The sequence below is a fragment of the Quercus robur genome, chromosome 12, assembly GCF_932294415.1.
Source record: "Quercus robur chromosome 12, dhQueRobu3.1, whole genome shotgun sequence".
Taxonomy (NCBI): domain Eukaryota; kingdom Viridiplantae; phylum Streptophyta; class Magnoliopsida; order Fagales; family Fagaceae; genus Quercus; species Quercus robur.
The window spans coordinates 37,782,706-37,854,794 of record NC_065545.1 but is presented as its reverse complement, the minus strand read 5'-3'; the positions used below and the strand labels follow the sequence as shown (position 1 = coordinate 37,854,794).

At 34.5% G+C, this 72,089-nt stretch overlaps 3 protein-coding genes and 1 long non-coding RNA gene across 4 annotated transcripts; 1 reads left to right on the top strand and 3 right to left on the bottom strand.

The window, feature by feature from the left end:
- Window positions 1-9,112: 9,112 nt before the first annotated feature.
- On the bottom strand, window positions 9,113-10,823 carry LOC126709495 (vinorine synthase-like). The gene has a single exon (XM_050409752.1). It carries the CDS (start codon window positions 10,711-10,713, stop codon window positions 9,385-9,387), a length of 1,329 nt encoding a protein of 442 aa, XP_050265709.1. The 5' UTR covers window positions 10,714-10,823; the 3' UTR covers window positions 9,113-9,384.
- Window positions 10,824-21,252: 10,429 nt separating this feature from the next.
- Window positions 21,253-33,342, bottom strand: LOC126709977 (ent-kaurenoic acid oxidase 2-like). Its single transcript, XM_050410359.1, has 8 exons — window positions 32,916-33,342; window positions 31,473-31,953; window positions 23,012-23,272; window positions 22,519-22,608; window positions 22,341-22,419; window positions 22,149-22,255; window positions 21,925-22,046; window positions 21,253-21,600 (listed from the first exon to the last, which is right to left on the bottom strand). The coding sequence occupies exons 1-8, from the start codon at window positions 33,146-33,148 to the stop codon at window positions 21,477-21,479; spliced, it is 1,497 nt and encodes a 498-aa protein (XP_050266316.1). The 5' UTR covers window positions 33,149-33,342; the 3' UTR covers window positions 21,253-21,476.
- Window positions 33,343-37,325: 3,983 nt separating this feature from the next.
- On the bottom strand, window positions 37,326-46,054 carry LOC126709114 (serine/threonine-protein kinase BSK2). The gene is made up of 10 exons (XM_050409209.1): window positions 45,545-46,054; window positions 44,857-45,080; window positions 44,315-44,450; window positions 42,865-42,998; window positions 41,019-41,124; window positions 40,443-40,528; window positions 39,636-39,824; window positions 39,337-39,495; window positions 38,108-38,221; window positions 37,326-37,813 (listed from the first exon to the last, which is right to left on the bottom strand). The coding sequence occupies exons 1-10, from the start codon at window positions 45,630-45,632 to the stop codon at window positions 37,562-37,564; spliced, it is 1,488 nt and encodes a 495-aa protein (XP_050265166.1). The 5' UTR covers window positions 45,633-46,054; the 3' UTR covers window positions 37,326-37,561.
- Window positions 46,055-55,994: 9,940 nt separating this feature from the next.
- LOC126710312 (uncharacterized) lies at window positions 55,995-59,392 on the top strand. The gene is made up of 5 exons (XR_007649636.1): window positions 55,995-56,243; window positions 56,569-56,635; window positions 56,748-56,860; window positions 57,776-57,859; window positions 58,961-59,392. It is a non-coding gene; the product is annotated as an uncharacterized LOC126710312 (long non-coding RNA).
- Window positions 59,393-72,089: the final 12,697 nt, after the last annotated feature.

The following is a 72,089-nucleotide window of genomic DNA, read 5'->3' as shown; positions in this document are numbered from 1 at the left end:
CCTAACAATGTTTAATAATAAGTCCAAGTAGAATTTAAATTCTAATGAATAACAATCAGTTCTGAAGTAACTGTAATTCCCCCATTGTTATCCAATATATTTCAAATCTTCTATGAATAAGTTTTTATTTCTGAATTTTTGTTTGATTCATTTGTCAACTATGAGTTCTTTTACAAGATTCTTTTTGTTAAGCATTACTTTGATGCTTTCTTATTATTTGTTTAGAGTGCCTTCAATTTCTACTAATTTTTTATATGATAGAAGATTTTTTAAGGTAAGACAAAGTTTGGCTACAAAGTTTTGCAGAACATAAAAAATTAATAGCTATGTCATTAATTAAAATGTTTAAATTTCAAGATTTTATAATAAAACATTATACTTAAAAAATACGATTATGGATTTTTTTTAGTGGGAGGGCAGAAGCTGCAGAACAAAACTATACCACATAAATTTATGGATTGTATAGTAAATAAAATTAGAATCCATGTTAAAAATGTAAAAAACATATAATCCAACAGTTAATTTTTTAAAATACGTAGTCATGTTAATTTTTTTTTTTTTTTTTTTTTTTTTTTTTTTTTTTTTTTTTTTTAAGTTTGAGTTATAGCATTTGGTTACAAATATATATAATCCATGTTCTATAAAATAAATATTAGGTAATGGAATTCGTAGTTATACCAAGTGGATACCTTTTTCTCAAAAAAAAAAAAAAGATTCTTTATTTAATTTCCATATGTACTGCTTTTAGTAACAAGTTTACCATTAATTTTTTCTTAAGATTTTTTTTTAATGCACTTCTTTTGTTCAATCTATGTAACGGAAATTATTATTGCCCAATAAAAGTATACAGTATATTGTTTAAATTCATGACAAAAACTATATATACTACGCATAGGCCTTCAAGTAGTATACTAAAAAATTGGCCTTACATGATATGCTTCCTGCCTTCCAGAATTTTAATTTTTCGTCTATTCGTATTAAATCTTCAATTTCCATGATATTTGGTATGTGCTTTTTAACTTATCAATTTTTATCACTTTTCAAAGTGGTACCTTCTTAAATGATGGGTAAATAGATAAGAGTGAGATAAATTATATTGTTATATTTGTTTTTAAATAAATCCAATGTACTTGTAATAGATAAAAAATGGGTTTCTTTTGAATTTTGATTTATATTCATTTTCTAAAATCGTCATCTGTTTATAAGTCTTAATGATGAATAAAAAAGAAGATTAAAAAATATTGTTATTGAGTGAAACTTCACTTTGGAAGTATAAACTCTCTTGAAATTGTCTATTTATCAAATTAGCTAGGATGGTTCCTTTGAAGCACTCCACAAGGAATTGGCACAAAACAAAATTCTTTAGTTAGCAATTTTGTAGATATATTTCATTGAGCCCTGCATCTCACAAGTATACACACCCATCGATGAAGAAGCTAATGTGGGAGAAGTTACACTTTACTACCCTGAATTATAACTCAAATTACAATTTGCACTATAAACTTTTAGAATACATGATTAGCACCCTAAACTACAACTTATGTTACACTTTGCACTTCGCCATCAATTTTTCTGTTATCTTAGACAACATCACGTGAAAAAACTCAATTGCATATCTTCACATTTTACCACCCTAAAATATACTTTCACTTACACTTTACATCCTAAACCTTGATTTTTCATTCAAGATAATAGCAAAATATAGCGATTTGCAAAGTATAAAACAAGTTATAGTTTAAGGTGCTAATTGTGTGTTCTAAAAGTTTAGGGCATAAAGTGTAATTTGTGGCATAATTTAAGGTTGTAATTACCCCAACTAATGTGAGATCCATTTATTATTATAAAAATAATTTAGTTTTTACCCGTTGGACTAAATAAAATTCACACAAATAAACTTAGAATTTGCCATATGTTGGGGTGGATATTTCTTGCTCTTTTATTAAAATATTATTTTGATGAAAGTGATTGATGTGAGGGAGTGCCGAGGCTGAATTTGTAAAAATCAAAATGCAAGCACTAGTACATAAGTTGAGTCGGTTGCAAATTAGCAAATCGTTTTTTTTTTCATGGAGATTTGAATCCCGATCCTTATCTCCACGCCTTACAAGCACTTATATTTATAGAGTGACCACCGCACCAAGGGTGCACAGTAATAATTAACAAATTGTTAATATTTGTGTTAAACATATCTCTCACTCTTATTATGATAAAATATGTTATCCATGACGTACATTAGAGGTATTGATGATAAGTTTAAGGTAATGCTGTCTGTGCATGTGACCCGCTCTCGCTGAATTAATTGCTTTGATCTTCGTTCAAATATATTTATTTTGTTGATTAATTAAGATTTGTTGACCTGCAATTCGACTGTGAAATAAGGCAACACTAATAGGAAATAAGCAGTTCACTTTGACTTTTATTTCGATCTTGGTTTGTTGTTTGGGAATAAATTCTTCATTTGTTCACCTTTTGGGTCTTATTAACAGGCGCACTTAAGACAATTGTTTATAAATTATTATTTTTTTAAAAAAAAAATTGACATTTTTTTCATAGAAAATATAAAAAAAGGTCAAAAATTATTTTTTTCTATAAAAAGTTTATTAAAATAATTTATAAACTAATGTCCTTAAGGCATCCGTTTCCCTACTTTTTAATGGTCTATCTTCATCTTCATTAAGTATACATATTCCATCGAGACAGCTTCACTTGGTATTTAGCTATTTATTTTATTGGTCTGAGTTCACAGTTGGAGTAGTAATCCATAGTAGCATGAATTGAACTAGGTAGGGTCATTTTCAACTCTGTTATAATGAATTTAGGTAGTGTTCTCTTGAGGGTTTTCTATTTTATTATTATTTTTAATAAAGGGATTAGTGATCTCTTGCCCTAGGGCTTGTAGAAGCAGGTAAGTGTCTTGCAATTGTTGCAAGAGTGTGTGTTTACCTTCCTTGGGTAAGGTCAATTTGACATGTTTCTTGAGTTCGGTTTTCTTTCTGGAAGTAGTTTCCACCCTTGGTCGGCAACAGCAAGGGGAATAATCATGGCAGAAGAGCTTGAGGAGCTCTGGAAGAAACTATCCTTCACTGAGGAGGAAGATGAAGGAATTGAACTTGGGAGTGGCAGTACAAAAGCAGCTAAAGAACGAGGAAAAAATTGCGCGGTCCTGAAGGTGCTTTCACAGAGAAGTATAAACTTGGATGCTCTGAGGAAAAATATGAGGATGATGTGGAAATTAAACAAAGGGGCGCAAATATCCGAGATAGAGGAGGACCTATTCTTGGTAGAATTTGGAGATGGAAGGGACAAGAAGAAAGTCCTTGATATGTGTCCCTGGAGTTATGAAAAACAACTAGTCTTAATCCAAGATTTTGAGGCAGAACTAACCCCAAGGGAGATCGAACTAAAATGGTCTCCGTTTTGGGTTCAGATGTTCAACCTTCCTTTAAAGAGTAGGACGAGGGAGACAGGAGAGGTGATTGGCTTTAAGTTAGGGGAAGTTTTAGCTGTGAACGTCTCTGATACAAGAGTTCATTGGGGAAATGTCTCCGGGTGAGGATCCGGATTGACGTGACAAAATGACTTGTGAGAGGAAAAAGGGTCACCATAGAAGGAGGAGAAAGTAGGTGGGTCAATTTCAAATATGAGCGGCTTCCTAATTTCTACTACAACTATGGGATGTTGAGCCATGCACTTAAAGATTGTCCAAGCAGCTATGAAAATCCTCAACAGAAGAATGGAGACTTACAATATGTGGCTTGGTTGAGAGGAGAACCGATAAGAGTAGGATTTAAGGACCCACCCAAACCAGGTATGGAAGGCGAAGGAGGAGGTAGGAACCAGGCCGCCGGGGTTAGATCAGAGAAAGGGGCTGAGTAGCCTCGTGTGGCTAGGGAGAAAAGTGTGGTAGGTGGTGATCACATGCCTAGGCTGACTATTAGGAGTGACGCTAGCCCTACCTAGGTAGAAACAAAACAACACTCCCTAAAGCACTTGACAGAGGAATTGCACAAAAAGGGAAAGGTCAACAAGGGCGATGAAAAGTCAGAAGAAAAGGGACTACAATTTTGTGAAAATCACTAGACTCACTTTTGGCCCAACCCGTCATATGTGAAGGCATACAGTGGGAGAAAGCAACTAGTCATGAAGCCGAACCTAAATTTAAATTTGAATTGGCACCAAACCAGTCTTTAAAGAAGCAGATGACAAGCCCAAACCAATTTGTTATGGAGCAAGCTCGAATGGCAATGCTCTTTGACCCTAAAAGGGGATGGACCTTAGAAAAGCTAGGCCCAAAGAGTGGGCACTGGAAGCGTTTGGCGAATGAGGGAAAAGTAGTACCAACTCAGGAAGGCTTAGGCCCAATGAATCAGAAACGCGAGGGCTTAACCCCGCTCCAAGAGTTGGACCCAAATGTATTAGACCAGAAAAGAAGAAGAGGGAAGACTCAGAAAAAACTTACCTTAGAGGATGAGAAGCAAATGGATGGCAATAAGGCGGTGGCTGCGACGCAGCATCATCGAGCCCAATAAGCATTATAGCTTGGAACTACCGAGGTTTAGGGTCTACCCTAGCAGTTTGAACCCTCACCAATGAGGTGAGTACTAGAGATCCATTGCTAGTTTTTCTTGCAAAAACAAAAGCCAACATAAGTCGAATTAAGGGAATCCAATCGAAGCTCAACTTCATGCAGGGTATTGTACTTCCTAGTGATGGTAGGAGCGGCGGCCTCACTTTACTTTGGAAAGAAGGTGCAAATGTAAATTTTAAAAGTTGCTCGAATTCGCATATAGATGTGGTCGTCCAAGAAAGCTCTTCGTCAATCCCATAGCGTGCTACTGATTTTTATGACCAACCCGAGATTGAGAAAAGGTACATCTCGTGGCAATTGCTGGAAGCGTTGAGCGCCCAATGCGATATGTCGTGGATCGTATTTAGGGATTTTAACGAGATAATTCATCCATACGAAAAATCAGGTGGACAGGATAAAGATGGAAAGCAAATGGAAGGGTTCAAAAATTGTTTGGGTCTATGCGGCTTGGTGGATATGGTTTTGTGGGCAGCGTTTCACTTGGTGTAATGGACGTAAGGGAGATCAGAGAACAAAGCTAAGGCTTGATCAGATGGTTACGAATGAAGGTTGGATGTCTATGTTTCCAGAGGCAAGTGTTCACCACTTTTTGATGTAGATATCCGACCATTGTTTATTGGCTCTGTCCCTTAAATGCAACCAACCAAGAAAGCCGATAAGGAAGCGCTTTATGTTTGAGGTTATGTGGACGAGGGAGGAAGGATGTAGGGATGTTATTAAGGTGGCTTGGGACCCATTTCGAAGCACCTTAGTGTCTTCTATCACAGACAAGTTAAAGAAGTGTCAAGATCAATTATAGAAGTGGAATTGGAGGGTATTTGGGAATGTAAATAGAGTCCTTAGGTGGAAACAGTCCAATCTTTAGCAACTAGAGGCCTCAGAATGCACAAATGAGAAGGAGAAGGAGATTTGAAATCTAAAGGCAGAGATAAATGAGGTCTTACTCAGGGAGGAAATTATGTGGAATCAAAGGTCTAGAGCGCTCTGGATTAGATGGGGAGATTGGAATACAAAGTTTTTTCATACCGCTGCTAGCTAAAGACGCAGGAAGAATAGGATTGTGGGTTACAAAATTCAGAAGGAGTGTGGCAGGAAGATCAAGAGAGAATTGAAGGCATAATATTGGACTACTTTGTTGCCATCTTCAAGTCAGACCATCAAACCAACTTCGAAGCTAGTCTGAATGCAATCAACAACCGGGTCACAATTGAAATGAATGAAGAATTGTTAGCAGAATTTAAGCCTGATGAAGTAGTGACAGCACTTAAGTAGATGCACCTAACAAAATCCCCAGGTCCGGACGGTATGTCTCCTATTTTTTATCAAAAATATTGAGATATAGTGGGATTTGATAATATAAATTATGTATTGGATGCGCTTAATTTTGGTGTACTACCAAGTGGCCTTAATGAAACTTACATATGTCTTATTCCTAAAGCTAAGAATCCCCAAAAAATTATAGAATTCAGACCGATTAGTTTATGTAATGTGCTTTACAAAATCATATCTAAAGTTCTAGCTAACTGCCTGAAAAGAGTCCTTGTAGTAGTAATCAATGAATCGCAAAGTGCCTTTGTTCCAGGGAGACTTATAATAGATAACATGTTAGTGGCTTTTGAAACAATGCACAGTATCGATCAATGGAAGAAAGGAAAGGAGGCCTTCGTGGCCATAAAGCTCGATATGAACAAGGCCTGCAATAGGGTAGAATGGGTATACTTTGAAGCAATGATGAAAAAGATGGGGTTCCATGATAAGTGGATATCCCTCATGATGATGTGTGTGACAACAATGACATACTCTGTTCAAATTAATGGAGAACTCAAGGGCAGAATTTCTCCTTCGAGGGGACTCCGGCAAGGAGATCCCATCTCTCCATATCTTTTCCTTCTCTGTGCGAAGGGTTTGATTGCCATGTTGAAGAAGGAAGAAGTAGCGGGGCATATAAAAGGAATTGTGGTTTGTAGGGAAGCCCCGAGAATCTCCCATCTATTGTTTGCAGATGATAGTATAGTCTTTTGTAGAGCCATAGTTGAAGAAGGCCGTAGGGTACTAAAGTTGCTAGAGGACTATGAAGGTGACTCGGGTCAAAAACTTAATAAGGAGAAGACTTCCCTCTTTTTCAGCAAAAATACTAATAGAGAAGTCCAAGAACAAGTGAAGAGTCAGTTTGGAGCTCAAATTATAAAACACCATGAGAAGTATTTTGGGTTGCTGCCACTAGTTGGGAAGGGGAAAAGGAAAGCTTTTAATCGTATTAAAGACCTTGTGGGGAGAAAAATTGCCGGGTGGAAAGGCAAACTTCTTTCTAATTAATGTGGGTAGAGAGATTCTCATCAAAGCATAGCCCAAGCCACACCCACCTACACGATGAGCTACTTCAAGCTTCCGGAATCCTTATGTAAGGAATTGAATTCCATGATGAGCAATTTTTGGTGGGGGCAGAAGGATAAAGAGAGGAAAATGGCATGGATCTCTTGGGAAAAATTGTGCACTCCAAAGATGGAAGGGGTATGAGTTTTAGGGACTTAAGAGCCTTCAACTCTTGTAAATCTAACATTCCACTAGACCATATAAAGAGTTTTTAATAGAAAATTCATCCTATATAATGTTACAAGATACATGCACTTACACCAATTGAAGGAATGACGAGTACTAGTACTCAACACTAAATTTAGTGCATGTTATTCGAGCTACTTTATGATAAATGTTCCCTAATTTTTGCCTATTTTTATTTATTTATTTATATTAAGTATATATGTATGAGTGAAATCTCATATTGAACAAGGGTGAGTGGTTAATAAAACATAATTGTGCTAAAACTCATAAGCTTAAACTTTTAGGTTAAGTAATGTTCTCATATGTTAAACTAACTACTTTATTGATGTTTACCCAATGTGTTATCTCTCCAAAAGAGGTATTAGAGTCTATGGTGGTGTGTGGTAAGGTAGCAAGGTGTTAAGGGTCCCTATTGTAGTTCGAGCAAGGTTGGGGGTGTGTATTTGGGAGCCCACACAAGTGTTTATCGCACAAGTCCATAAAGCCCGCAAAGAGATGATCCTATGGACGTGCGAGCCGATTATCAGGGTTGAATATGTAAGGTTGACACGTGGTTTTAGTAGATGGTGTATGAGAGGTCCATAGATGACACACTGGTGAAGGAAAAAAAAAAAAAAGTCAATTTGATCGTGTAACAAGGGTATCCTAGGCATTAGCACCTGTCCTATATATTTGTAAAGAGGATGAGGAATCTATCTCACACTTTTTTATGCACTTCCCTCTAGCTGGAGAAGTCTAGCATGCGTCTCCCTTATCGATTAAAACATCAGACTTGATCCAAATCCCTGCTAAGCAGTGGATTGCAATATGCTTTATAAATTGATGGACCAGAAGAAGATGTTCTATTTGCAATCCTTGTTCACTATCCTATGGACAATTTGGAATCACAGACCCAAATGGTGCATGAGGGGTAGTTCCCCAACCCATGGAAATTATTCTCGCCTTTCAAACTCTTATTTTCAAGTACCAAGAGGTACCTTATTTCACCTTTTTATCATTTTCTATTTTGAAGATTTGGCTATTTGAGTAGCTCGTCTTGATCTTTCCTCCCAAGATTCCATTTGAGCGGTACCATCCCTAACACTACTGTCATTATCATCTCATTGACCCATCATTTAAGCTCATAGTTATCGAAGAGTTCTTGCAAGAGCTTCGACCTAAAGTTATCCACTTGGTTCACTTGTTAAAAAAGGGCATCACACCTCAATGATCTAGGGTACTCTTAAGTAGGGGATGTGATATTTTGGCTACGATCTTTACCATTGTTCTTAATTACTACCCCAAAGCCTTCAAAAGGCATTATGGGAAGAAATAACATCTTTTGGATGTTTCTTATTCCTACTAATATATGCAGTTGCACATTTTGACTGTCAGCTGGACCACATCAGGATTACTTGGGCAGTCGGTGAGTTTCCTTAAAAAAAAAAAGACTTGACTTACTCAACGTGCCTACCAACTACTACAAACCAAGAAATTAAATATTCAACTCTCTTTTTACTCTAATTAAATATTACTCACATCTCTCCGTTTCCTTTAAAAAATTATTAATTTCTTTCTTACTTACTATAAAAGTTTTAAAAAATTTTCATACTTTATTTCATTTCAATTGGAATAGGCAAAGATGGGTTTCAGGGATAGGGTACCGGTCTCAGCTAACTTCGACTCTGCAAGGACTTTTTGTTTTTGCTAAATGATTCTGCAAGGACTAATTAGTTGCTTTCGTGTTAACTTTATATTTCTGGAACGGATTTCAATTTTAATTTAAGACTGGATATATCTTTCTATTACGAAACCCAAATTTTACTTTCGTTTAAACAAAGACTTTTTGAGGCAAACGTCCCAATAGCAAAACATACTATTTCCCTGTGTAGATCCTCCATTTTACATAAATATTCATAATTGATGTTGAGATGCGCACATTTTAGAAGGAGAAAAAACAAGGTCCACACATTCACAACATGAAAGTAAATGAAAAAGAAATAGATATAAAATAGTATACGTGAGATTATCATTGCCCCGAAACAATCCTACCCATTATAAAATTACAGCACTCTTACAACCCCACCAAACTAAATTTGTAGTTTACATTTCATAATTATTTTCTCCAGAAAAATAAATAAAAATAATCACCTATTCATGAACGAAAGCCAAGACATGTAATATACTAGGACAATTACAAGTTTCATGAACACATAGAAAACCCTGAAACCATTAAATTTAAGCAGTAATGAACGAAATCAAACATCAATGCTGGGGTTGACTGAAGCAAATTCCAGGAGCTCCTCATGGCGTTCAAATATGGACATCTCTTCCTCATCCAAGGTCATAAGAACTTCAACTGCACCGTCAGTCGTGTCCTGCAAAGAAATGGTATTACTCACAAGCTTGTTTATGCTTGTCATCCATGCCGGCTTGCCCCAGCCGAAATCGGTTTCATACAATGGAAATTTGCACCAACTTGAGCATTTGTATACCACCAATTCCTTCCTATTCCTGAATATCTCTGCCCTCTCTTTGAGAGCTTCCATTAGAGCTGAGAAACCTCCCTCCCCTCTGAACTTGTTTGCCTTGTTGTTGAGGAAGTCATTCTTTGTCTCCCTCATGCTTTGCACTAGCTTGTGTAGTTCCAGGTCGCTCTCTTCTTCAACAAACACTGCAAACGGCCACACAAAGTTCCCGAACACCGTGTCAGGCAGAGGTGGGTCCATTCTACCTCGGAGGTTCACTGCTTGAAACAACGCGGTGGGCTTGAAAGACCCGGTTTTTGATTTGACAACCGCTGCTGCACATTTCCAGAGTTTTGCTAGTATTAGTTCCACGCGTGAAGGATAGTACTGCTCTCGTCCAGTCATGCTTATAACTTTTTCTTTAAGCTCCGCAATTTTAGAGGCACTGATCACGAACCTCCTTGCTATGAACTTATCGCCGGCAATATTCAGAGATCCTGACATGCCCGGAATCTCTCTAGGCGGCAAGAGAGAAGATCCGGTGAAATCGGGGAGAGTAGGTTCCCTCAAACCTCGACATGCCTCGGTCCAGCTCTTTAACAGCGTTAGTAGCGCAGCGATATCGGCGATCTTGTGTGTAAGGGAAACACTAATGGTGGTGCCACCGCAGTTGAACTTGGTGAACTTGATAAGCCACATGGAACCCTTGGACAATTCCATGGTTTGAGGGTCAGTGGTGGGAAGGAATCGATCAAGTGTCTCAAAGTTTGGTTTGCTAAGGAAGTCAGAAAGCGGGCTATCACATTGGGCTTCGATGAAGAACCCACCAGAGTCGTTGCAGTCAATGGTGGAGGCGTCAAGGAGGCGGCCGGCGAGGGGGTAGAAGCGGGTGAGGGTATTGGATACGGATTCCTGGAGGAGTTGGGATTTGCGTGAGAATTCAATATCAGGGTTGGTGGTGGCAGCGGCATCTGCGGGGAAGAAGAAGGTCATGTTGCCATGGATGGCCGGAGAGAGCTGGTCAAGAAGAGAGAGTTTGAAGGTTTTGAGGTTGTGAGGAGTAGGTGAAGAAGGTTTGATGCAAGCTCTGGAAACAATCTGAGTCTTCATCTGAGTCATGTTTGCTTGTTTTTGATTTTGCTGATTTTACAGCTAGAATGACTATGAATTATGCAGGCCTTTCTTTGTTTTTATAGATGGAAGGAGAAATATGCCTTTGGATTTTAGTTCATGGGAAGATAGGTAGAGAGGAAATATTTTACTTACAAAAACTAGTCAAACAAAAAACAAATGATATTAAAGTTTTGATTTGCTTTCACGTTATAGGGCATAAAATTAAGTATCGCTGATGGGACAATATTTTTATCTTATTTTTTTAATATTAAATATTTTAACATACACAAAAAATATATATATATATATATATATATATTTAAAAAATTGACAATAATATATATTCATATTCAAAAAAGTTTAATTCTTGGAATATATTAGTATTGGTATATATATATATATATATATATATATATATATATATATTAGATTGCATTAAAACTAAAGAGTTTGGAGCAAGCCGGTACAAGACACCGCATATTAATTACCATACAATTTGTTCAAAAAAAAAAAAATTACCAAACAATTTATCACTTAAAATAATTACGCATGTTACATTTACTATTCTTTTCATATTAATGAAAATAGAAGAAACTGTGCTATGATAACACTTTATCAAAGATTGGAAAGACATTTCCAAAAAGATTTTTAATGATTCAAATTATTTTATTCTCCTATTTTATTCTATCCATGAGGAGAATTGGGGTCTGTATACTCCTATCCCATCCCTCTTATATTGTAAAATGATATATTTGTTTTATTAGGCAGATCGGAAGAAACCTTCCTAATAAATTGAATTCATTAAAAGACATTAATCCCAAATTCATTATATATGTATATATATAAAAAAAATTAAAAAAAAAAAATCTAAGTCTTCATCTAAGTCTAAGAAACATGCATGTTTCTTGCTTATGTTGTTGTTCTTACAGCTAGAATGAGTATGAATTATGAAGGCCTTTCTTCTTTAATTTACAGATGCAGAAATAATTAATGCTTTTGGATTCTAGTACATGGGAAGATAGGTAGAGGGGGAGTTATTTTCTTCAATTTCCATCTTGTTCCATACTTATTTTCTTCAAATTCCAGTCTTGTTCCATACTTCCATGAGGTACAAGAGCTACATGTTATAATATTAGCTACAAACTTGTCAACAACAAAAAAAAAAATTGATATTTCTAAATGTGATCTGCTCTTACGTTATAAGGCATAAAATTAAGTATTTTATATATCCAAAAATAACAATAGTTGTTGGAATACAATGGCGCATACTACCAAATAATTTATCACCTAAGACAATTATACGTGTTACTTTTACTGTTTTTCTTTATTTATCATTATAATGAAAATAGAATAAAATTTGCTAGGATAACACTTTATCAAAGATTGGTAAGACATATTTCTCAAAAAAAAAAAAAAATGGTAAGACATTGCAAAGAGCATTTACTCATTCTCGTCATTTTATACTATTCATGGGTAGAATTGGGGGTCTGAATACTCCTATCTCATCCCACTTATTGGATGGGAATTAAAAGGGGATAAAAAAATTTATTTGTGAAATTTTATATATATATAGGGAGAACCCATTGAATTTTTTAGATACCAATAGTCTCAAATCTAAATGAAAATTGGAGAGAAATTAAGGATTTAAATGGGAGGGGGGAGCATCTTAAAAAATATTGGATGGTGATGAAGATGTTATTATGGAGAATCCATCCCCTACTCTAGTTTTATTCTATTCTTTTGTGTAATTACTATGGCAGTGAATTAATGAATAATTTAAATTTTATTTTTATGTTTTTTTTAATTTATATTAGAAGGAAGAAAAAGAATATATTTTATTTATTTACTTAATATTTTTTATATGTGAAAAAAATATATAATACCAAATTTAGCCAACCTGTTAAAGAACGAATAGGGATTATAAATTTTGCAACCCATTTTAGTATAATCTATTTATAGCCTATACTAAGTTTGACCAAAACTCAATTAGATGGAACATGATCTCGCGCAACTCAACATATTTGCAGGTCTAACTTTACTTGATGTTAAATTCTAAAATAAAATTGTATTATGTTCAAGCATTTATAAGACAATTATGCTTATTCATAAGGAAAAAAAAAAAAAATATATATATATATATATATATATATCAATCATTTAATTCATATAAAACTTTACGGAACAAAAACACTATATCATTAATCATTGTTATTCCTTTGGGGACAACCTGGGTGATAGACTAAATGAACTTGAGGGACAAGTCATAAATTTGGAGGTTTTATATTCTATCTTCTATCTTGTTATCAGCTAATGGGTTTCTAGGCCATCTCAAGGGCAGAGAGTGAACTAGTTTGTCAAAGCTGGGATACCATTTCTTTAATAATAATAATAATAATAATAACTTTGACATTCTTATTTAAAATTTATTAAAAAAATTAAAGTTATTAAATAAGTTAAGATTCTTGTTATATAAGAGACAATAAAATAAATATAGTACTTTAAAAACTTCTTTAAAAAAAAAAAAAAAAATTAACATGCATGCGCGCGCACACACACACACATATATATATATATATATATATATATATATATCTTTAAAATATAAGTAATTAAATTAATACATATATTATTTTGTTTCACCCATTTAAGTGAAATTTGCATTCTGCTAGCCCACATGTTATTTAGATTTTGTTTACAAGATTTTGATTTATTATTTATAAGCTTTTTGAACATTAATTCAGTTTTTTGTCGCGTATAACTTTTCAATACCCAATATATTGTAGCTAAAACTACTCAGCAAACAAGGATTTCTCACTTTTAGAGATAAACTTACTTGATTCTTACACCTGACTGACAATATTCTTGACTATGGATGCACGGTGCACCTATTTTAATTCTTTGTTTCCATTATTTATAATTCATTTAATTACACCAAGAAGTGACTAATAATGAACTTATTCAAAGTCAAACCTTATCAAAGAAAAGAAAATGAAATCACCCTTATCCAACACGTTACATCGACTTCCAAATCGTGTAATAAATAAATTATCTATATCGACGGCAGTATAATATAATTTTATCAAATTTTAAATTTGCAACTATCTATGATCTATCTGGACTGTAGGATATATGAGTTCTCACCAAACCTCATCATTCATGTGTTGCACTTGCGACTCGCCAACAACTTTTCTTCCCATTAGACCTCTTCTTCTATGTTGACCTAAAAAAATAAAACTCACTCACAACCTCAAGCAAGATGATGGAATAAGACCTTGGCCTATTGGCATCTCTTCATCCCAATGGACAAAGAAATTTAAAAGATGATTTATCATTATTGTCATCAAATGTTTGTCAATATGAACAAGGGTTTTTTCAAGGATGTAGATCAAAGATTGTTCATGTTTATCATATATATATACTTCGAAGAATTACTTTTTATGCTTGTTATCGTATTCGTATGCATCTCAACATAATTTTTTTTTTATCATAAAATCATAAGGTTGTTACATAAATGACAAAAATTCCACATAAAATGAGACTTTTGTGTCGATACAAGGAGCCAAGCTAAGTCCAATGATTGTAAACCAAGTCCGAAAGGATATGAGTTGACTTTGTAATAATGATGACATGATTCTCAAAACAGTGAAGACCAAGGAGCCCATGGGTCCCCCTGGCCCAAGGTGCTCCCCCACAATATATATATATATATATATATTTTACTAAATGTTTATAGATTGCGGCTTTACCTTCCTAAAAATAAATTAATCTAAATAAATTTAACAGAAGGTCAACTAAATCACAACTTGTAATCTTTCTCCAAATAAAAAACTTGCTAACACATAAATGTTGTTAAAAAAATTATTTTCTATATTTTGTGTGTTTTATCACTTTTATGCTTCTAACATTCTTAAATAAATAAATAAATAATTTTTTTTTCTTAATCAGTAGAAAATGACTAATTATTTTTGGATTTAAAAGAATGTTGAATTCTATTTGGATAAAAGACTGATTTAAAATATTTGAGATTTTTTTTTCTTTCGTTTAAATATTTTTAATATTGAATGAAAACTAGTTTTATTTTTCTTTAATATTATTAATATTGAATGGATAATAATTTTATTTTTAATACTATGTTTAGTCTTAAATATTAGCATTTTTTATAATTAAAAAAAAAAATTGGTTCATACTTTTCTCCTTCATCCCCAAAAGAAAAAACTAAAATCCTAGCTTTCGTCCTTGGTGGATATGGCATTGTGATTGTGTCGGTTGGTATGTTTCTTGTATGTTTGATGGCATAAAATAAGTGTTGTAGGGTTAAATTTACAATTTTTATGAAATCATGGGTAGAATTATAATTTAAGAGATTTCGGTGGGGGGAAATGGTAATTTTGTGAATTTGAGATGTAAAATTATAATTTTGGCTACATGTGGATATAAAACGATAATTTTGGAAAGTGTAGGATAAAATTGTAATTTTATGAAATTGAGGGGAAAAATTATAATTTTGAACAATATAGGGGTAATTTTGTGAGTGAAATTTATGTTTTTGCGGCAAACTTTAAATCGCCTTCGTGCTAGTGTCTCTAAAGGACTTTTACTTCCTGTCCCGATCGGGAAGTAGATAGAGGTTGGGTTACCTATGTCCAGGTCGAACACCATTAAGTTTTAGAAATTTCATGTTTTACTTAGGAACTAGAAAGAGATCGAGTTGCATAAGTGTAGGTCGAACACCCTAGTGCTACTAAGTCTTTAGAGGTCTTTACTTTCCACTGGGGAATTTGAAAGAGCTCGGGTAATTTATGTGCAGGACGAATACCCCAGTGCCACTAAGTCTTTAGAAGTCTTATCTTCATATTTCGCTCAGGAACTAGAAAGAGACTGAGTTACCTATGTGAAGGTTGAACACCCTAATACAATGGCCATAATGCTTTTAGAGGTCTTTAACTTCCTATTATGCTTCGGAACTGAAAAGAGGTTGTGTCACCTATATCATATAGGCTATATGCAAGTCAAACACCCTAGTGCCACTAAGTCTTTAGAGGATTTTACCTTCATGTTCCTTTCGCAAATTGGAAAGAGGACTATTTGATTTTTTTGCATGCAAGTATAAAAACTAAACCCTGTCTTTAATTTACTATAGTAAATTTCTTCATTAAATCTTTGTTTAAATTTTTTGCATTATCATGATGTTGTTTGATTACATAGGCTGAATTAAATGATGATTACGTATTTTCTAGATTAGGGTTTGAACATGTCATTATGAATTTATGATACTCATGACAAAAAAATCTAATTTGAATGAATGAAGCATGTGATGATAAAAATCTGATTTGTCAAATGATAACATGACATGATTGTTAGGTGCATTTGTTTTAGTGTTGGCAAATCGTAACAATGTGTCGAATTTTGAGTCAAATTGTGTATCTTGTTGTGTCTTCAACTATTGTCAAATATCAAACGACAAGGCAACTTGTCTGCCTCAAGAGAACAAACAAAAAAGCAACTGTAATAAGAGAAACCAAGCAAGTGCAGATGGCAATGGAATGTGTTAGGTTCTAAGGAATTAGGAACTAATATATTAGAACTTTAATGTGTAATATTGGCAAATCATGATTAAAATAATTTAGCCTAGATTTAGGCTGCTCAAAGTGTGTTTTTGTGTAAAGTTGGAATCGAATGTATTGCAAGATTTATTGTGTAAATCTGCAAAGCTTGATCGATCGAAAATTAGACTCGATCAATCGAAGCTCATGTAAATTTTTTTTTCTGTAGAATTTTTCAACTCAAGCCCAAGCCCATATGACGTGTAGGGTTTTATATTTTGCCTTAAGTATAAAAGGAAAAACTCTAACCACGTTTTACTATTGTTGTTTATGCTATGTGTATGAATCTCTTGTGAGATCTAAATGTGTGTGCCTTCATACATACTTAGGGTTATCAAGATTGAAATTGATGTTGAGAGCTTGGTGATCGTTTCAGTTGTTGCACAAAGAGCTTAAAGAGAAACACAAGTGGTGTACTTGTGGTTGCTGTGAATCCAAGAAAGAAATAGTCCATGGACTCGGAGCTGTCACATGGTCGTGGTAGTAAGTTTTCTACTCGAGGTAACAATAGGATGTTAGTGGTCTAAGTCGCTATTGTAAAACTTCGATTCTTTCATAGTGGATCTGTTTTATCTTGAGGATAGCTAGGTTAAATCCTCCCCAGGTTTTTTACCGGTTTGGTTTTCCTTGGTTATCATATCGTTGTGTTATTTATTTTCCATACTATTTCAATGATATGATTTACTTGTGTTAACCTAAATCTGAATAATTTGACTAAGTAATCATTTGGCTAAATAACTAGGTTAAACAACTTGTGTTTAAGGGGTCTAAAAACGTACAAGTGGTATCAGAGCAAGGTTTGTTTTTCCCCGTTTTTATTCATAGGATTTTGTTGCATTTAGGTTTAGAGGAGTTTCCTGCGTTTGAGCCTATACACGTTATAGCTCTCATAGGTGCCACATTTCTTCGGCAAAAAGCTGCTCAGATGAGAACCAGCTCTAAACGCCCTAGAGTAGAGTCTTCCTATGGTGCACCTCCTCCTTCTCCTTCTTCAAGTGATCCTACAACTAAGGAGTATGTCAATCTCATAGCCGCAGTTGATCCTCCACCGACTTCTTCTTCTGGTGATGCTTCTTTGCGAAGTATGCTGGAGACTGTCATAACCGTTCAGGCTGCTCAGGGACAGATTTTGGTGGATGTGCTTACTGAGCTTCAGGCATTGCGTGCTAATTTGGCGAGTTCTAGACGTTCTTCACCGCCTCCTTTTGATGATAAGTCTTGATTGTCCTTTAGCAATTCATCACAAAAAGGGGGAGTACATATAGATGGGGATAGGGGGAGATTTTGTTTATTTTGTTTACTTTGGAGTTTTAAATTGTATCTAAGTGCTTCATGATGTACTTATGTTTTTGGCTCATATTGTATTCCTTTATTTTTATGAGATGTATATGTTAGGGGAGACATTATGTTTATGTTTTTATTTTTGTTTCTTATTTCACATTATGCTACATTAATTATTGATTTATATTATGAGGTTATTCATGATATATGTCTTTATTTTCTGTTTTGTGAAATCAAGAACTTATTTTGTTTTTACTTGTACTTTCCACACATGCGTTTATGTGTTTGTTAAGTGTTACAGAAATATACAGGTTGATTCAGTCGTGCTGCTGTCTACACTTGCAACTGATAAATAGTAGTTAGGTTGAATTGTTGTTGGTTGGGCTGTTTTGTAACTTTCAGCATTTTTGTTTTGGTATGTGTTTTGTCATGGATTGCCAAAGGAAGAGTTTGTTAGGTTCTAAGGAATTAGGAACTAATGTACTGGAACTAATGTACTAGAACTTTAATGTGTAATGTTGGCAAACCATGATAAAAACAATTTAGCCTAGATTTTTGTGTAAAGTTACAATCGAGTGTATTGCAGGATTTATTGTGTAAATTTGCAAAGCTTGATCGATCGAAAATGGACTTAATCAATTGAAGTTCGTGCAAATTGTTTTTTCTGCAGAATTTTTCAACCCAAGCTCAAGCCCTAGGCACGTTTTATTGTTGTTGTTTATATTGTGTGTATGAATCTCTTGTGAGATCTAGATGTGTGTGCTTTCATACATACTTAGGGTTATCAAGATTAAGATTGATGTTGAGAGCATGGTGATCGTTTCAGTTGCTGCACAAAGAGCTTTAAGAGAAACACAAGTGGTGTACTTGTGATTTCTGTGAATCCAAGAAAAAAGTAGTCTGTGGACTCAAAGTTATCACGTGGTCGTGGTAGTAAGTTTTTTACTCGAGGTAGCAATAGGATTTAGTGGTCTAAGTTGTTATTGTAAAATTTCAATTCTTTCATAGTGAATCTGTTTTACCTTGAGGATAGTTAGGTTAAATCTTCCACATGTTTTTTATCAGTTTGGTTTTTCTGGGTTATCATATTGTTGTGTTCTTTATTTTCCACACTGTTTCAATGATATGATTTACTTGTGTTAACCTAGATCTGAATAATTTGACTAAGTAATCACTTGGCTAAATAACTAGGTTAAACAACTTATGTTTTAAGGGGTCTAAAAACGTACAAAATGGACTTTGCTCATATTTTGACAGTTCTCTCAATAATATTGATATTATTTCTTTATTTATCAAAGAAGATTCAAAGATTTTTTTTTTTTTTTTGAAAAAAAGATTCAAAGATAAAAACAAAGTTTTGGTAAAAGAATGAAAGAAGCCAGGAGGTATATTGTGATCAAAAAAATTTAGGAACTTATTGGAATCGGGTGAGACTTGATGTTTGAAGAGACAAGTGGGGTATTAAAAAGTTTAAAATTAACCTCTCTTCTAAGTTCTACCATTTTTTTTAATGCAAGATAGAAATTCTACTCTAAGGCCTTATTTGATGGAAAGGATAAGATTGGATTCCTAGAAATTGGGAAATTTTCTGCCATTTTGTTAAGACGAGTATTTATTCATTCAGGTGTTTGGCTCAAGATCAATGTCCCCCACCCTTATACAAAGAAAATTCATTTCTCCTTCATTCTTCTGCATATTATTGTGCTACTTCAACCTTTTTTTGGGAGTGAACTCTCTAAGCAAGATTTGCAACTTAAAAATGTCTTTAACTGCACATGTTGTAAAAATCATTTTTGAAAATATATAGACGGTATTCATGCAAGTTGAGAAGTAGGACGCATATTAGAATTAGACTGGTGTTGTATTTTTTTCTTTTTTCTTTTAATTAGTCATTTTGAAAATTTGGAACTATTTAAATACTTGTGAGACATGCTGTCCTTTGGCATATATGTTTTGTGATTCGGTATTGACTTGTAATTCATTTTGATACTTTGTTTTGTGTTATATGAGAAGGGAATTCAATTTGGAATTACACAATTGTGTTTATATTTATATTTTGCATCAAGTTATTAAATTTTGATCAATGTAAAAAGGCGATCCAAAATTTATTTTATTTTATTTAAAAAGCAAATACTTATTTCAACGGTTACAAACTATAGAAATTTATCTCAACACAACCTTTTACCATTTGTTGAGTGCATGTACATAAAGGTAATAAGTATATTATACTCTACATTTATGTGTATATATATGTTCAACAATTTTTAATAGTACTTCAATATTTAGTAACAGTTGATAAAAGTGGAATGATCTTTTAACGGTCACCTAGACTTTAGAAAAATTAATATTCTTGATATAGTTTATAGTGACATTTTTTAACAGTTTCAACTGTTAAAAATACTTCTTTTTAAATTGTTTTTAGTACTTTTTTTTTTTTAATGGTTTCAACCATTGAAAATAATAAAATATTTTGTAGTGATGGATGACTGAACATATGTGGCTCTAGCACCTGTGGGCAAGACACCTTGACTAAACTTATATGGCTTGTGAAAGAGGCATGACCACAAGCATATGCAATTCATCTTGACACACTTTGGGACATTTACCTCGAACTCAAAACTAGCAGCAATTGATTTATTAGGTATTAAATGGACTATATATACCAGCGGATAGTTAAATTCATGTACCATTGTTCGAAGACTGTCATGGGGTGCTTGATACCTTCCCCGTGCTTAATTAAATCCCAAAACTCACTTTTTCGGTTTGCAACTTGATTTTATCCATAGGTAGCTTATTAGAAGACCCTGAAATACTTATGACCTAAGATTGATAATAAATTCAAATTAAACTTATGTTACCACTCACTCCTTAGAATATCACTTATTGGTGGTAAATCCATATACACTTCACATTACTTACCTCCCACAAATATTTTCCTGTGCATGCAAGGAGTACTATACACGAGATACACACCCTATTACCAATATAAAAATATTTTACTCGAAAATACGATAAAGGAGTAGAGCACAAGGCTTGAAATTATACGTTAGATAAGAAATAAGTAAGTTTATTTTTACTTTGTGTATATTAGGTAGTGAAGAAGATAAACTCAGATGGCTAGAGAAATTTAAAATTAATGATAGTTGGAGAATTTCCACAACTTTGGGAGCAAGAAGCAAGTATGAAGGAATTAACTATTCTCAAGGCTTTGGAGAAAGCCTTATAAATATGATCGAGGGAATTTAATTGAAAAGTAGTCTGAGTTCTCTAATCTATCTGTTTCAGTTATTTTATTTCTGAGATTTAGGAGTAGGCGTAACATAAAAAACAGGAACATTTCACATTTAGTGTTTAATTCTCTGTTGTTCACTTGGAGTTCGATTGAGGATGCTCATAGATTCACATTGTAAATTCGTAATGATTCAATCTTTTTAAATAGGAATAAAATTCCCCTTCTTTTCATTGTTTGAGACATTTATTCATTTGTATGTCAAGGCTTGTTTGACAAAGTCCTTTAAATTGAGGCATTATCAAAACCAATCATAACAAAAATAAATAAACAAATGCATCACTATTCGCTATTCCGGAGGCAGACCGAAACCCAATATTAATAGTGATAAAGCAAGAAAAGAAGGGCTATATTGAAAAAACATGCTAGTAATAAACCATAATGCCTTTTGCAGCTACGCTAAATATAAACTTATTTGAGTACCTAAAATGTAAAAAAGGGCATGAAGGATTGGCAACAATGAGAGCATCAAGATAGAACACTAACACTAGCTAATCTTCTCCATATTGTATGTTTTTGTTGCCTAAAATAAACGTACAATGATAACTTGAGATATGTTTATTGGCAGCAATGAGAGCATCAAGATAGAACACTAGCTAGACTTTTTTGTAAGATGATGATGATGATGATGAGAGCTTCTTGATTTTCGCAAGGCAATTGTCTCCAGGCGTTGAATGAGGTAAGTATGTCACACTAGTTCCTGGGTTTAGTGGTTCAAGTCTGCACATCAAAGGGTTTAAAGTAAATCATGTGGAGCTGCATTAAGTAGGAAGGTAGAATTTTGGTGTCACACAAAGATTGAAGATATATATTAAAGCATTTTAATTTTTTATGCGTGCAAAAGGAATCCAAATTAGGTTAACATATATAGGTTCTATCAACCCAAATTTAGATGGGCCTTGATTTGATTCAGACACACAAATAATACAAGAGACACTAATGGCTTGGTGGGCTTTGAATTTTTCAGACTTCAAATTCTCTTAAAATCATAAAATATTAATTAAAAAAAATTGAAAATGAAAGGAAAAAACCAAAGGAACTCACTCGTAATCAAGGAGAAAATAATGAAGAAAAGTATAAATTTCAAGTTTTGCCAAATCACTTCCGGGGCATAGCCTAGTCCCTCTTCCAAAGGGAAAAAAGGTTCCAGCTTTGTGTTTATTCTCCTGCATTTCATATAACAAATGTATGTGCCCACTGCCTTGTAAAGTAAAAAATATATGCGTTGCTTAAGGAAAAAAAAAAAAAAAAAAGACTTATAATCTTACTTCCCATCTCGAAGGATTAAAGTCTTTGGGGTTCGGATAATTTTCTGGATCCATGTGAACTCCCCTAAACCAAACTAACACTTTCCATCCTTGTGGTATTGTATAACCTGCAATACATGTTAATTCTTAATGAATTATAATATAAGAAACAAACAAATTAGAGAAAATGAAGGTAATTGAATGAGCACTAACCATTGATGCTAACATCAGTTTTTGCCTCACGACAAGTAAACAATGAAATAGAAACTGCCCGCAACGTCTCGTCAATAACCTTTGAATCCAAAGATAGAACTTGCTTACTTAGAATAAGTTTTGCCTAAATGTATAACACATAAATTGGATAAGCAAACCTGTTATATTACAAACATACCTTGGAGAGATATTCCATTTGTTTAATTTCTTTATAGATCAATCCTTTCTCTGTTGATGGTCTTCCTCTAATAATCTCCTCTTGCTCTCTCTGAAAAGTTCAGGTTTATCAAAAATAGCCTTCAAGATCTCAACAATAGTACACATATGCATGCTACTGAATTTACGTGTTATCTCGTTGACAAACCATTAAATTACCTTAACACACAATAGCAGCGTAACAAAATTAGATAATGTAATTTATGTACAACAAGCCCTGCGTTAAAAAAATAATAATACAATGAGCCCTTAGATGTTTAGAGAATTTTAAGGTTATATGCATCGGTGATTTCCATGCAAAGCGGTGTATGTATATCATGAAATGCATGCATTAGCTAATAGTGTTAATGGAATGAGAGAAAATGTGAACCTATAGTCTCTTAACCCTGCAAATCTAAAAAAAATTATAGATTATGCAAATTTTTCCGATAATCAAGAAGTTGTGTCCAACCCACCTTGGCTTTTTGGAGACATTCTGGATGTTGTTGTAAAAAGAGGGTTGCCCACATTGTGGCATGGGCTGAAGATTCATGGCCAGCATTCAAGTACATAAGGATTATGTCTATGATCTCCTCATCGTCCAATTTTCTGCCATTCTCTTCAACATCCATTAATAACTCCATCATATCCTTCTGTGTCTCTGAAAGATTGCTACTTTTTCTTGCCCTTCTTCCATCAACAACAGCTTGAAGGATCTTTACCAGCTTTTTCCGAGCCTGATGCATGAAACATCATTATTCAGTTGATCAATTTAGAAAACAAAGTTACTCTTATGCAAGTAAAATAACTATGGTGATCAATACGCTTCTCTTATATATATTGAATAAAAATAAAACAATTGTGGGAGGAGTTTTGCTTAAATTACACAGAAGTCCCTAGATGTCAACATGAACCCCAAAAAATAAAAAAATAAAAAAAATAAATAACAATGATGAAACAATTATTTCGTTATGAATTATATCTACTTAAGAGGATTTAAAACCTAAGCATTTTCATTGAAATCACGAGAAGCTAGCCATCAATTAAGTTACAAGGATAATGACGCTTATATTGAATTTTCAAATAACTAGAGAAGTTCTTTTAGTTGTTTAATCTTTTTTATTTTATTATTATTTTGATGATTCATCTTTAAAACCTGTTTCCATCCCTTGAAAAACAAAATACAATGAACACTATTAAAAAAATGTATTAAAAATTAACTCCCAAATGTACTATCTATTTCTTTTTCTTTTTTCTTTTTCTAATTCAATAGTTGGAAAATTGGAGTTTTGAACCAGATGTATCTGTTAGAAATGTCAGAAAGTACCCAACGAATTTTTCACAACGAATTTTCACCTATTGGTTTGATTGGTTCAGTACAATAGGTTTGTCAATTGGGTTTTGTGGTCATTGGCTATATGGGTCTTGATTGTGGGTGTTTCACTGAGTGAGTTTTTAGATTTTTGTTAATGGGCTTTCCTGAGGTGGCAGCGACATGGGTTTTATGGTTGGACCACTTGCGGGTAATTGTGATCGAATGCGGCTTGCAGTCTTGTCATTCAATGTAGGATATATATTAATAAATTTTTATTTTTTTACCAAACAAATTTTCAAGTTTTTATTTTCTAAAAATTGTATAAAAAAAAAATCAAATAAATCTTTCTAAATACGTTTTTAATTTAATACACCCAAAAAAAAACTTTTAGTTTAGACTAAAAAATAAATAAAACTTTTTTAAGAAAGTTTTTGAAAACCCAAAAACCAAACATACCCCCAAAAGATAGACCAATTTTATAAATCAATTAGCCAATTAGTCAATGGGTATTATAGTAGACCTGGCAAATGGGTCAGGTCAGGTCAGATTTGTGTTGGGTTAACTGGGTTTGAGTCTAAATTGGATTCAAGTCAAAATTGGGTCATTCTTATTTGTGTCAAAAATGTATTTGGTCAATCGGATTACTGGTCAGGTTGGGTTGTGTTAGGGTGACCATATTTTTCACATGATTTAAAAAAAAAAAAAAAATTGACCCTTAGTAAGTTATGCAACAAATAATTACCCAAAAAAAAAAAAAGAAGCAAAAAACTAAGTTTCTAGCCACCAAACTTGGAATGAAAAAGGAACATTTTTTAAACAAATTCCAACACTTAGGTTCTGTAGGGACACGACTTTTTTAACGGCCCAATAATGATGTTGGGCTCATACATGAAAAATCCCTCACAATATGATTTGTAGAGAGTGGGCTTGAAAGGCTTGCCTTTGATCACGGGCGATGGTCCGGTCTTGATTTTAGAGGAATTCATGTAGAAAAAGGAGTTGGGTTTGAGCATTTAAACCTTATAGCGTCATATCCTGCGGGGTTGGTCTTCTCGGACTTGGTCCGAGGATCGTTAAGGTCTTACCCCGGTTACCCAACGGTGGGTTTTTTCTGTGATGTGCATGAGTTGTTAAGATGTTTTCATCCATGGAGTCTTTTTTTCTCCCCCCCGGGATGGGAGTTCCTCCTTTTTCTTTTATACTAGCCTGCGTTCGCTGTCCTTCGTCCACGTGTAGGGTCAACCTTTACAAGACTGATATTTGTCCCGTCAGTCTAATCCCAGAATTGTTGGGGATGGTTGATAAAGCTGAAGAATACGGCTCTGTTAGGTGCAGAGTCTTATCTGGGAAGGGTAGTAAGGGTAACTTTCCCAAAATATTTTAGATCTCCTTACAGATTTGTTCCTATACCTCTTTTTTACCCATCTTCTCAAGGGAGCTTTGGGTCTGCCGAGGACTAAACTGTCCTCGGCTGCATCTCTGGGCCATTTTTTGCCTTATATTTTTGAGCTTGGGCCATAACCTTTTTCGGCTTGGGCCTTCGGACTCCCCATGAGCAAGTGGGCCTGGCCCATAAATTATTGGGCCCCACAATAGCCCCTCAAAACCCTGCTGTCCAACATCATGATTGGAGAGGGGGGTTTTGGTAATACCGAGCCTTCATTATGGCTCATTCAATTTAGCCCTTGACTGACGCCGGTGACTCTTCACCTGCCCAGGGAGTGTACCGGTCTACAAGATGCTCCCCTTAATTTGCGCACGATGCGCTTATACCGTTTGGTAATCCGAAGCGCGTCTTTAATATCTTCCCTTTACGAGACCTCCCAGATTCAACGGTTTTTGATGGCTTGGGGGAATGAAACGGACGTATTCTTGTTTGCAGATTTCCTTGGAGATCTAAACACATTAAGTACTCTCCTCTTCGTCCCCTATATAAAGAGAAGAAACAAGAGTTGTTTCTCCCACAAATGAATCCCTCTAATCCCCCCAAAATTTGAAACCCTTAGATTCCTTCCGGAGTTTACTTTTACTCTCCGGTTATACCTTAACCTGAAATACACTCACCGTAGTAATAAGCAATGAAAAAACCATTCCCCTCCTAGAAACACCATGTTCTAACGAAGCTCGAAATGGCTCGGTCAGGGCAAGGATGGCGAAGACTCAAGATTTGTCTCGCCTTCCTTTCAGCCAAAATCCAAAGCAGGAACTCGTCACGTCACACTTTCGGCGTGACTGAGCCGAGGAAGCACATCATCAGTACCACCCGCTCTCTCATGAGCATATCTAACATGGCACCAGTGTGTTAGGAGTCAGGACTGGGGTAGGGACTAAGTGCCCCTGCTTCTTCCTCTCTTCGTTCACTGGCGCCTCCCTTTGCCTCTCTTTCTTCTTCTTTCCACCACCAGGTCCATCCTGGTACTTTTCCTTCTCCCTCTTTTGCTCATTTCTCTTTCTTTTCATCTCTTCCCTCTTCTTCTCCTCTTTCTTTTACTCATGTCCTCCATCTTCCTCATTCATCTCCTCCATCTTCCTCATTCATCTCCTCCATCCTCTTCTTCCTTCTCCTTCATCTTCTTCTTCCTTCTCCTTCATCTTTTTCTAAAGCAGGTTCTTCTCTCAATATGAGCAATACTGAGGCAGAGATTGGAGAGACTTTGAAGACGAGTTTAAAAGACACCTGAATGTTTACTTATCTGTATTGCGGATGTTATCGCTGCTTCGGCAGTTCACCTTTTGTATAGACTTGTTTAAGCCCCTCTTTGTACGTTGTAATAATTTTTCATATTAATAAAAATTGTTGTTATCTTACTTCGCATGTTCTGTCTCTATGTTTTTACAAATTTGCAAACGCTGCTCGGCATAATAGTATAGCATTTGAATCAATGATAACTAAGGCCAAAATACTTGCTAACAAAAAGATATCACTATAACTTTAATAGAATTGTTTGACACAGCAATGCCTACCTGTGAATAACGATACTTACCCAAAACAATGCCAAGATTAGAACTGGATGCTCTATGCGGTGTAGGAAGTAGTCATCCGAAGACATATCACCCGCAAAAATGAACAGCCCCCTTAGGCTACCGAATAGTGGGGTGTCTCGCCATCATCCTAATACTTTTATTGGCCTTAACATTTTACAGTATTTGAGCCGAGGACTTTCCCCATCCGAGTAGTTGGCGTCCCAATAGGCTTGAGTCCAAAGACTTCGCAACGCCTTGGCTCTGTCCAACACCTAGTTTTGTCATCCAAGTAGTTAGTCTCCCCATAGGCTTGAGTCCGAGGACCATGCAAGGCCTTGGTTCTGTCCAAAACTTTTTTGAGTTCTTGGTTTCCCCATAGGCTTGAGTCCGAGGACCATGCAAGGCCTTGGTTCTGTCCAAAACTTGTGTTTTTTCTTTTGAGTACTTGGTTTCCCCATAGGCTTGAGTTCGAGGACCATGCAAGGCCTTGGTTCTGTCCAAAACTTTTTTGAGTTCAGTTGCTCCCTTTCCTCAGGTATTTCACGAGGTGCCGAGCAGGAGGTTGTCCTCGGCAACGGCTATTCCTCGGCGTGGGTCATAGTCCCTGGGCCTCCATGTAGAACGGGTCTGGGCCGCAAATTCACTAGGCCCACAAATTAAGAGGTATTTCTGTAATCTTTGGTCACGCGGTAATCTTTGGCGTCCCAGTGTTCGAGGTGCGCCTTCACGAGACTCCTTTAATCTCATGGTTGCAGGTGGCGTTGGAAATTAAGCCAGAGTCATTTTGTCTGTAGCGTTCCTTGGGACGCTACGTGAATTAAATGCCACCACCTTATCTTTTTAAATAAATAGGAGAGAAAGTTGCTTTACCTACGCATAAATCCTGCAGTTTCCTCCCAAATCACAACTCCCATATCCGGTGCTATCCTCCCTTAGTATAACATGTTTGAGGCGAGGATTGGGGAAAAGGAACTCTCTTCGCCACAGAGGCGTCGTGTCCTCCTGAGACTCGAAATAGTGAGGTACGGGGAAAGGAGGCATAAATTCAAGAGAATATTCCGTTTCGAAAGAGGGGAAAGGGTGTTTCTCCCCCTTTTAGTCAAAATCCGAAGCAGGTTCTGTTCATGCCAGAATTTTGGTGTGTCAGAAGAAAGATTCTCCGCCATCATCGCCTCTGCCTGGTTGCAGGCAAATTTTTGGTGAAGGCTCCTCAACTTCCGGCTCCCTGCACCTTGCCTTCAGTGATGTGAGGCTCAAGTTAGGTTTCATGCACCTTTTCTTCAGCTACGCTAACCTGAAGCTGGGCTCTCTCTGCACCTTTTCTTTGACGGTGTAGGCCCCAAGCTAGGTTCTTTTGCTGCCTGAGTTATGGGCACGTAAAAGCATCGAGGAAGAACAAGGTCTTGAAGCAGTAGCCAACCTCTCCTCTGTGCCACCACCTCGGCTTTATCTTATTCTTTTGTATCTTTCCTTTTGATTATGTGGTTAGCTTTAGAAGCCAACCTCTCGTCTGTACTGCCTCCTCGGCTTTGCCTTATTCTCTTGTATTTTCCCTTTCAATTATATAGTAAGCTTTGACATAACCTGATTCCAGCTTTTCATTGTACGCTGTACTATTTCTTTGTTTTAGTAAAAAGGGGAGTTTATTTATTTGTTTTGAATACTATTCTTTTTGCAACACTATTTTGTGAAAGGGTGTGCTCTATGTGTGTGTTTCTTCAATGATACTTAGAGCATGAAACCTTGAAACATAATCCAACTAATTCTGATTTACCAACACTACCAAGCATTACGACAATAATTCATAGTAAGTTAAATTTAGGAAACTAACCAAGGTAACAACTGAATATTCTGTGATAAGTGCGAGAATACCGTCCGAGAATGATAATCTCGAAATAATCCATCCGAGGAGTTGACTGAGCAGTAGGGAACCCCGATCGCTTTTCAGGCGACATATTGCTCTATATTGCATCGATCCCTTTGGTGCTGAAGATTCGAAAGCAGACTTGAGAATCCTCGCAACTTAGGAACTTCCCCAATTGCTAGTGGAGAGTTTTCCTCGGATAAATCCTAAGGTCCCTGTAATGTAGTTTTTCCTTATAAGTAGTTGGTTTCCCCAGAGGCTTGGGTCCGAGGACCATGCAAGGCCTTGGTTCTGTCCAAAACTTTTGAGTACTTGGTTTCCCCATAGGCTTGAGTCCGAGGACCATGCAAGGCCTTGGTTCTGTCCAAAACTTGTGCTTTTTTCTTTTGAGTACTTGGTTTCCCCATAGGCTTGAGTCCGAGGACCATGCAAGGCCTTGGTTCTGTCCAAAACTTTTGAGTACTTGGTTTCCCCATAGGCTTGAGTCCGAGGACCATGCAAGGCCTTGGTTCTGTCCAAAACTTGTGCTGCTTTCTTTTGAGTACTTGGTTTCCCCATAGGCTTGAGTCCAAGGACCATGCAAGGCCTTGGTTCTGTCCAAAACTTTTGAGTACTTGGTTTCCCCATAGGCTTGAGTCCGAGGACCATGCAAGGCCTTGGTTCTGTCCAAAACTTGTGCTTTTTTCTTTTGAGTACTTGGTTTCCCCATAGGCTTGAGTCCGAGGACCATGCAAGGCCTTGGTTCTGTCCAAAACTTGTGCTTTTTTCTTTTGAGTACTTGGTTTCCCCATAGGCTTGAGTCCGAGGACCATGCAAGGCCTTGGTTCTGTCCAAAACTTGTAATTTTAAGTAGTTTTTTCTCTGTATTTATTTATTTTTCGAAGCTTAGCCCCTAGACCAGGGCGGGGAGAGTTGGCTTGAGACCGGAAGCCCCTAGAGTTGCCCACGCCATTGGCACTGCAAGGCGTAGCCCCTAGCAGAAGTTTATGTCGAAGCAATAACTGCATGTCGCCGGAGATGGAGGAAACTTCGCGGACCTCTGCTTGATATAGACCTGACTCCACCGCCAGCCGCGCCAACACGCAAGCCTTCCCACAGACGGCGCCAATTGTAGAGACACGACTTTTTTAACTGCCCAATAATGATGTTGGGCTCATACATGAAAAATCCCTCACAATATGATTTGTAGAGAGTGGGCTTGAAAGGCTTGCCTTTGATCACGGGGCGATGGTCCGGTCTTGATTTTAGAGGAATTCATGTAGAAAAATGAGTTGGGTTTGAGCATTTAAACCTTATAGCGTCATATCCTGCGGGGTTGGTCTCTTCGGACTTGGTCCGAGGATCGTTAAGGTCTTACCCCGGTTACCCAACGGTGGGTTTTTTCTGTGATGTGCATGAGTTGTTAAGATGTTTTCATCCATGGAGTCTTTTTTTCTCCCCCCCGGGATGGGAGTTCCTCCTTTTTCTTTTATACTAGCCTGCGTTCGCTATCCTTCGTCCACGTGTAGAGTCAACCTTTACAAGACTGATATTTGTCCCGTCAGTCTAATCCCAGAATTGTTGGGGATGGTTGATAAAGCTGAAGAATACGGCTCTGTTAGGTGTAGAGTCTTATCTGGGAAGGGTAGTAAGGGTAACTTTCCCAAGATATTTTAGATCTCCTTACAGATTTGTTCCTATACCTCTTTTTTACCCCTTTTCTCAAGGGAGCTTTGGGTCTACCGAGGACTAAACTGTCCTCGGCTGCATCTCTGGGCCATTTTTTGCCTTATATTTTTGAGCTTGGGTCATAACCTTTTTCGGCTTGGGCCTTCGGACTCCCCATGAGCAAGTGGGCCTGGCCCATAAATTATTGGGCCCCACAGGTTCAAACCCACCATAAAAACTTAGACAAACTAGTTAAAAAGTAAATATTTAAAAGTTTACTCAATTCAAATTCAAAATTCATTAATGATATTATGACTATGAATTAGTGCCGTGGAACGGAGCATGGACCCTATGGTTGTGCCGGAATGGTCAGTTAATTGCAAGTTGCAACCTCATTCAGACTTATTTTTTCAATTAGCCTATTAGGGGAAGAAAATAGTTCCACTTTTTGTTAGAGTATATTTTTTATAGAAATTTATAGATTATTCTTCTAAGCAACCTTTGCCAAATCTTAGATAGCTTAGTGTTTTACTGTTTCAGTTTTTAACTTTTAATTTTTTTTTTTTTTTAAATAATGGTGTGGCGATCATTTCTTTATTTATACATACAATGACAATGTGCTCCTAAAAATAAATCAAAAAATGTTTTTATATATATAAAAAAAAGCAAACAATAGAAGTATGAATTATAAAACAAATCTGATTTAGAAAACAAAATAAAAACGTCGTTTTAAAAAAATGAGTCAAGTCACGAGCCAACCCATTTTTAATCTAAATTGGGTTTGGGTTGGGTTATTTTCTTTGGGGTTCGGGTCGAACTATCAGGTCAGTTCTAATGGGTATGGATAGAAATTTTTGCACCCTCTTTCTTTTGTTGGGTTTATGGTAAACCCAAGGTGAGCCATGAGTGGCAATCTATGTGAGAGAGGGTGTAAAAATTTATGTGAAATTTCATGTGTGTAGCGAAATTGTATATCAAGTTTCCATACGAGGTACCTAAACCTAAACATAATTTAGAAATTAAAAAAAAAAATTTTAAAAAAAAAAAAAAAAAAAAAAAAAAAACACCCAATGGTATTGTGGTGGCAAAACAGGTAGACACATGAGCTTTGATGAAATTAAGAAACATTTATATAATTGGATCTAACCTTAAGTGCCTTATAGAATGCGAATCCAGGCAGGTTAATGGCCATGGCTCTTAATCCATTATTTAGATTAGCGTACTCCTCCTCCAAAGTCTTCATCATTGGATCAACCTCACTGCCCAAAAAAATGTGCATAATAATTTTAAAGGTGATCTTCTTGACCTCAATCAAGAACTCAATTGGTTTGTTGGTCTTAGCAAGTTCATCTAATGAATTTATGGTTACTTCCTTGATGTACTCATGGTACATAGACAGTGCCTTGTGGCCATTAATTGGTGCTGCTGTAAGCCTGCGCAGACGCTTGTGTTCTTCACCAGATAAGCCCAAAAATGATTTCCTCCCCATTAATTCATTAGTTGATTTAGGCCAACCTGATTTAAATCTTTCATCATCCATCAACACTTGTTTGCATGTTTCGGGCAATGTGACAATGATGCTTGGGCTTCCAAACATGTAAGCCTTGTAGATTCCTGTGCGACCAAATCTGCAGATTCCCAAAGCAAACCAAAATTTATATATATTATGATAACAATAGTCGTTCTTAATAATGAGCAATTTGAATTAGTCGAGGAATCATAAATTTTACTGGTCACACCTTGCTAATTATTTGTGCCACATCGTGGTTAATCGTGATGGTCAACTATAGTGTTAGAATATTAGAATAAAAATTTTAAATGATTAAATTTATGTAAAAATATCATTTTGATCCCTACATTTGAGATTACTGTCAATTTGGTAGCAATTAATTTAATTCTTGTTATTTTCAACTTACAGTAATTTGATCACTACTGTTAATTCAATAACGGAAATTGGCAGCAAGTTAATTGTAAATTTACAAGTTAAAAATAATAAGGATCAAATTAATTTATACGAAAATCCAAAGTCCAAATTGATATTGACCCAAAATTTAAGGATCAAATATTTATAATTGAAATCCCAGTGACCGACTAATTAAATATCACCACCAAAATCGCCTTTGGTCTGTAATTTGATAGCCATAAAGTTGACGTTCATTAATAAATAAAATAAAAATAAAAATCTCTCAAAAAAAAAAATTCCTCGGCAACATATTTGCATTTGTGAAATTCTTCCAATCAGGTTGAGATTATGCCTAGCTATTTTTTGCATAATTTTGTGCATGCATGTCAACATGTTAATGCTTGTTTTGCTTCTCATGGGTTATTTTCATCTTTCTCGTAGATTAACGGGTTTGCACCAAGGAAGAAACTGCCCTGCACTTACTCCATCATCTTAGTACTCACTAATTACAGACAAGTTTTGATTTTCACACATTCATTATTTCACATCTAATTTTATGTGTTCAATTGTGGACATACTCGCATCAATTGTAAATGTGTGTGAAATGGTGAACCTAAACGAGTGCGGAAGAGTTTTTTCCACTGCAAAAAAGAAAAAAAGCTCAGAGAGAGAGAGAGAGAGAGATACCTGGCAACCATGTTGGATATGAATGAATCAGGGTCACCATACTTAAAAGCAAATAGGAAGGACCACATGTTCCCGATCAAAGGCCACCCCATATCACCTGGAGGAAGTGGATACAGCTCTCTACCCAACCTACTCACATAGTACCATTGATTTGCACCCTTTAGCAACCAATATATTGCAACAGACCCACCCACCAAAGCTGTGAAAACCATCCATCCAAAACCCTGCTCCATCTTCAGCTCTTCTTGGAATGCAGATTCAATTAAGAAACTCACAAAACCAAATAAAACTTATCAATTTTAAATCCCGTGACATTTCTGCCTATGCCTGTCGGCTGTCTGTCTATTATAGCTTGCGATAATTGTGCAGTAGAGTCACATTCCAATGCTTCAACATAAACTAATGCTAGTGTTTTGTCTTTCCTTTGTCGCTTCTTCAAACCTGCCAAGCGGCCATGTCACACTTAAATATTAAATAGAGTTTTTGCTGTAACTTAAAGAGGGTATTTTTTTTTTTTTTTTTAGGAAAATAAGTGTAATTGTTTTTTTTTTTTTTTTTGAGAAACATAAGTGTACTTGTTGATAACCTTAAAAACAGTTTAATGCCTCACTTATACAAGGTTTGTAGATTTATTAAAAAAAATGGAATAGAACTCATTTGAATATAATATATATTCTTTTCTTGATCTGTTGGAATTTGTTTTAAGAGATTATACAAGAAAAAGAAAGTAGAGATATTGAATTTTGGTTGTACTAGAAGAGTATAGTAGTTAATCAATGGGTTCTTTTCCTTAAAGTGGGCATTATAGTTGACCAAGAACCTTTTTATTTGTCTTGAAAGGAATCGATATTCCTTCTACTTTGTAAAGAATATTTAGAAGATAATAAAATTAAATTGACATTGCTTTCAGTACATTAACCTATTCCTTCTCCAAACACTACAAGCCAAAAAGATGTGTAGTTTAAGTCAATCTTACCATCTCGCTGTTCTTTGATGCTGCTCCTTACCTGCCGGCCGTGACAAACATCATTCATGAGTCATGACACATGCACTTAACATAATATATGACATAAAAGAGTGGTTTTTCTAGAAGAGTATGTATAATGGTTAATCAAATGAGTTCTGTCCCTTTTTTTCTTTTCTTTTTTCATTTGAGAAATGAGTTTTATTAATCCTTAAGTGTGCATTAGTTGACCAAGAAACCTTCCACAAGATTAATGCTAAACTTGCACTAGGTTTATTAGCAAAGCATGTACAATGTTAGTTATCAATAAGAAGTTACCGATCGGGATTACTTTTGATTTTGTTGTACAAAATGCTTTCATATATATTCGAACCAAAACCAATAAATAAGAAAAACATCTTTACTTCATCACTTAGATCATAAAGGATAACATTGACTTATTATAAGAAAATAAGGATAACATTCGGTTTAGGAATTAGGATATGTAGAGGGGGAAGTACTAAGCATCCCTTCTTCTCCAATCCAAATGTTGAATCCTACTTAATAAAAAGCAATTATTACATGTTACCTACCTATGGTTTGGGCCAATTTTACTTTGCCTACTTGTGATTTGAAAAGTATTAATCGACACACCCAAGATTAGCTCCATTATACAGTCGTAACCCACCCTCACACTTTTCTGTTAGAAAAACACTTTTAAGACATAATATGTAAAACAAAATGGATCTAAAAGAAAATCAAGAAAAACTTTGTATCACAACTGTGAAATCCAAGATCGTGACCTCATATTCGTTCAATTGAAAGTTTTGGGTTTCATTAACACAAGATTTAGGGATTTATAATGATTACAAGTAAGAAGATCCAATTTCTATAGCTAACCTAAATTTCAAGAGCTCATACCTCATGGTATATTTTTTTGTCACCAAATCTCTCTCTAACTCTCTTTATGCTTAATATTTTTATTTTATGTTTTAATAATATTTTTATTTTATGTTTTAATTTTCAGGAAAGAGATTATTTATAAGTATCTCACACATGGCGTCCGCTCTTGATGATAGCTCTTTATCATCAAACTAATACACCAATCGGTTTTTGGTGTAACCAAAGATTGAACTCCAGATCTCTTATTCAACTGTCAGAAATTTTACCAATTGACCTAACTAGAACCCACAACCTTTTTTTTTTAATGTTACCAAATGCATAAATACATAAAGTTTTTCATTGAAATAAATGGAGCATTGGTATAAAAGTAAAGATGACTTAACTCTTTTTAAAAAATTTCTTAGTATGGAAGGGACATTTATCCTTGCCAAATATTAGGAATGGCAATTTTGCCCCGCCCCTCCCCGTTTCGCCCAACACGGGTTTTTTCTGTCCCACAAAGGTGGTGGGGTGGGGATGGGGCAAGATTTTAGTCTCGCACCACAAGGTAGGGTGGGGCGGAGATGTGTTTAGACTTTTTAGACCCAACCCACCCACATTGATAGGGGTTAAACTGTAAATTTTTCACACCTTAAAATCCTACTATTTAAACAAACATATCATCGACTTATTTTATTCTACCCAACAAAGTTTTCTGCCTCTTTTTTTTTTTTTTCTCTCTAATAAGGTTGGAAATAAGGTATCAATTTTAACATTTTCTTTTGTCTTTATTATAAACAAATTTATATACTATTGAATCATTGATTTTGTGTTATGAGATTTTTGTTTTTGTTATAATATTGTCTTATTAAACACTTTAATAATATTATTCAATTTTTGCTAAAAATTAGTTTGATTTGATGAGATAAATTTATTTGTAGTTTTAAGTATTTTTTTTTTTAACCAAATAGGTTTTATAAAAAACAATTGTAATAGTTGTAAGCAAATTAAAAAGAAGTAGAGTTTTACGTGATGGGGTGGAACTTCGCGAGGCCCCAAGGGGAAGGGATGGGGCAAAGTAAGATAAAATCATGTGAGATGGTGCGGAAGGTCTCATCCTTTGGACCCGCCCCGCACTATTGTCATTCCCACAATATATGTTGTGTACTATGATTGGGAACATTGTTATTAATTCCGTTCCATTCCGGCCGGAATGGCTGGAAAATCTCATACCGGTGAGTAAACCGGAACAGCAACCACCCCTGTTCCACCTCGGGTGGAATTTAGGCCCATTTCGGTCAATACCGGCCGAGATTAAAGATTCGGCCGGTATGAATCTTTGGCCTTTTCCCCTGAATTTGATGTCCGATCCACTGCCTTACCATAAAAAATAAAAATAAAAAAGCTCCACTGCCTTTGTCTCTATTTAAAACGAAGAAGAAAAAACACAAGAATTAAAAACAATAATGAAGAATAAAATGAAACAAACACAGCAGAGAAAGAAAGAATTAGAGGAAACAAAAAATAGAACAAAGAGTAGAGACCGAGACAGAGCTGGTGAGTGGTGAGGCTCCAGACTTTTGAAAGTTGAAACTCTTGAATAAGAACATTGAGAAGTGTGAGACAAAGGAAATAAATGGAGTAGGTGATAAAGAGATGGAAAGGTTCACATGGGTGGGTTTGGGAAATGGAAAAAGTTAAATTTCAAGGATGTTCTTGGCTATTAATTAGTCAACATGTTCACTTTATTTACAAAAATGCAACAAATGATTTTTTAATAACCAAATGCTAACTTTATTTGAGAATTTTTTTTAAAAGTAAATATATTAAATCCATTATATTATATTTTTATTTATTTATTAGTGGTAATCCGAAACGGTCTAAAACGGTACGTCAAAATAGATCGGTACCGAAATATTTCATTCCAATAGACAAATCCAAACAGATTCTGAAACGGTATTCATAACATTGATTGGGAACTAATTCAATTAAATTTAACACACTATATTATTGATTGGGATGAGGATGACCACTAGACATTGATGGTCCTCCATGTTTAGTGAATAATTTCTCAAGGGGAAAGCAAAAGAAAAATAGTAAATCTCGCTTGGTATAAAAGTAAAAAGTTAAACTTTCTTTTCTTTTTATTTCTTTTTTTTTTTTTTTAATCTTAGAATGGAAACTTCTATCCCTGCCAAATATAATTGTATTCTTGCTAAAAACTAGACATAATTGATTTAATGACTTTGGCCCAATAATCCCACCATACAAGAAGAGGAAAATTCTTCGAATATAAAATGAGCTTTTTGAAAGTAATTTGATAACTCTTTTGTAATTTAAAAATATCATGTTGAAGTGAATGAGACCCTGAGAGGTTAAGCCTTAGAATTGATTTAAAGAATCTCCCTCAACTGTTCCAAACATCCAATATAACAGGCGGCTTCAAAAACCCACCAGAAAAAGAATTACAATTCAAAAGAAACAGAAAAGAAAAAAAAAACCTGTTTTATTTGTATTTCTGTCACTAGCATCATTCTGCCAGGCAACAAGATGCCACAAAAAAAAAATATTTCACGCAGTAAATCTGTAACTGATAAATCAAAAACTTATTTTTTATCTTTTGAGAAATTACATTCATACATTGCTCAAACTTTCAACTATGTTGGCAACACAATATCTGTTAGAATTTCCTGAAAACATCTACTACTACCACTATTCATTTTTCCCTACCACATTAATCTTTCTATTCTAGACAATCTTCTCACAGCACTATGATGACTAAGGACTGATTGAAATTTAAGTATATTAACAATCTCAGAATTTAGCCGCGCCAGCTATTTTGTCTCTTTGTTTCAAAGGTTGCCCCATCATTGAGCATGTCCTGTGCATCAGTTTCCATTCCCAGCTTTGAGAGTGCAAGAGCTTGCAAGTAGAATGCAGTTGGCCACTCTGGTATGCACACTTGAGCCTGCATGGCATCTCTCAAGGCAAGTTCTGCTTGGCCATTCATCAAATATGAGAAGGCTCTCCTTGCAAAGACAGTAGCCGAGGGAACCGACATCATTACTACTAACTATTTATCACAAAGAAAAAGGGGCATTTCAGTAATAATCTGACCCATGAACAAAAAGAATCTTAATTTCCAGTGATTGAACATTTGTATAGTGACTAATGAAACATATGTAAGCGGAATACAATTAAAGTTTTTTTTACTGGTTAACACTCCAAAATACTAAATATATTTATGATCCCTGTTCATGGTGCATAGTGCATACTAAAACTATCAACTTAGTTCTGGAAGGATCTGATTTTGAGAAGATATTACACTATTATAGGTAAAGAAAACAGAGGAACAGAGTGCATCTACCTTCGAATAATACTCAATTGCACTCTTGAAATCCTTGTCCCTAAATGCAATATCCCCAAATTTCTTTGTGTTCAACATTTCCTGCACTTGTTGCGTCCATTCTTGAAATGACAGCTACATATACAGATCACATTGTCAAACAAACAGAGTAGATAGACTAATGATACTATGAACCCAAAATAAGAACAATCATGAGAAGTAAGCAAAATCGCGAACCTAATATTAAATATCAAGTCATTCAAAATATTCCTATTTCTATATTGCATGGAAACAACTTGTGCTGAAATGACAGCTGAGACACACAACACTGATATGCCAAAAGGGAAAATTTTAAGAACAAACATTGACAAAGTGTAGACACATCTCCAGATTCCAGGCTATTGCAGCCAAAACTTATCATCCTACTCCCATTATATTTCTCTGATTCATAATTATTGGATCACTGAACGTTCAACATGCATTAACTATTTTTACACTTGAAAAAAAAAATGCAACCATGGCATTCAATGATTCAAATATGCCCAGGAAGGATGGAGCATCATGATCAACACACTGTCTGCAACAATGAAAGCTCCTTTGAAGTGTCTATTTTGTGTCAACTACACATGAGAATGAACCATACTTCACATCTGAGTTAAATGACAAAAACCACCCTAAACTATTACCCAATTTACAATGTACACCCTGAACTTAGAAATTGAGTAACTAACATCCTACCTTAACTCAAAATTACAAATAGCATCCTACCATTATTATTTTCTGTCAAACTGAAGAGAGTTTTCATCAAATAGCCCCCATAATTCCCATCCAAACACAATGAATTCGCTTAAGCCTTCTAAAAACTCAAAATTGGAAATGTGATGTTAAATATTTGCAATTTTGAGTGCAGCAGAGGGCCAGATTGGTCATTTCAAAATTTTGGGGGCAATTACAAATCAGGTGATAGTTCTTTTTTTTTTTCTTTTCTTTTTTTTTTACAATTTTCCCTTACATCCGAATGTTCGTAAAAAGCAGGAAAGAAAATTTTCTTTATCTAATCTTAAATAATTTTCTTACCATATATCCTTAATCCAAAATTCCTAAAATGGTTGTGGTTTACCAAATTTGGCCAACTCAATCTAATTGTGATTAAGGATATGTTGACTTGAATATCGACATTATCAAATTGTATCAAAACTTTATACAGTCAAACCAGAAAGTGTGAAGTATAAAAGAGATCATTCAAATACCTCATTTTCTGCACCCTCTTCATCTTTATACCCTGTTTTTAGCAAAATATCATGCACAGCAGTAAGATCCATCCTTGTACAAGCCTTCCCAAGGGGGGAGAGCATAGTTGGCATCACCACTGTATTTTTAGATAGGCCCATTAGAACATGCGATGCCACCTAAAAAAACAAGTTGGACGAATTTAAAACCAAAAGAAAGGGAAGGAAAGCATGATTACATCAAAAAGCGAATCAGAGGTGGCAGGAATGTGCAACCAGAAGAGAGTTTTTCAAGATTTGAAGATAAGATGATATCTCACCTCTTTCTGCTTTTGAAGTGGTGTAACTGCTGCTAGAAGAAACTTTGTATCAGGCCGATCCCTAGGCTCAGACTGAAGACACTTTGAAGCAAGTTCAACCAATTTAGTAGCATCATCATTGGCATACTGTCCTTCCAATGATGAATCCATCAACAGTAACACATTTTTCCCTCTTATCAGGTCCAACGCCTGGAATTTTAATAATCACTTGAATAATTATGGAATTGTCAAAATAGTGTTGGCCATCATATGATTCAACCATTTACAGCTTGTGTGTGTGTGTGTGCCTGTGTATTTGTAAGCATAACCCAAATACTGATATAAACAAGTACCAATGAGTTTTTAGCAAGTTATTCAATGCCAGTAATTAACACGAATTTAAAACTTGTGGATGTCCCAGAAGTTCTGAAAGTCATGACACACTAAGCTCATAAAGAATTGTAATGCGAAACAAGTTGCTTGATGAGCACACAACTCCATGTGGAGCCTTTCTCATTACCCAATTGTTCACAATAGTTTGAGGTAGTAATGACGTCAAAAAAATATAAATAAATAAATAAATAAATAAAAACTTACATGACTTAGATACATAATGGAATCCAATACAACATTGAATGCATTCAAGATATATTTGACTCACATGCAAGGCTGTAATCCTCTAGATCCTTAGGATGAAGAATTACAGATATATGATTGTACATACTCCTTTTTATAATCCACGGTGATTGCACAAAAGATGAAGAAGACACCTTGGAATTCAAACACATGGAGAACAATCATAGATTTTATGGAATGAAGACAACATACATGACTTGGAGGAATATGCTTCCCACTTAAGAGGTCCAACAAAACTGTTCCATAACTGTAGATCACACTCTCTGGGATGACCCTTCCTGCAGAGTACGACACTAATCAAATTCACTGGATGTGGGTCTTCATATCTCTGTAATTATCAACTACATCTAAATTATCAGATCAATACTAGTGTAGGGCAATACTGCTCAGAAGAAACAGTATTTGCATGTATCTGACAACTCACAGCTCTTGAAATATAGGTCACAATATTTTCTTATTAAATGCATTATTACCAAGAGTATAACCTACTCAAACTTGAAGTTCAATACTCCATAAACGAGCCATTTATTACACTGTCATGCTAATATAACAAGTCAATGAGTGACAGAGAAGAGGGTTATGGTAGTATTCTGCTTTAGTAAAGTAATGCCTAGGCTGTTCTAATTATGTCCATAGTGTTGGTGAAAGACAATTTGACCATTTCATCAAACTTAGTTAATGATAAGTTGCAAAATGCATTGGAAGAAGGAAATAGCCTCTACAATCAAATTTCAGTCATTCAGAAGGATACGTGTTCAACGTATTTACCTGTCCGTAAAAACTCAGGCGGAGTGTAAGCTAAATTAGTACTGTAGCTTTTTCCATCTCGACTATTTTTCATAAGACCAAAACTAGACAAATGAGGGTCACCATCCTGACAAGTGAATAAATCAGTCATAATCTAACCAACCAAAAAGAATTTACAGTATGACATACTATTTGGCCAAAGAAATTGAACATTGATGTTTTTTACAAAATGATTGTGTGTGCGCGCACACGCGCACGCATATAAGAGTGTTTGTCCTTAGGAAAAGAATGCAAGCATGAAAATTTTAAGGTAAAAGCAGTCAAAAGCAATATCAGAAAAACTCCATGAAAACTGGAAATTATTCAGTAGTGTAAAAAAGAATATTACTGTCCTATAAGGATTACTACTCAGGCACAATGAAAGAACAAGGAATAAAAACAATGTGAAGCAAACATGGAAGCCTCCTTCAAATACAAACAGGATAATAGAGCTTTTCTTGCAGATGCATAAATCAAACTCCTTCAATCCCAATTCACTAGTCCATAATTCCTTTTTGTATTCCACGTTAAGTTAGTTGTCCACAGTGAACGGTTAGTCTAAAAGATTTTCAAACATTCTATAATTATTTAAATTTTGGAATTTTTAATTGATAAGAAAGTTTCTGAAATTAAGGGCTATTTAATAACAGAGTGATTACAATAGATAATATTTCCTTATGAAGAAAAATTTACAAAGATAGAATAACAATTTGGGGAATCTTTTCCAACTTAATGGCAGTTCTCAAACCATATTCATCCCGGTAAAGGGGGTTATATAGTCACAGCAATTGTTATGGAGAAATCAATGGGATACATCCCCAGGCCTGTGGGTTACAAAGTACTGCCCTTGTGACCCTAGGCAAGGCAGCATAATGATTCTGCACCATGATATCCAGCATGAAAAACCTTGAAAGGACAATGATAAATTGTGTGCGCATGCGCGCATTATAGAGAGAGAGATATCAAGTTAGCAAGTGTAAGATAACATGAAATGGTTTAAGAAAGAAGAAATGAGAGAAAGGAAAACACAAGAGATTCTGCCTAATTTCTACCATGCACAAATCCCAAGCTGCTACATCTTTCTTATTCTCTTTAATGCAAATAAAATGTACCCATTTAAGGATTTATATAGGATATTCTTTAATCCAAATAAAATGTAACCATTTAAGGATTTATATAGGATATTCAATGAGACAAATATGGTAAATTACAAAACCACCGTATTACATTCCATGGTACCCCAACATCCCTATCAAATTTGAGGTAATATAATGACCAGATACTCTAGTCTCCTATCTGGGATCCGCACGGTTCTCAGATCAAATGAAACTTGATGAAAAATGGATTCAGCAAAGAAAATAATTAAGTAAACTAAGATGGGGATATATGCGAACAAAACATCAAAACAGAATGAGGACATTCCGAATTGAATGTCATGATAAACCCACGAGTTTCACATAATTGTTAGCACTTGCCTAAAGAGTGAGAATAACATGAAAGCAACAAATACACAACCAATAAATGTAGGGTCCTTAGAAGGTGACTTGGGTAAGACCCAGATTACCACAACTTGGTTGGTAAATTCCCTTATTCATCACTAACTAAAGTAAAGAAACATGCAAGGAGCATCCCTATTTATTAGTAAGTATCAATTGTTATTGAAAGCTGTAAATTTTCAGTATATTGCTCCATAACTTAACTACCTAAGTCACCTTAGAATTTCCCATAAATGTATACCCAAACAACCAAAATGCCCATAATAGTCAGGTGAATGTGAAATCATTTGAAAACTAATACAGCATATAAAAAATTAAATTCATGAGTATACCTCATCAAAAAGAACTCTGTATGCATTCAAATCATGATAAATTTTCCGATTTTCAGTATTACAATGATCAAGTGCCTGTGCAATAAAATATGCAACTCTAACACGCATTTCCCATGGCAGTGGCTTCTTATCCCCTGTAGGAAATAATTGCAGAAACTGTTACAAGAAGCCCTGAACAGTGAACAGAAATATAACATTTGAGAAAACTGCTCCTATGTGTATTGATCAGTGAAAGTAAAATTAAAGGGAGATATACAATCTGCTTAGAGAGACAAAAAGAGATATGAGGAGTTTTCCAATCCAAAAATTTCGATAACAATGACCAGTGACAATTAACATGTAATTTTTCTTTATGGTTTTTCCTCTATTGGCAGGACAATGACCAGTACAAAACCTAAATGGAAGGCCAGCCATGTTGAATGTTAGCAGAAAGAAAGTAACAAAACTAAATGCAAATTGGACACCATATGAAAGCTTCAAACACAACAATATTGTTTTGATTTTCAGATTCGGAAAGTTGGCAGCTATATAGGAAAGGAGAGTTATTTACAATCTTCACATGGCATTATTAACACCTGACTTTAGAGACAACCGGAAAAGGAAATGTGATTGGAAATGTCACTAAATTATCCTTTTATAATGCTGAAGCGTTATAAGACCAGTTACACCTTATCTAAGGAAACATAGTGCCGAAGAGGAAATATAAACTGTAGTCCCCATTAAATTTAAACCTAAATACTAAATAACATTGTATTCACACATTAAAACCCCTTCCCCAATCGCCAATGAGCTTACAGTCCAGTGGCACCCTACCCCCTCCCCTTTGTCACAGGTTTAATTCACACCCTCCCCCCCCCACCCCCCAAAAATCCCACACACACACACACACACACACACACACAAAATAAAATAAAATAAAATAAAAAACCCTTTTCCTTAGTCAGAAACATTTCCATCAATGTACAAATGATTGGCAATTAGCCCTTGAAATGGAAAGGAAAACCCAATGACCATTCAATTTAGTTCTCTAAAATTTCCAAGAGGTATAGCACAGCTCAAAGTAATAACTACTACACACTTGTGCACACGATAACAAGTTAAAATTACAGCTCAAGAGCTCCCTAAGTGATTGCATGGAAAATATCAACCCCGTATGAGCAACGAAACAGTAGACTTAATCATTGGATATAAGATTCAATCTTTTAGGAGACAATATCATAATGGGAAAAGCACAAATCATTGTACTTACTATTGCAGCTTCTAATAATATACTCACAGGTTGAGCTCAGGCCATTAAAGTTCACTTATATGGGAAGAGAGAGAATAAAGCAGATCTTTAGTACAGAGAAAGTGTTAGTAAAAGAGAACTGATTATCAGTTGCAACTATTTATCTTTTTAAGTCCTATTATGAGCTCAAAAGAAGCTGAAAATTAGGATATTGAGTAATACAATGGAAGAGATGCTTGGACAGAGTATCATTGGGCATGTACTCAGCTACCAAAAGTCGTTCATCTCCTTCAGCACAGCAACCAATCAGATTCACCAATCTCTTATGCCTCATCTTTCCCAATCCGGCCGCCTCTTCCTGATGACCATGACCAAACATTTTTATCAGCATCACACTCAAAACCAATTTGCTCAAAAAGCCATAAAATGATTAATTTTCACTTGAATGTCCTAAATGATGATGAACTAAAGGCCAAACATTTCACTTTCCTTTTTTAAGTGGTCATAAAATAATAATGAAAAGCCCATACAGAATTGAATCCCAAAACCCTTGTTGGTTCATAATCCAAGAGTCCAAATTCTAATTCCATTTTTTTTTTCACTTCATTATTAACCAAAGCAAACAAAAGCATAAACCAAAAAGACATTTTCCATCTCTTTTCCCAAACAATATTTTACCTGTTTCTTTCTTTTCCTCAGCAGCCAAACAAGAAAACCAAATAAATAAAAAGAAGAAAAAAGAGATTTCATTTTCTTTTCCTCACCACAAACTGTTGAGCATCAGGCCAAGACTGTTTGGAGAAGCGTTTGACAGCGACTAAGCGGTTGCTGTCGAGCTTGCCTCTGTAAACCACATTGGGAGCTTTCTCTCCACTCTCGGAGACAATGTAATCAGTGCTGAACCCATTGGTGGCCTTGCGGAGCTCATTGAGTCCGTACTCTTTGAATGCTGGGACTTGGAGCTCTTCATTAACTTCATCCCCATTACCTTCAAAACCCAACAAAACCCATCAATATTTCAATGTCATTCATTACAACCCCCCCCAAAAAAAAAAAAAAAAGTAAGAAAGCAAAAGAAGCTTTTAGCTTCAAAAACCCATAAATAAATAAATAAACAAAACCCATCAAAATTGATCTCCAGAATATTCAAAACCCCAAAAAAAAAAAAAAAAAAAAAAATCAAAAGAAGCAATGTCTATATATATGACTAAAAACATGAGCACGTTGATTTCCATTAGCTTCAAAACCCCAAATAATAGTTACAAACAAACAAGACCCCTATCCAAACTCCAAACTAGACCAGCTTGACTTGAACCCCATTAGCTTCAAAACCCCAAAAAAAGTTCTTTCAATAGTAGTATTAAAAAAAAGAGGCAGCTTGATCTCAATCATTAGCTTCAAAGTAACAAAAAAAAAAAAAAAAAAAAACGAAGCAGAGAGAGATAGAGAGACCTGTAGGGTCGGGTTTATTGGAGTCGGGTAGGGAAGAAGGGTCATCTGGGGAGTGAAGGTGTGTGGTTTTGGAGTGTAAGCAACCCATCACTATTCACTGTTCACTCTTCTTCTTCTTCTTCTTCTTTAGTTCTTTCTTACAGTTACATACACACAAGTACAGAACAGAACAGAACACAGGAACTTCCAAGTTCTCTCAGTCTTTCTTTTTTATATATTAATTATTAAAAAGAAAGAAAAGCTCACAGTCGGAGTCTATAAACGACACGAAACGACAAGACACGGTTTGCATATGAATTGGAGTTTGGACGAGGTTGAATTTCGGGTACTTGTTTGTTTCTCTATTTTGGCCCGAATTGTCGGAGTTTCTCTCAGTCGCTCTGTGAGACTACTTGGTCTATATTAGTAATGACTGATCTCTTTTTTTTCTTTTTCTTTTTCTTACTGTTGTAGACTTTGTAGCTCCAGATTCCATTCCACATTGAAAATTGTTCTACTATTTCTATTCTTTTCTTGTTGCACCACCGCAAGCAGTGGACGATTTTTACTAAAAAGTCTTTCTTTTTAAGACAACATTAAATAAATTCAAATTAGTACTCAAAAGCTAAATTAAAGAGTGAATTGGAAAAGGCCAAAAGCCTAAAAGCCTGATAGATTTTTTTTTAACCAAAAAAAAAAAAAAGCATGAGAGAGGAGAGGTAAATCTGTGAAAAGTGACATGAAGGAGAGATAGAGAGAGAGAAAGATAGTCACATGATAGGTATATGATGGGGCACGTGCTGGCTGGTAGGGCCACTTCTCTGTTATGGTAATATTGGGAAAATATTATCCTTTGAAATCAGACTAAGAAATTACATGATACATAGTGTTTTTTTTTTTTTTTTTTGAAGAGCATGATACATGGTGTTGTGATTACACTCCGCTCTCACGTAAATATAGATTTTATGTTTAGAATTTAAGGACTTGCTTGGTAATATTGTTTAAGTTTTTTAGAAATACATGTGGATGAAAAAATTTTATGAAAATACGTGTTGTATTATTTAAACAATGAAAACTATTGTTTAAATACCCCTATCAAACATCTTCTAAATATAGGGTTATATCTATATGTAAGAAGAGGGAATAGTCTACTGAATACAGTGAATATTTCATGAATTTTTTTTTTTTTTTTTTTGGTTGAGAATGAATATTTCATGAATTAGACCATAAGAAATAGGAGTAAATTATAGAATTATCCAAGTATAGGTTACATCATTCCATATTCTCATGCCATGATCATAATTTAATCATGGCACTCATATTCATTGTTTATCATATGACTTTTTCTTTTTTGATGTAGGACTCCATTTAAATGGCATGCTAAATGTTCAACCCATTTCATCATGTTGTACATTATGGAATTAAACTAAAATGGAAAATTAAATAAGATTAGAGACAGTACTTGCATTGCATGCACTACCTCTTGCAAGAAACTTGGTGGTAAATTACCATTGAGAATGAAGAGTTCATTGATGGTATTGTTGTTGTCTTTCCTTTCTTGAATTGATCCATGAACCATTCACTTGCTTCAATGGAGGGAATTGTGACTTCGAGGTCTTGGTCGTTAATTTGATGAGTGTAAACCCAATGCTACTGGATTTTGATGATTGTGTACTCTTGAATGCCCTCAAGAATACATGGCTTAATTTGAGGATTACACAACATGTTTGCAACACTTGGAGATGAATTACAACATGTTTCAATTGATTTGTCAGTTCTTAATGCCAGGGTTTGTGTTTGGCTGGAAACAATGGATAATGTGATGAGGCAAAATTGTTTGGGAGGTGTAAAAGGGTGTCTAATTAATGTGTCTAAAGATCGTGTCCTTTGCAAAGTATAATGTTATGTGAAGTAACCTAAATTTCCTCTGTAAAGTTCTCATTTGATTTATAGATTTAAAGGTTCCAAAATTTTAATTTTGATATAAATTCCCACTCTTTGAGCATTTAGCCTCGTATTTATTCCCTGGGTCGTTTGGATAAAAGTGCAAATAAAAGACTAAGCCAAAATTTGAAAAATTGATGGACTTCATGTTATATTCAGTGCTTGATTTTAGTGTTTTTATTTGCTACATCATATTTTCTTCATCCATAGTTGACGAAAAAGACCTTTTTGACAAATATTTTTTTAAAAAAAATTAAGAACTAAATTGAAATATTAGAGACTATTTTAAAAATGAGACTATGATTGAGGACTAAATATGTAATTAAACCTCTCTTTTTTATTTATTTTTATGAATGGATTTTGCTAAGGAAGGTTTTAAAGTTTTAGGGCATGCACAAGTTATGGAGTGTATAGCATGTCCTAAAATCTATTATTTATTTTTATTTATTTTTTTTTTTTTTTTTTTTTTTTTTTTTTTTTTTTTTTTTTTTTTTAAATCGTCAATGTAATCCTACTCTTCCCTCTCTCGGAAGTTGGAACCACTCAAACCTAAGTCCATAAACCCCTAAGTACCAACTCGCCTAACGTAAGCCGTAGTAAAATCCAACAAGTTAGAACAACATAATCAAACTATAAACAAATATAGGTTTTAATAACAAGTGCCCGAACAGAATTTGTTCAAAATATATTAAAATTTCAATTATGAATTGTAATGTATACCTATCAATGTTTCACTACTGATTGTTCGGTAGAAAGACTGAACGTAAAACGTGGGTAACAAAAACAGCATAAACTAGCTGCATGTGTGGTAAAGAAGTTAGTGAAATTATAACACCACCAGGAAGATATCTCATACAAACAAATACCTAGCAAAAAGCCCAAAAAACAATGAAAACAAATTCATAATTATAAGTCTGTTCCACCATAAACGTTGCTTCAACAAGATTCCATATTGATTTTTTTTTTTTTTCTTTCTTTTTTGGTAAAAGATTAGAAGATTCCAAGTAATTATATAAGCACTTTACTCCTCATCAATGCCGGCCTTGTGTCCTCATGGGCTAGAAATTAAGGTTGGCAACAATTTATTGTAAGCTGGAAAGAAAAAGGAATCAAAGATTTGTGGTCATCTTGCTTCTATTATTGTTAGTCAGTAAAACATTTATTAGTGGGATGAGTTTTTAATCATTGCCTAGCGAATTGTCATTTTTTTACCATGAAAAGAAATGAAAAAAAGTCGACAAAAAAGAGATTGGAATTTTCTTGATTCCCCAACAAGCATTTTCTTGATTGTCCTGCCTAGTTATAATTTGAATCATTTTCAATTGTATAATAATTGTGTCCCTTGTCTCGATCCAATTATTATGAGTCTGATACTTAGGACCTCAATTTAAACTAATGATCTGAAATAATTTCTATATCGAAGAATAAAAGGATGTTTCAAGTTGTCATAATGATCAAAAGTTCAAGATTAATGGCGAATAATTTGGTTCCATATTACATAAAATTGGCCACACGATTAGATCTTGCTGCATTATTAAAAATGTGAAATACAATGGGCCCTAAGCATTACTGGTTTTTTTTAGTTTATATTATCCCTCAAGAGTATGGAGCCCATTTGGTTGAGCATTTTGGGTTAAAGCTAGTGATGCCACGAAGGCGATTGTTAGAGAACATTAATGATGGAAAATTGAAACTACTACAAATGTCACTAGGTAGCTTTTTTCTTTTAGTACCTGAGGATATTATATTAAACAACAGAACCAAAAGGAGCCACTGAAATATAACTTGTAAGAGTACAGACCAGAAGTGTCTAAATTAAACAAAAAATCAACTTCATTAGGAGGAAAATAAAAGTTTACAAATTAAAGTCTTCAGATTAAACACAACCTTGCTTAGCTAAGCTAAGCATCAGCACATAATGAACTGTTAGAAGAAGAGAGAGATGAGACCAGATTAATAACAACTAAAGCATCTAAGCTTAACAAACAAGAGATGAAATGCCAATATGAGAAGCTATGGTCAACCGATCGGAAAATTTTTGTATGAGACGATCTCATGAGATACTTTAGAACCCATATGTTATTGAGACATAGGTATCATGAGACATGGGACCCACATGTCATTAAGACGTAGATCTCATGAAATCGTCTCATAAAATATATACAAAATAACTTATTAGATGTCATTGTCTATTACCGTCAAATCTTGATTTGCTATTTAGAAGAAGAAATGAATGGGATGCATATATGATATATTACAGTACTTAAAGCCTTAAAGGGATTGCTTTAAAGAAGTCTATCGCATAATTAATAGGTATTAAGATACTCGATATGCCTAGTGATTATTATTCTCCAATTTAATTCTTTCTTTTGTGATGTCAACTTGCTTTTATCTTATTTATTTATGTATTGATAATTACAATGTAGAGGGGAATTTGAACCCTTTGTTATATATTTCTGTTAGAAACACTAGGAAGTGTCAACCAATTGGGTCACAAAACTTTCGACAACTTACTTTGTTATTCTGTTATCAAGTTAAATTAAACTTTTTAATGAATTATTAATATTACAAAATACATACTGGCAAAGACTTTTGCATTATAAACCATAAAATATTTTGATAAATTAAATACAAATATAAAACTGTGATTTGAAAACAAGAGTAAAGATAATATTTATGGAAACATTGGTGTAGGGACACGATTTGCGTTAAACCACAGTTGAGTTGGGTTCGCACGTAAATGGGCCCATACAATATCATTTGTAGAGAGTGGGATCGAAAGGCTAAGTCATGTTTACCCGGCTGTGGTTTTGTTAAGATGTTTATGCATGATTCCAGTATATTTGCCTCTGAAGCCCTTTCTCCTTTCCATGGGACTGCCGGAGCCCTCCTTTTAGGTTACATATTTTTTCTTTTATACTCGCATGCGTTCAATTTCCTTCGTCCACGTGTAGGGTCGACCCTTTCAAGACTGATACTTGTCCCATCAGTCTCAGACTTAAGTCGTTGAGAGTTGTCGATAAAGTTAATGGATAAGGCTCTGTTAGGCGCAGAGATATGCATGGGGAAGGCGGCAAAGGAAGCCTCTCTTAGATATTTTAGATTTCCCCTGCGAGCACACCCATTTACCTTTCTGCCCTTTTTCTTAGGTCAGCCGAGGACTGCACTGTCCTCGGCTGCTTCTCCGGGCCAATTGGGCCACTCTATTCTTAAACTCTGGCCATGACCTTTTTGGGCTTGGGCCTTTGGACCCTTCATCAGCAAACGGGCCTGGCCTGTCGATTACTGGACCCCACAATTGGTGAATTGAAAATTTCTGATAGTGTTTTACTCCGTCATTCATGTAAATAGTGAGGTGCATGGAATATTTATCAAAGCTAATGTTTGAGGGAGAACTTTTCCCTGCTGAATATGATTAAAGGAGAACATAAGATGAAATATACTTTTGTTTTTGACAGGTAGATAATGGGGGAGGAGAAGGAGGATTCAAATTACAAACAAGACACTATATGGGATGTTATTATCATTGAACTATCACTTAAATCTGAAGATAGAATATACTTTGCTTTAATTAAAGTTGGGAATTGGGACTAGAAGCACTTTAAACATTATAAAAAAGAAAAGACTTCCTACCTCTTACATTATAAATACCCAAAAATAAAATCAAATATAATTCTAGGCCAAGAGTTTATTCTACAACAATTTAAAAGGATTAGGAACAAAATCAGATACAACAAAGCATCCAATGGTTTTCTATTATTGAGAGGTCCCATAACCATAGAAATGGTGAAGGAAGTTTAGGAAATTAAGGGGAAACAAAGAGTTGAAATAAACTTAATTAGAGGCATGGAATGATCCTTTTCTTCTTTCTCACTCAACTAAAAGGCAAATTGTAATAATTGGATCCAACTAATTTACCATGATTCTATACGTAGTGACCTTGGAAAATGTAGTGAATTTCTTTTTATGGTGTGCCAAATCTGTTAAAAAGTAAATTTGAATATGGATGTTTATATATATATAAACAATAAACACAGCCAGAAAATTCACCCATCTCTTGTTCGTCCCTCGCCTGAGGTCTTGAACATTTTCGGTTAATTTTTACTTTAAAACATTTTCGGCTCTTTTAAAGTAAAGTAGGCTCCTCTTATATATGAAAAGGGTATGAAATAAAATGATAACATATAACGGTAAAGCATTGGAACTTTAACGGGCTAATCCTTTGGACTTTTAGTTGTAAAATATATGAGCATTTTAACGGGCTAATCCATTGGGCTAATTTTGAACTTGAACGGGCTAATTCATTGCAATGGATGGGCCTAAGATGGAGGTGAATAGAAGGCAAGAAAAAAAAATTAAATTTTACTTTTTTTTTTTTGGTCCAGATAAATTTTCATTTTTTTAATGATATTTTCTTTATTTTATATATGAATTTTAATGACTGTCTTATCGCATGATTAGACTCTAGTAAAAATTGATATTGGAAATTGCACTAATTCAACATGTGAATATACATGAGAAAATTGGAATAAATCATAGAATCCAGAAACAACTAATAATGACTGCTGAGGTTTCACCATATCCTAGGTTCAAATTGGACTCGTGTGTGGTACAAATGTTTAATATAACTCAATAAAATTATATACCACCAGCGGGTGTGGTACAACTTGTAGATGACTGATGAGGTTTCACCATATCCTAGGTTCAAATTCTCGCAAGAACTGTAATTACAATTTCTAGTAAGTCCCAGAAACCAATAAAGTTTGGGATGTGTGTGAGTTTGAGCTTTCCGAGCTCCAGTTTGAGCTGGTAGTACCCATGGATTTATCCAAATGTATCGTGAGACATGGGACAGTGACTACCACACACGAGTCCCCTTTTTTGTTTCTAAAAAAAAAATCAATAAAATATTATATATTTTTTATCTTGATGAAACCGTGAATGAAACCCCAAGAATTACAATCCCTCTCCCACTCAACTCTCTTTCCCTACTACTTGGGAATTACTCTTATCCAACCATTCCCTCTCAAATCCATCTTAGACTGGTGCAGCTCCACTTGGAGCCCAAGGGGTTCAAATGAACCCCTTAAACTCCCTCCACCCCCCCCCCCCCCACCCCTCGCTACCCCCACAAAAAAAAAAAATTATATATAAATTAATTTTTTATTTTTTATTTTGACACCCTAAAATAAAGATCTGAACACCTTAATTTTAGAATTTTTTTTAAGCTCTACTGAAATTAGTTTCAATGTGATCATAACAATATCTTAGACATTTTAATCATATAAAAAAAATGCTCAACAACAAATCAATTTGATCTAAAATTTGGAAAAACAAATTAATATGCCCAACAACAAAAGTAGAAATTTATTAATTTTAAACTTTAGAAAGGGCTCATTTAGATCTTAACAAATTTGAAATAAATCAATCAAATAGGAGATCAATGGATGAATAATTGTTTGACCATGTACATTGAAAGATATATAGCTTGTATGATTGATAATGCAAAATATGAAACATCATAGAAAGCAATTGTTAAAAATTTATGTATTTCGGTTTTTGTTTTTGTTTTTGTTTTTGTTTTTTTGTTGTGATGTCGATATATTTAAGGGAGGACAAGATAAGGGGATTCCTATCAGTAGCGGCTCTCAGATTTTTTATAACGGTCAGTATTAGCAAAGTTAGGAATTTATCCTGGGAGATGAGTAAAAAATAAAATAATTAATTACATTTTTTTTTTTGTATCTATAACTTTTTATTATATACAATAATCTAAAATAGTATTTTAAATACAATATAGTATATAATACAACCATATTATACAGTAGTTTAAAAAAAATTAATAGTTTAAAAATAAGTAAGACAACGACTATTAAATTCATAAACAAATAAAATTGAAAAACTAATCATACATTTATATTCAATTAATAATAACTTATTATATTTATATTTAATATCAAATAAATAAAAATATATGATAAAAAAGAATAGTAAAACACCTAGGAGTAGGATTGTAAGTGTAGGGACATGATTTTCAACCCAGGCCCAAAATGTAGAGGATACTGGTCCAGTGAACCCAGTACAATAAATTTGTAGAGAGTGGATAGAAGAACTAGGCTTTAGTGAATGGGATAACAGTTATAATGAGTTTCTAAGACAATCAAACAGAAACGAACCAAGTTTGTACAAGAAAGTTTGTCCTTCGTACAATTTGAGGAGTTCTGTTCTAGTATATATTGGATGATAATGGTACAGGAGTTGTTGAGATTGCTACAGTGCTTTCTCTTCTCCTTTTTTCTCTCCTCGATCTCTGGGGTCTCTACCCTTATTTATACCACATATCTTCTTTCATCTCCACCCAACACGTGGATTAGTTGATGGTTTATACTGATACTTGTCCCATCAGCCCCCTCTATAAGTCTCTTGGGGTGGTTGTAAGACTACAATAATACTGTGCAGAGGTCACTTCCTCATTAATGCGGCCAAGGAGTTAGCTAGGGTGCATTCAATGCGGTGACAGCAGCTTTTCCCAAGATATTTTGGGATTCTTCTTTGTCTTTTCTTCTTGCAATGCTTATCCATATTTCCAGAACTTCATGGATCGCACCTCTAGATGGCAGGCATCCTTTACGGACCTCAGCCTTGGCTAGCCGAGGACAAATTCATCCTCGACACAAACTCCTAGGCCATTATGTTCAATATTGTCTTCCTTATCCACTAGCATGGGTTTCCTTGGCTATACTTACCCATCCTCGGACAACCCCTAATTCTCGGCTTAGGCCTTAAGCCCAAAACCCAATTGTATGATCTAGGCCCATGACCCCATAGTAAGTAAATGTGAAACTAAAAAAAAATATAGTAACTAGTATAAGTTCTTACTTTTGAAGTGTGTGGTTTTTTAACCATTCATGTGGTTAGTCTCTTGGAATTGGAGCAAGTACTAAAAAACTTCTTGAACTTGAAAATCTATAAAGCACTTATCAAACTACTTGATCGGATGGAGAGAAACATTGAGAAAACATCAAAGGGAGATAGAGAGAGAATGAGGAAAGAATCATAGATGTAGATACAAATTTGTTTATTGTACTTGTGGTGTAATTTTTGTTGATGAAGAAAAAAAGTGTATGGAAAAATAGCTTTATTTTGCTATCAACACCAAAGTAAGCCAAAGTTTAGAAGACAGTTTTTTTTTTTTTAAAAGGAATGAGCAAAAATTTTAATTTTTTTTATTTCTTATAAAATTAAATATTTTAAGATTAGTGCTATAGACATAACATTTTTACAAAAATTTCACAACAAAATCTAGGTGGCAAGTTGTTAAGGTAGGGAAAAAAAATTATCGATGTTAGTTGTAGGTCCAAATAAAAACCTTACAACTTAACTTATATTATGAAATTATTGTAAAAATATCGTAAAAGTAGCACTAAGATGATTATATTTAGTTGTATTGCAACTGGATTTTAAACAATTTTAGGGTCAAAGTGTTCAAATTTATATATATATATATATATATATATATATATATACAAGCCAAGTCGGGGGTTCACTTGAACCTCTTAGGTCATATGTAATGCATATAATTTAAAATTGAAAAATGAGGAGCCTTGATCAACATTTATTATTACACAGCCCTAAAAAATATATATTTATTGTTACACATGAGGTGAAAATTAAAGCACTCATTTAAATATCTTGTTCTTAACCACACCACCCCCCCCCCCCCCCCCAACACCAATAATTAGGTCATAGGAAATCATTGATCTAGGATGTGATGTAAACTCAAAAGTCTCATTTTATACTCCCCAAGACATATTTTTGGCTCCACCATTATGTCCTCTTCTATATGAAACACGTATGAATGAACTAATAACATTAAGGTAAAGAGGAATTCTTCCCAAAAAAAGAAAAAGGAAACAAAAAAAAAAAATATATATATATATATATATATGTATATGGGTTGGATTTAAGTTACATTTAGTGTAACTTTAAGCAATGTTTTACCACCTAATAACTTGTTATAAAATTCAAAACTTGAAAACATCACCATTGAATTGCATGTTCTATATGTTCTTAATATTCATGCTAATTTTTATGTCAATTGGATGTTATTTACCATTCAATCCATAAACTCATCTTTTATGCATTATTTTAAACTACAAAAATTCGAATTTAAACAATTGATTGATGACATGATTATTAATCTTTGTTCACCATGAAAATTTGCAAGTATGGATAATCTATATATATATATAAAACCGAAACTTTTGAAACTCCCACAATTTTCCACATCAGCATTAATTAATTAAATAATAATTAAATATTTTAATTAATTAATATAATAATTACAATATTTCAGCATTAATTAATTAAATAATAATTAAATATTTTAATTAATTAATATAATAATTACAATATTTTAATTAATTAATATAATAATTACAAAATACAATAATTATTCAGCATTCCCCCACCAAATACACCCGATACTTCTTAAAAAAACAAAAAAAAAAAAAAAAAATCTCTCTCATTTGTCACCCTAAACTCGCCTTCCCCCTAACTTAAATATCACCCTTTCCTTCACCCAAAATCAAAACCCAAAACCCAGTTCCTCCCACCGCCGTCGCCAACACAGATCACCGCCACCGCATTGATTTCTCTCTACATCTCCATCGTCTGTTTTCTAACATCTGCGTTCATAGTGGTTTTTTTTTTCCTAGGGTTTTGATTTGGAAAACCGGTTTTGCTGTTGATTCACCACCAATCTCCTCTTTCACAGGTAACGTCTTTTCTCTTTTTTCTCTCTTTAGAGCACCGGGCATTCAGGTTTTTCTCTCTCAATCTTTGGGTTTTCAGTTTTGGTAGATATTTGGATTCCAATTGGTTCTTAATTTTTCCACTCCTACATAGAATTTTGATTTTTAGGTTTTTGAATGTTTTCGTAGATATTTAGATTCCAGTTGGTTCTTAATTTTTCCACTCCTACTTAGAATTTCGATTTTAGGTTTTTGAATTTCTTGATTTTGGCTAATCAGAGAATGTTCCGTGACAACATAGCTAATAAGAATGCTTTTAAATTTTCTCAATCTTTGCAAGTACCTCAGTGCTGGTGATTGTAAGGGAAAACTTCATATCTATTACCTACAAACTTCTGATTATTCATGCTTTCAGGTAATGCATTCACCTACATGCAGTTTTGAAATATTCCTTTCAGGATATGCTTTCTGACAAGCGTTTAGGTCCTATGCATCTTAGAATATTAAAATTTTGGAAATTTTGGCAGGGTGCTCATGACTCAAGTAAAAAGGAGGCTAATTCTGAAGAAGCCACCGATAGACAGTCCTTCCTTGCATCAGGGGGCCGCTATTGAATGATCCATCTTCATGATGTCAGTAGGTTTGCTACTTTCCTTTGTTTTTTATTTTTATTTTGTTAATCTCTGCCCACTCACTAGAATTTCTGTACTGCTGTTTATCTCTAGGAGTTGTGGACTTCTTTCATTGTAATTTTGGATGGTTCTTGCTTCATTTTGAACGAAATTTCCTGAATTTGCTGCAATCCTTGATGGATATTGCTTAATGAAAAGTTATCTGTCTCATATATGTGACTTCCAACTTTTTTTTTAGTCTAAGTTTTATATCAAGGTTAGCAATCTGACACTGACCCAAAAAACAAATGAAATAAATATGACTCTAGGCTTACTTTGTCTTGAAGATTTTCTGTTTTTTTTTTTTTTTTTTTTTTTTTAAGTGTATACGATATATGCTTACATTAATGATTTTTTTTTTCCATATAGCAGGTAATTTGTTTGTGTATTTTGAAGACATTTTAATGGGTAATATAATATTTTTGTCTTGGTTTGTGTCAAATTGTAATTTATAGGTCTTAATTTTATGTTTTCAGTTAGGCTGTAGCTGTTGCTTTGCAAATAGCTTTTGTTTGCAGCATATATTTTTTGAAATTTATACATATATTTTTAGGACTTGAACTTTCTACCAAGAAGACATATGCTAGGCACATGGAACTTTTCTTCCTTCTAATTTCAATTGGGTATTTGTTCTTGTGCTCCTTATTTTGAATTATGTCTGGGCAATTGATGTTTGTCTGGATTTTTGCTGCCTAGAATGTTACTTTTATGTGGATGAAATATCTTAAAGTGCATATTGGGTTTTCATTATTGGATATTTTGTTGCTCTTATTACTGCAAGGCTGAATAGAGTCTTCCTTGATTGCCTATACAAACATAGATGATTTTGAAAGAATTGGAAACGACATTTATTTTTTGGCTTTGGAATATATTTTTGACTGTAGGGAAAATGTCATATCTCAATTGGGAGAGGTTGAAGAAGAATAGGGTCAAAGCCGAAGTTCGACATGGAGAGATTATCTCTTTTGGTAAGAATATCATTCCATATTTTTATATATGATAAATGTTACTGATGTGTTAGATATTTACTTTAAAAAAAAAAAAAAAAAAGGCTTTGGGAGAGGTGGGTTAGGCTGATTTCAAGACTCAAACTTGGAACACATTGCTTGAGGCAGACATAACTTGCCATTACAATGTCTTTTATTTTAATTTTCTCTATAATCTGTAGGATTGGTCTTTGATTCTGTAGGTTCCTTGAACAAATTGAATTTGAGGAATTGTTACCCTTAAAACATATATTCTAATGCTTTCAAGTGATCATGTTTGACAACCTACATAGTTATTAACCATTTTGTCTCCTTCAACTTATAACTTGCATTTGAGTTTGCATTTGTTTACAAAGAAGTTCTTGTGTCTACACCGATGCCAAATGGTGCAGTTTTAAAAAGAAAAGAATGTATATTCTTGATTATGTGTTATACAGTTTAATGGTATTTTGTTGTATATTTGCTTCTCATAGTGCTTATTAAAGGTGGCTGTATTGGATATTGCATGATAGTGGTAATGTTTTTTTAGAGACTTTTAATTATTGATTTGTCTTTTTCAATGTTGGGCTTTTCTGGGTTTTGCAAACGTCTTGATTTGAATTATATGGAGTAGCAAGTATGGTTAAGCTGTATATAGGTAAATCATTCCAAATTTTTGCAACATTCCCTATTATAATGTTTTGAAGATAAAATGTTAAGGATAGTCTTTTAAAAATATATATATATATATATATATATATATTATGTAGAGGGTTGTAATATTTTGTATATTAAGCAAGTTTAGGGGTGATATTGTCAAATTTACATCTTGAGAACTTCGAAATCTTTGTGAACATATAATTTTTTTGTCTGCCTCCTATCCATGGCTGTGGCATGTTCCTTTTGATTTTAGGGTAAGGGTTCTACAGATTTCTTAGAGTAATGCAGGATGGAGGTTGTCTAATATTAGCTTTTGAGTAAAATTTGATGGCCAAAATTGCACCATTTAGCTTTTGAGCAATTTTGCCATTGTTAGTTGCAACATATAGCTTTTTAAGTGAATACGTGTAAATTTGTTCAAATGTTAATTTTTATGCTTTACAGAGCTTGGAGGAGTACTTAAATTTGATTCTAGATGATGCTAGAAAAGTCAACATCAAGAGGAAGAGAAAAAAACTTTACATGGGTTCATTTTCTCATTTTCCTTTACTTTTAATCTCTTAAATGTGCATACTCTGAATGTGGTACATCTATTTTGTTATGGGTCAATTACATAAAAAAAAAAAAAAAATGTAAAGGGTAGATTCTTCTTAAGAGATGCAACACAACAACCACCTCTCTCTCTCTCTCTCTCTCAATAGTGGAAAGTGATGATTTCAGCAATTGTGTGAATTGGCATTATGTTTCTTTTTCAATCCCATTGAGGTCTAGCATCTTTGTTTACTGGCAATGTTAGAATTTAAATACATCTTGGATATCAAGAATGATTAATGTAATTATGAAAGATATTTGATTGAATGAGTATGAAATTAACTATATTTGTGTAATTAATTGTATTGGAGTGTACTTATATTAGTTATATATTTTCTAAATATGATCTCAAGCTCTTGGTTATCACGATATCTCATTGTATGTGATAGATTTTATTGGTTTGGTATATAATTTCTACCATGATCTTGATTTTTTTTTTTTTTTTTTTTTTTTCATATTGGGGAAGTTATCAATAGCTTTCCCGTGCATCGTACGGGTTAGCGACTAGTATATATATATATATATATTTATATAACGGTAAAGCATTGGCACTTTAAAAAAAAGGGTAATCCATTGAACTTTTCGTGGTAAAATATACATAACTCTTGGATACGGGCCTGTTGGATTCAGCAGAACCAACTATTAGGTTCATACCTGAAATTGCCCAAGCCTGATTTTGAACTTGAACGGGCTAGTTCCATTGTAATATATGGGCCTACCGGGCTTTTGCTGCAGCAAGGTTTTTCTACCAAAAGATTCAAACAAACTTGAAAAGATTTTAACTAATTATTTTAAATAAATTTGACTAGTCATTTTTTTGGGTTAGTTTTGATAAAAAGGTAGTCTTACATTATGTGCTTTTGGCAAGTTAAAATTATTATTTTTTCTTTTATTTTTGTTATCTATATTATTCTTAAATTTTAATTATAATATTGAAGTATAATCTTTAATTGATATTTGGATTCATTCATTGCGCAAAGACAAAATACTAGTTATTATATAATATTAAAATTTGAGTCTTAAAAGTCATAATTGTCTCAATGGATATCCTCCCTTGTGCTACATAAATTTATGATAAAAGAATGCTCACCACATTATAAATACTTTAAAACTATCAAGTTATTTCTTCTCTAGATGAATTTTTATTACCAATGTTTTAATGAGTTTAAATTATGATTTCAATTAAAAAAATTTCTTAAGTTTTAAAAAAAATTAAATTTATTTTTATTTTAAATTACTTTTCATCTATCGTAATTTTAGTTTTTTTATTATATTATTCATTAGCTTTTAGTTTTAAAGGAGTTTTAAAAATTCATCCTACATGATAGGCTTCTGTCATATAAATTAGGATGATTTTTTTTTTTTTTTTTTTTTTTTATAATTTCTATTTGTTAGTGTTGGGATTTAAGAACCCATGATTGTGTTGGCAAACACATAAACAAAACATATTTTATTATAGTTTTTTAGAGCCTATGAGTTTGTCAAAACATGTGCTCAATGTTTTGCAATTCAGTGTACAAGTCTGGGAATTTTAATTCATCTCAATTCATTCTTGACTCAAAGACTTACAGACTTGACCGATTAAACTGTGTTTTCACTGAACTAGAAATTTAGCCTAATAGCCCATCAAGTGTTTATGGGTTCAGTTATATTCGACTTAGTATATAAGTAAATCCCAATACAAGTCCAGGAAGATTTTTGGAGCTGTTCTCATACAGATTTAAAGGTTCTATGCCTCTTGCTCCCAAAAGTTTCTACTGATGAACTTCTACCATCAATTTGAGATGAGGATCGAGTCAAAGTTGTTGCTATTCAACCATTAAGCGTGCTGAATCTAAAACCTTTACGGATGATCTTGAAGTCGCGAATAAGAGGTTCACATTGCAGTGGGTTGCCATTAGAGACATCCGTGGATCATGGAGCTTAATTTGGTAATTGTAGTTAAGTTTATAAAGAATTGAGTTATTAAGCCTGTAAACTTCCATATGATAGTTAATTTGTTACCTAAGGATAATTAGGTTAAATCCCTATTATGGGACATTTAATTCTATTGGTTTTCCTAGTTCATTATGTTATGTCTTATATTTACATTTTGCATTGCTTGATATTGATGATTGTTACATTAACCTAAGACTATTCATAATAAATCTAATGAAAAACTTGACCTTAAAACTAGTTAGTAACTCCTTTGATGAGGGTCTAAACCTAACAGTTTGAGATATATGAAAAGTATTTGATTTATGCGTATGAGTCAAATTAAGAGGCCACATAATATTGTAAGCCCATATATACCTAATTCTATCTCCTAATTTTTGAATCAATCATGCTTAGGGTTCATTGTAATTGTACAATTGACATCATAGTGAAAATGTAGCCATTAAGAATTTCTTTCATAAATGTAAACTGTTAGGCCAAAGTACGTAATCGTTGCATCCTTTTTCTTCTCTCTATACTCTCTTTCTACATTTTTTTTTTTCCATAAAATCTATTATGGTATTAGAACCACCCTCCATATTTTCATAAAATCTAATGCTAATAATTATTTTAGCTTTTGATTCCATTTATATTTATGATATTTTCTTTATTTTATATATGAAATTTAATGAATCTGTATTTTTGCATGATTATAGTATTACTTGTGCGTTTGGCAAAAATTATTTTTGCCAACTTATTTTACTATTCAGCTTTTTTTTGGTACTATTTATAAGTCTCACTGCACTTTTTGATACTATTCATAGGTTCCACTGTACTATTTCAACTAACTTTTACCTTTATTTACAGTACTTTTAGCAAAAAAATTTTAGTTTCAGTAAAATAAGCGGATCCCAAACGGACTCTACTTCTAGTAAAAATTAATACTAGTTTAATTTAGTGAATTCTTAGTAAGGATCAAAGAGTCCAAAAAACTACCAAAGCTGATATATGTCGTCCATGGGTGCAAATAGCCATCCAAATTGTAGCAAAAAGAGACAAAGATATGGGTAAATTTAGTGAATTGTCAAAGTGTATTTGGTTGAGATCCAAGAGATTGTTTTGGTGTTTTGGAATCCAGCAGTGTTATTGGTTAAAGTATTATTTGACAAATAGTACCACTAAGAAATAAGAACATGAAAATCAAGGTAACAAAACTGATATAAACAAAGGCTAGTGGAAGTTTTCGTTCACTTTTGTTTCTTTCCTTCATGAAATAACAAAATTCATTTTATAACCAAAATTTTGTGAGGAAGATACTAACCAGGGTAGTAGCCATCCACATGACCCACGATGTTGGCTTGGATTCAGAGAGGATTTCATATAGTGGTAACTTAGTCATCAATTTTGTCCACATATTGTTAAGGGTTACCATTCCAATTTTCGTGGATTGGTCAAAACCTAAATTTAAATCAATAGAAATTTCATTGTGGTTTCTTCTTCATCATCTATGGTGACGTGCATATATAATCTTAATTACAAATGGGCGCAAAGTGAAAAAGAAAAACACATAAATAAATAAAAGAGACAAAAGAAAATAATGGCATATATATGATTATCGGAATGAAAAGAACCAAATATATATATCTTTGAAATTGTCATTAGCTATTCTATGAAAGTGGTTTCAAATATATGTACTAAATAAATTATAAAAAGAGAAAGGTGGCTAAGGTCTAGTGGTCATAATTATTCTCACCACCTAGCTAGATTTTCCTGATAATTAATGAGTACCATATAATTATGGTCCTAAATCAAGTACGGCTAAAGTGTTTTAGGTCGAATATATATGAAATTATTGGCAGATAATGTTAAGCAACAATATTAATATGCCAAAATTTTATCATCAAAATATGCACTATAATATAGTTGAAAAGCATGCAAAATCAAAATCATGATTTATATCCTAACTAAGAAACCCGCAAGAGAGAACTGTTTTAATCATCGTGCGTGGCAGGCTTGGCATCCTCTCAATATTATTTTGGTATTCAGCCACTACAAACTACAAAGTACAAAGTGTTGGGAAAAAAACAGGCCGACAAGTAGTGTTTTATCCAAATTTAATGGAGTAACTATATGAAGTTAAATCATGTTTTTTTTCTATTTTTGAATTGATCAATTCAGAAGCCTTTAGTGCTAGTGCTCTAAAGAAAAAAAAAATTTTTTAAGAAAGTTTCAATTTATGACATCCGCTCTCGATGATAGCTCTTTATCGTCAAACCAAGGCACCAATCGATTTTGGTATAGATAGTGATTGAACCACAAATCTCTTATTCAACTATTAAAGATTTTATCAGTTAAGTTAACTGAAACTCATTAAAGAAAGTTTAATTTGCTAGTTTGTTTTGTGAGAATTTTAAAATTTTGAGAGGTGCTTTAGACTTTTGTCTTCCTTACAACACTTCGAAAACTTTCATGTCTCCACTAATGTCGTATAACTTGTGATATAGACATGCTCACCAAACCCACGAAATTCATTAAAAAACAATGTAATTATATATTTGTTTTCTGATAAAACAAAATTCGATAAACAAGCAAAATTACATAACCGTACATTGATCCTTCTCCAAAATTACATAATTAACACTACTGGGGGGAAGGCATAAGGGAGTTAAAACCTAAAAACCCACAAAACCCATTGTGTAAAGCCCATTTGCCTACGAATCCAAATAAATTAAAGTAACAAGTAACAAAATTCTTTGAAATAGACTTCAACTAAGAATTAGTGAATGTGTTATATATATAGACGTACATGTAATTAAACTAAGTTGAATTTAGAGGGCACCAAGAACATGATAGGCAAAGGCAAAAAAAAAAAAAAAAAAATCATCATATACTAGTTAAAGTAGGTCAATTACTTTGTGCAAGTGGCATGTAACTTTATATCACAAATATGGTCTAGATACGTTGCCCAGTTAAAATAATCTAATTTATACTCAAAGTAGCTAGGATTCAACATATGCCCACACAACATGTACACTTAATCCAACCCAACTTCTTATCTATATGGAAACTTTTAAACATTTTAGGGTTAAGGTTAAGGTTGTCATATAACAAATGTGATTCTTTTAACTTTGGTCGTATGAGCTTGATGGATCGAATCTTTCAATAGGACATGAATTGTGATTTTATAGATTAATGTGTAGAATGTAAAGGTTTGTGGTATTATTAAATTCAACTAATAGCTCATATTCAAATGGAATGTTGTTCCTTGATTTGATGGTGTGTAAGAAGAACTTAATTAATGAGATATATTTTTGTGTTCTAGTAGCTCTTGTAATTTTTGGTTTTTATTTTCCAGTTATAAAACAATTTGGTCAAAAGGGCTAGCAATTGATTTGTTCTTGGAGAGTAGTTGCCTGGCCACTTTTGAGGTGAAGCTAGCATTACAATAGTGCGTCTGTTGTCACAATATTTGCGATATCAAAACGTAGGTTTGATGTTATGGGATGGCCATTTGTTTAATTCTGAAGGAGGTAGACATAGGTGTTTTAAAATAACGTTCCACTATCTAGAATTTTAAGTTCTTGTCATTTTGGTGTACGTACGTGGAAGTTTTATAACATTCTAGAGGTTAATATTGAAATATTAATAATTTGATTCTTTTATTTTAATCGCCATGAACATATAATATAATGGTTTGAATCTTTCCTTTGGATAAGAGATGTGATTTTATAGATTTTATAGAACGCAAATTACTATTGTTTCATTGACTTAAAGGGGGGGAAATATATATAAAAGACTTATGATTGATATGTGTAGGGTCCGATTTTTCAGGTCCGGCCCAAGATGCTTGGGACCTTAGACCAGCGAGTCTAGTACAATGAATTTGTAGAGAGTGAGTCAAAGAGCTAGGTTTTAGTGTATGAACAAAAGTTATCATGATGTTTTACTCGATCAGGATGAGATGGACTGAGCTCATCTGGGAGAATCCCCAACACACGAGAGGGACCAGAAATGGCTCCTAGAACCGTGCCGAGGATCAATTCTCCCAGATGAACTCAGTCTATCTCATCCTGATTGAGTAAAACACCATGATAACTTTTGTTCATACACCAAAGTCTAGCTCTTTGGCCCACTCTCTACAATTTTATTGTATCAGACTCGCTGGTCTAAGGTCCCAAGCATCTTGAGCCGGACCAGAAAAATCGGACCCTACAATATGATATACAAAATGTTATTTGTGTATATTAAGTGATATTTTAATGTAAGGATATCTACAAAATAATAACATATTCATTACATTTGTTTATCCGCAATAATTTTTTGCATGAATAAGATTTTTTTATTTTATTTTATTTTATTTTGTTTTTGTTTCAACTCTAAAATTCCACTTATAGATGAATTGGTTTTTTAATAGTTAGATAGACAACATAAAATATATATCGAATATTTTTGGACTGAAGTGAAGTGTCTATCAGCACTCAAGGAGCCATGATTAACACTTCAGTTTTGATCAAAGTGCTGAGTAGGCCTAGACTCTTCTCTCTCTCTCTCTCTCTCTCTCTCTCTCTCTCTCCCCCCCCCCCCCTTTTTTAATAAATTTTGTATATTGTTAGGTTCTAAAGTTTAGGACTTTATGTATTTAGAACTCTAATTTGTATTTTTGGCAAACCATGATCAAAACAATGTGTTTAGAAGTGTTTAAAGCTAGCTCAAAGTTGTATGTCAATAAAGTTGGAATCGAGTGTAAAGCAGAAAGCAGTCTGGCTTTTGGCCTGGCTCAATCGATCGAAGCTTAGGCTCGACCGATCGAACGTCAGGCAGATTGCTTTTCTGCAGATTCGTCCAACTCAGCCCTATGTGTTTTAAAACGTTTTTAGGGTTTCTTATTTGTCCTAAGTATAAAAGGCAAACCCTAGCCACGTTTTAGTGTTGCTCATATTGCGGTTTGTGTAAATCTCTTGTGAGATCTAGAGGAGTTTTCCTTTACACAAACTTAGGGTTTTCAAGGAGGAGATATTCTCTACACCTTGATGATCAAAACAATTGCTGTCATTAAAGCTTAAAGAATACACAAGCGGGGGTGCTTGTAGCTGGTGGGAATCCAAAGAAAGAAGGAGTCCGTGGATTCGAAGCTTGCACATGGTCGTGTCAGTAAGTTCTACAGGTTGGTAGCATTAGGAAGTCGAGCGGGGCTGCTTGTAAGTCATTTTGTATGAACTTCGATTCTTTCTGATAGTGGATTCAAGTTTACCTTGAGGATAACTAGGTCAAATCCTCCCCAGGTTTTTACCGGTTTGGTTTCCTGGGTGATTATATCGTGTGTTATTTATTTTCCGCTGCTTTGCATGATTTGATCTTTATTATTGTGATAACCTAGACTTGTTTAATTGGACTAAGTAACAACTTGGCTAATTACCTAGGTTTAATCAATTGTTTAAGGGGTCTAAAAACTATCAAGTGGTATCAGAGCGGGTAGCTCTTTTGTTTTTGATCCTTTGATCTTTGAGCTGATCCTTGACCCCTGTTGTCATGGAACACGGACACTCTCTAGTTATTCCTCCTCACTTCGATGAGAATAATTATGCTTACTGGAAAGTAAGGATGAAAACCTTCCTGAAATCCATTGATGAGAGGGTGTGGAACTCCGTTGAATATGGATGGGAGAAGCCCACTGCTCCTGTTAGTGAGTGGCAAACTTCTCAGAAAGAAGCAGCTTCGTTTAATAGCAAGGCTATGAATGCGATTTTTAATGCTGTTTCTATGGAGGAATTTAAGAGAATCTCGAATGTTGAGATCGCTCATACTGCTTGGAATATCCTCCAGACTGTGCATGAAGGCACAAAGGCTGTCAAAATAAATAAATTGCAGCAATTGACTTCTAAATTTGAAAGCATTAGGATGTCTGATGATAAATCTTTTGATGAATTCTATGCTAAACTGAATGATATTGTTAATTCTGCTTTTAACTTGGGTGAAATCTATGATCAACCTAAAATTGTTAGGAAGATTCTTAGATCTTTGACTGAAGACTTTAGACCCAAGGTGACTGCCATTACTGAAAGCAAGGATGTGGACTCCATCCCTGTTGATGAGCTTGTAGGATCTCTACAATCCTATGAGTTGGATCTACCCAAAACTTCCAAATCCAAATCAATAGTTCTTAAGTCAGTTGATGATATTGATAGTGGTGGATTTGATGATGAGCTCTCTGCCACAGAGATTGCCTATCTTGCCAAGAATTTTAGAAATTTTCTCAGGAATAACAATAGAAAGGCAAGAGGCATTAACACTGCTAAACCTAGAAATTTTAGGAAGTAAAATCCCACTAAGGTTAATAACAATGATAAACCTAGAGAAAGAGTATGTCAATCTTCCAATAATTCTTTGGGCTCTCAATGTTTTGGATGTCAAGGGTATGGACACTTGAAATTTGAATGTCTAACCTATTTGAAGTCTATGGGTAAGGTTATGGCTGTAACCCTTAGTGATGGTGAAGTTTCTGATCATGATTCTGATTGTAATGAGGATGGAAACTTCATTGCTTTCACTGCTACTGCTATAGTTGATGAGAGCATATCTGTTGAAGAGAACCCTTCTGATGGGGAACTCTCTGAAGATGCAGATCTTCAAGAGGCCTATAACAAACTTTGCAAAGTTGCTGTAAAGGATGCTATGAATGTCGAACTTGGCCTAAAGAAAATTGAATCTCTTGAGCTTGAAAAGAAAAATTTGCTTGTTAAATTGTTTGATGCTAATGATCTTTTGAACAATGTGAAAACTAAAAACATGTTTTTGCTTGATAAAGTTAAATCTTTGGAACTTGATTTATCTGTTGCTAGATCTGCTAGTTCTAAACTTGATCAAATGCTGAGTGTTCAAAAGTCATCTTCTGACAAAACTGGTTTAGGTTATGTTGATAGCATCTGTGTGTCCGCTCCCCATTCCATTAAGTTTGTTCCTTCATCTTCTTCCTCTGAACCTTCTGTGAGTGAGATAGTGAGTGAAACTGTCAAACCCCTTGTGAGTAAGGTTGCTAAACCCTTAGAAGGTTCAACATCTAGGAAGATTAGGGTTGATCTGAAAGAATCTAAGCCTAAGAAGCCTACCCTATCTAAGGACAAGACACATGATAAACCTGCATGGGTTTGTAATTTTTGTGGAAAGACTGGACACATACGTCCAAATTGCTACAAGCTGCAAGCTGCAAAGAGAGCAAACAAACCAAAAGTACCTGTGCCTCAAACACTTGATCCTATGGTACTTATTGGTGATTTGGTAAAGGCTTTTGATGAACTCTGGGATATCAGTGGACTAAAAATGCCGAGCCTTGATAAACTTGCGACTAGATCCTGAGAAAACAAGTAAAAACTCAGAGGAGACCGGTGGAAGCCGGCCAAGAACCCTCCAATGGTGAAGTTAGTCTCTGACTGAAAAATGTAAACTCAGTTTCTCAAAAACAGAATGCCTTACTCTTTCATTGGCGTGTGCTTATATAGTATGCGGGAAGCGGTTACTTGTTTAGTAACCGCTCCTACAGTTGAGGAATCCAACAGGCTCGGAAGTAACTTCCATAACTGACGTAGAAGTTTGTATTTCACAACGGTTGGGCTTGACTGGTGACGGTTCGTTCTTCCACTCGGTGGAGACGTAGTAACCTCCCTTGTCCTTTATGGACGAGGAGATGGTAGCAAGCTCGTCTGTCCTTTACAGACGGACGAACGCTAAAAAGCCCGTCTGTCCTCAAGGACAGACGGACGATAGTGAGCTCGTCTGTCCTTAAGGACAGATGGACGAGTTAGCAAAGACTTACCTCTTGTCTATCCTTTGGACGACACATATGGACGGGAGATGACTTAGCGAATTTTCGTTGCACATCAGCTTTAAACCTTTATTCCAATTCTGGAGTTGGTAATCATTCTCAAGTGAATAAGAACTCTAATGCTCGTGGTGCATCTAAAAATTTTTGGATGCAAAAGACTCGTCCTAACTGAGTCTTTCTGACATGGTCCTTATGCTTCATTGCTCTACCCTTTGTGACCATTGTTCTTTGATTATTTTTTTCTAGGATTTGCATTGCATAACATTCATGCATTTCATTTTAGGTGTTTTTATTTTTAATAAAAAAAAAAGGGGGGGGGGGGGAAAAGGAAGCACATTTTGTTTTTGCACTATTCTTCTTGGTTTTTGAGAACAAGGTTGGTCAATTTATTTTCACATAACATGTTGTTTGTACCTTGTTTAGTTTTGATGAGCTTCTTTATTGCACTCTACTAGTTGAAGATTTGTAGTGCATGTTGTGTGGGAAAGATGTGTATGGTTTTTGATTACTATGTCTTAATCTTGAAGTCACTTGTTTTTAAATGTCGAACTTGAACTTTTAGAAAAAGACATAAATAACCATCTCACCACTGTTCACTAGCCAATCATGAACACCTTAGTGCATATCATAAGATTTTGTGTTCGAGAAAGTGTAGCACATGCACAAAAAGAACATAAGGTGAAGCCTCGGTAAAAGTGCTTAATTCTTAAAATCTAATTGGTGTGTACTATTAGGCTTGATGCCAAACTCACATAAACTTAAAATTGAAATGTATATTATGAGGCATAAATACAAGAAACTTACATGATTGCAAGCTTATGATCTAGGAGATGTGGGAGTTATATGATGTAACTCTTTAGGTGATAGTCTCTTTTAAATTCTTTGTGATGAATTTTATAGACTTTGTGATTGATTCCTATTCACATATCACCTCACATGTATCTCATGTCTTTACTAGTCGCACACACTACACGAGTTACTCGTTGCTAAACATTGTACTGTTATTGTGTGTGTTTATGGTCTGACCAACCAAGTTTTTGCAATCACTTTGAATTATGTGCAAACTAAAATTGTTGCTTGAAAATTTGTGGAGAATGCAAAATTTTGTTTTTGGGAATATTGGGCTTAAAATTCTTGTTTGGAAAATCATATTATCTCATACTCATGCATTTTTGTCCTTGAATTTCAATGCTTTGAGTTAAATCAATTTGTTTTTCAAAAATTGTGTTTTTCCAGAAAAATTTGGTGAGCCTCTGCCTGATTCGATCAGTCCATTCTGTTTTTCGACTAATCGAAATTTTTTAAAATTTTAAATTTTTTGAGAGAGGGAGCCTCTGTCTGTTTCGACCGGTCGAGGCTGATTTTCAACCGATCGAAACTCGTGTATCTGGTTTTTTAAAAAGGCAGAATAGGACTTTTTCAAAGTCACTATTCAAACTTTTTCAAGTTTCTCTCTCTCTCCGCGTTGGCTCTTGGCTCCACCATCAATTTTTGTCGTTTTCCTTCAAGATTTTTGCAAGGTTTTTCTCCTTAGAAGCCGGTAAGACCCTTTTGCCCTTCTTTTTCAAGTTTATTTCTTGATTTCATGCATTTTTCATGCATTCTCATGGCTATTTTCGGCACTTTCAAAATTATTGGGGTTTTTGATGATTCAAGCCAATTCTTGTGTAATTGATCAATGGATTTTTGTGCCATGATGTTATATTGATGTTCCCTATAGTTTAATTTGATCAATTTGGTGGTTTTTGAAAAATTGAAAATTCTAGGGTTTTGAATTTGATCCGAATTGGGGATTTTGTCAAATTGGCTTAAATTGATGAAATTAGCTTCTCCAATTGATGTAATTGGTCATTATTGTTGTTATTTTATCATGTGTAATGATCAAATTCGTCAATTTTTTAAAAATTGATCAAGTGGTTTCTTTATTTTGGGGTTTTTGTGTTAAAAACCTTTATGTGCAAGCCAATTTTGTAATTTGAATCTTTTTGACTCAATTCACTGCATTAGCACATGCATTATGACATTTAAATTTGTTCATGCATCATATAGATTTTGTTTCTATTTTTTGTTTTTGTGCTAACTTGCAGTCTGCCTTTGGTTTTGTTTTGTGGTTTTGTTCTTTCGCTCTGTGTTTTGATCCTTATCTTAGCACCATGCCTAGGAAAACTAGAGCTAATAGGACCACTTCCGCTTCCTCTGAGTCTCCACCTAGAATAGAGCTGTTTAAGAATGATAAGTGTAGAGAAGCCTATGACACCTTGAACTGTAGGCGTAAGATCTGGTCTGAGTGAGCCGTTGTGTTAGATGCGCTTGATCCGGCCATTAGGGCTAATTTTGAGTCTAGGGGTTGGTTGCCTCTCGTACAGATAGATCATCCACCTTCGACCGCCCTGATTAGAGAGTTCTATTTGAATCTCTCTTGCCATATCTATGATTCCAACACCCTTGTTAGGAGTTGGATACGAGGTGTAGAGTTCACCATTACCCCTCGGGTGGTGGCTGAGGCTCTTGGGGTGCCGGTAGTTCGGGATGCTGTCTATCCCTATGATGAGTCACCCTCTTTAGATGTAGTCATGTCTTATATCACTAGGTCATCTATCCAGTGGGGTTCTGATCCTCGGATCACGTCCGCTGAGTTTACCGAGACTGCCTATCTCTTCTTTAGGATTGCGTGTCATTCCTTGTGGCCTATCTCTCACTTCCACACCATCCCTTTAGAGCGATGTGTGTTTTTGTACGCCTTTGCTTCTGGAGCGTCTATCAGTTTTTCTCACTTGTTCCTTCGTTCTTTGAACGAGGTTCATAGGAGTTCTGCCATAGGGCATGCACTGATTCATCCTATTTTCATTCATAGGATTCTGCTCTATTTGGGTTTAGATGGTTTTCCGTCAGGTGAGCCTATTCATGTGATAGCTCCTATAGGTGCCACCTTTCTTCGTCAGAGGGCTGCTCAGTTGAGGGTTCCTCCTTCTCGTCCTAGAGGTGCGTCATCTAGTAGTATTCCCCCTCCTCCCTCTTCTACAGGTACAGCTGCTGCTGAGCCTTCAGGTGCTGCTGCTGATGCTGATGCTGCTGTTCCTCCACTGACTGCTATGGATGATTCAGACATTCGTCGCACGTTGGATCATCTCTTGACCGTTCAAGCGGCTCAAGGACAGATTTTGGTGGACGTGCTTGATGAGATCCGTGCCTTGCGTGCGGAGTTGGCGCAGTTTAGACCACCTCCCTTTTGATGATGGATATCTTGTG

Coding starts and splice junctions, on each gene's coding strand:
- LOC126709495 (XM_050409752.1), bottom strand. CDS start 10,713: ATGACTCAGATGAAGACTCAGATTGTTTCCAGAGCTTGCATCAAACCT.
- LOC126709977 (XM_050410359.1), bottom strand. CDS start 33,148: ATGGAGCAGGGTTTTGGATGGATGGTTTTCACAGCTTTGGTGGGTGGG. Junction 22,420..22,518: donor AAATGGAATATCTCTCCAAG/GTATGTTTGTAA, acceptor TTGGATTCAAAG/GTTATTGACGAGACGTTGCG. Junction 22,047..22,148: donor TTAATCCTTCGAGATGGGAA/GTAAGATTATAA, acceptor TATGAAATGCAG/GAGAATAAACACAAAGCTGG.
- LOC126709114 (XM_050409209.1), bottom strand. CDS start 45,632: ATGGGTTGCTTACACTCCAAAACCACACACCTTCACTCCCCAGATGAC. Junction 40,529..41,018: donor GCCTGAGTTTTTACGGACAG/GTAAATACGTTG, acceptor CGTACTCTGCAG/GAAGGGTCATCCCAGAGAGT. Junction 38,222..39,336: donor AAGAGGGTGCAGAAAATGAG/GTATTTGAATGA, acceptor CTGTATATGTAG/CTGTCATTTCAAGAATGGAC.